The sequence below is a fragment of the Colobus angolensis genome, unplaced genomic scaffold, assembly GCF_000951035.1.
Source record: "Colobus angolensis palliatus isolate OR3802 unplaced genomic scaffold, Cang.pa_1.0 Scaffold439, whole genome shotgun sequence".
NCBI classification, from domain to species: Eukaryota; Metazoa; Chordata; class Mammalia; order Primates; family Cercopithecidae; genus Colobus; species Colobus angolensis.
The window spans coordinates 704,129-754,916 of NW_012117810.1; the positions used below are offsets into that span (position 1 = coordinate 704,129).

The 50,788-nt window shown below is 39.1% G+C and overlaps 1 protein-coding gene across 1 annotated transcript; it reads left to right on the plus strand.

Annotated features, from left to right (window-relative positions):
• Window positions 1-5,118: 5,118 nt before the first annotated feature.
• Window positions 5,119-47,450, plus strand: IFI16 (interferon, gamma-inducible protein 16). The gene is made up of 11 exons (XM_011957168.1): window positions 5,119-5,384; window positions 9,879-10,163; window positions 11,085-11,200; window positions 11,752-11,919; window positions 13,322-13,744; window positions 15,447-15,635; window positions 27,918-28,085; window positions 41,111-41,278; window positions 43,661-44,080; window positions 45,818-46,009; window positions 47,110-47,450. The coding sequence occupies exons 2-11, from the start codon at window positions 9,887-9,889 to the stop codon at window positions 47,188-47,190; spliced, it is 2,202 nt and encodes a 733-aa protein (XP_011812558.1). The 5' UTR covers window positions 5,119-5,384; window positions 9,879-9,886; the 3' UTR covers window positions 47,191-47,450.
• Window positions 47,451-50,788: the final 3,338 nt, after the last annotated feature.

Genomic DNA, 50,788 nt, shown 5'->3' on the forward strand with positions numbered 1-50,788 from the left:
AAAAAAAAAAAAAAAAGAAAAGAAAAGAAAAAAAAAATTCCCAAAACCAGATGTTTAGGAGTTCATTATTGACAACAGTAGAGAATCTCATCTTCAATTTTAGCGATAAATTATATCAAGGGAAATTTTGACAGCCAAAAGTGAAGTCCTGAAATGAAACAGAGCAAAGAAATTATGAATCTAGTAAAGATCCTCAAACAATGCTTTCTGGAGAATAGTTTTAGATAAAATAAGCAAATAAAGAATGAAGATAGCAGAGATAAAGCCAGAGAAGTAGAAACTATCAATGTTTTTACTCCCTTCAAAAATAATGTTGAAACTGAAAGAAATCAGGCACATTCCTCAGTCCTGGGCCCAGCAAATACATTCAGCTTGACACCATGTATCTCTCAATTTCCTGAGCCCAGTGCAAACACGGCCCAGTGCAAATACATTCCTCCATATATCTCAGCTTGGGAAATCCTGGGAAATCCCCGATAAGGGCGCCGCCGTTTGTAGTTTTACTGAAAGCACGGGAACAATAGATAACTGCTAAATGTATAACTTAATATGTTAACCAATTGTAATGCTGTAACCTAAAGAATTCCCTTTTTCCCTGTTCCTCTGTAACCTTACAAGTCCTATTTTCATCGGGCTATAAAAAGCGAGCGCACGCATTGTTCGAGGCCCTCTTGTATGCTGTGGAATGGAGGGACCAAGTTCGAACTTGCATTAAAGATCCTTGCCGCTTGGCTTTGACTCTGGACTCTGGTGGTCTTCTTCGGGGAATAAACGGTCTGGGCAGAACAAAACTTAGTACCCAATGCAACAGTGTTGGGAGATGGGGCCAAATGGGAGGTATTTAGATCATGAGAGTTTCACTCACATAAACGGATTAATGCTACTCTTAACAGGGGCTTGTGGGGGTGAATTCACCCCATTTGTCATTTGAGGACACAGCAAGAAGGCCTCACCAGTTACTGAGGCCTTGAGTTTGGACTTCCACCTCAAGAACTGTGAGAAATACATTTCTGTTCTGTATAAATTGCCCAGTCTATAGTATTCCATTACAGCAGCACTATACAGACTAAGACAGTGGGAAAGTATGCGTGTCCATTACAGGGAGGGTCAGAGAACAGTTTTCATGAGACAGAAACTTTTCATTCATATTTTCTCCATGTGACATGCAATACACATGAGATGACTGATGCCAACTCTGGCTGTGTACAGTATATCATGACTGGTTTACATCACTCCCAAGGTTTCCATATGTATTCACTCTCCTCTCCCACCTCAACGCTGAGTCTCTTTTTTATTCCATTCCAAAGTAAAGAGGTCGACCCTAGAACTACGGAAGCCCTTTCAGCCAACAGAGTTGTCTGGAGTTTATGGCATTAGTTTTGGGCAACAGGAAAAGTAAAATACAAAACTGCAATACAGAAACTACAAAATTTCAAGTAAGGACTGGCTGAGAGAAGCATTCAGATTGGAGAGGAAGGAATGGCATTGTTGTGAAAAAGCGTTCTGGGAACTGACCTCAAATTGAGTTATAGGAGGCTGCAGTCCCACTGGAAAATGCATACTGGCGCCAAGATAACTGCTGCTTCCAGGAACATCCTCCCCCTCCTTAGCAATGTGGAACAGATTGAAGGAAACTCAAACAATCCCTTTAAGCAGGAAGTAAATAGATTAAGAGAGCAACCAGATGGCTTAAGGCACTATCAATATAGCTATCCCCACCCCTCAGCCCCCTACTGGCTTTTCCTTCCTCTTTTTTTCTCATTGTATGAAAGACTACTCACACGTGCACTGCGGAGGAGGAGATCTGCCTTCTCTTACTCCCACTTAAGACTGCCTCCTATGTAAGTTTCTCCTGACTAGATCTTTGACTACCAACTAGCGTGGAGTGGTCTGCCTCTTCTTTGGTCTCAGCTTGCCTTGTGCTTATATAGGGTGGTTCTTAGTCCAGCAGGGCATTTTCCCAACAGCCACCTAACTATTTAACTACATTCACCCTTGGTGCAAGTACCAAAAAAAAGAAAAAGAAAAAAGAACCAAAGCGATAGGTATTTGCACCATAAACTTCTCCCATCTTGTATGTCCATAATTCTGTATTATTTTGCATTTCTAACACTTATCTCAGTTTGTCTATAAAATTGAATTGGCCTTTAGCCCTATCATATAATAATATACTTTAATTTTAATCACAAAATACATATGTTAAGTAGAACACAATCTGGGACATACAAGATAATACAGAAAAAAAAATGGATGTAGTGGGGAAAAGGAAACAGCACAAAACCAAGTATGATGAAAGAGATAAACTTTGACTTCTAATTTCAACTGAGAATCAATGGACAAAACATCAAAGCCAATATCTGAAATTCATGGTTTCATTCATGTAAGAGTTGGAGAGACAAATGCTAGTATTCCAAAAAAAGAAAATAATTGAGTTTAGGCTTTGGGAAAATCAGATTCCTGTGTTTTAACCGCAAGTGTCCAGCCCCAGCAGAAAGCATGAGAACCCAAACAATGCCCTTGTGCTAATATTGTTAAGTGAAGAATCTGTAAAGAGATAATGAAGAAAATGACATTCACATAAGCTTAAAAGGATATGGGTGTTTTGCTAAAGAATAAAATGTGTGTAGAAATTAGTAAATCAAGGAAGAAATTTTGCTTAGCAGTCAAGTGCATGGGCTTTGGAATAAGATGGATCTGGTTTGAATCTGGCTCCAACACTAGTCGCTTAGTTTTTGGAAAATAGCTTCAATTATTGCTACACACTGGATTGCGTTACCCAAATTCTATGATGAAACCATAACCTCCCAATGTGATGATACTTGAAAGCAAGGCCTTTGGGGGGTAGTTTATGAGGGTGAGGTCCTCATAATGTGATTAGTACCCTTATAAGAAGAAGCATCAGAGGGTGCTCTCTCTCTCACCACGAGGTGAGGACCCCGCATAAATATGGCCATCTGCGAGCCAGGAAGCGGGCTCATACCAGAAACCAAATTGGCCATCCTTGATCTTGGAACCTTCAGCATCCAGAAGACCCAAGTCAACTAAGATAGTAGTCTTCTCTAAAAAGGGGAAACTTTGCTGCATAGGGTTGATTTGAAAAACAAGTGAACAATGCATGTACCACAGTCTATTGCATCATGAAAAAACAATATGCAATAGGTCTTATTGTTCTTAGCAAGGTAAAGACATTTGCAATACTGACAGGAGAAATGTCACCTACAAACACTCCAAAGTGTGAAGTGACATAAATGTTTCTGCACAACTAAAACTTTGGTATATATGGAACAGTATGGAAAATGAGGCCAGAAAGGTAAAATAGTAAGCTGCTTTTTGTCATAAAGAGGGAAATTGAACCCTCAATTGTTAAAAAATAGGTACACAATTGAGAGATTTTATTCAAAATAATGCCTGATTAATATAAATTTAGTCACTTTAATAATGTAGCTACATAATTTATACATATATATTCACACATTTTTCACTTTATCAGAAATTTTTGTATATTTTTCGCTTTATCAGAAATTTTTGTATATTTTGCTAATGACTTTTCTGTATGATAGCAAAAATTACCATTGTTGGCCACTGCCACAGAGTGGGGGAAAATGCACATTTTTAAGCATTTCTTTCTTCATCTATGAAAATTTCATCTTTGCCATATGAATTATGAAGCATTGTCCTGAATTGCCCTTATTGGTGACAGCAATTTGTGTGTTGTATGCTGGAGTCCCAATTGGGGACATTACTGCATATAAAATGATTATAAGTAAAAGGCAGAAAATGTTTTGAATGGTCATAACTTCCAAGGGTTCTCTACCCTTTGACCTCTGGAATGGGGTTCCCAATGACCGCCCTAATATTCTTCTCTATCTACTGCCTTAAGGCCAACTCAATGTATCCACATGAAGAACAACCTAAAGCCAGTAAAAGATCACCATGAACACCCAGAGGTGTTTATAGCTGTCATTCCAGATCCTCTTTGCTTTTTCTTGACTTATTCCTTCTTTGATAAAGTTATTCATGTGGTTTCAAATCCAGAATTCAGCTATCCACTTCATGGCCCTAGTTTGGAGTAAAACAATCAGCTTTCTTTTGCTCTGTAGATGGCCTTGAATAGTACATATTAACTGTCAATGGGGCCCCTTTTCCACTCATGACCACATCCTGTTTGCAGATCTGCTGCTGGGTTAACACCACATCATCTGCTAGTTGACGCCATTTAGTTAACATCCTGGGGTTACAGCACTCTAAAGGGCATCCATTGTCCTTAACAGAGAAAAATGCACTGCTGAGCAAAGGATCAAACAGGCTCCTCATGCTGCCAGAAGTTCAGTGCATTTTCCGGGATTTTCAAGGCTTCGATGCTGTCATATTGTGAGCCCACTATCCACTTGTGTTTATCCATGAATAATGCAGAAAACATGAGCAATCATGAATCTAATCATTGAAGTAAAGTAACCTAGTCATAGTCAAGAGGACAGCTAGTGTTAAACTCCTTCATATAAATTTGAGGAAGGGTTTACATATTCTTAATGACTTTCTGATCTGGAAATCCCCAGGTTTGTCAGTTATTAACAATTGGATGAATAATTCAGGTAGTATTTAAACAAATAGCGATTTCATAGCAGATGTTTCCCCATCCAGGAGATGCAGTAAAGTATTGGTAGCAATAGATGCTCCTACCAAGATCTCCTCCTGCCACTGCCACTCTGTGCACAGGAAAAGAGGGAGAAGAAGCCACCTTCCTTCTCTTATATTTGAGCATCATTTAAGGGAATATAGGTCTCTAATGACCTACATGTAAGTCTGCTGGGTAAGGAAGTTCTAGTGTTGGAATTCCTTTTAGCTATTTAATTTTGTGAAAAAAAAATTTATTTATTTGTATTTATATACATTTATGAGGTACAAGTGTAATTTCCTTACATGGACATATGGCATATTGGGGAAGTCAGAGATTTTAGTGTACACCTCACCTGAAAAACGATCGCTGTACCCATTAAAGTAATTTCTCAACCCCCACTTCCCCTCACCACACCCTCTAGCCCTTGCCAGCAGGAAACTGTTCATTTTCTCTGACTAACAGAAACGAAAGCTAAAAACACTGCTGGGAGGAGTCTCCACATTGCTTCTATTCCGTTCTCTCTGGGGCAATAGCAGAATAGGAGCAAGCCAGCACTAGTCAGCTAACTGACTCAATCAAGGCCTTGTTTCCTTGTTATCTTTGCACATACTTCATTTTCTTGGCCTTTCTGAAGATTACAACATCCTGCGGTTCCGTTTCTGGGAACTTTACTGATTTATCTCCCCCCTCGCACAAAATAAGCGTTGTTTTCTGCATTGCTGAAGATCTCGAGATCTGGACTAGTGTTGAAAAAATTTCCAGTGAGGTGAGTACTGTTGCTGGTTTTGTAAATGTGATCTTGTTCCTTCCTTGAAGTCCCCAAAATCACAAGGGGACAATCAGTGTTCGTTATTCAGCGTCATGGGATGATGGGGGTAGGGCTGGGTATTCAGAAAAGTTGCCGAGTTGCTTGATATGAATCCTTCATTTACTTAGGAAGATAACAGGATTCTTTTGTTCCAACACAACTGAGGACTGAACAAGAGAAAATGCATTTTGACCACTGCAGATTTTAAAACTAATTCTCTGAGTGCGTATTGGCGTAAGTTGGTACTTAGAAGAGGGCTTTGGTTATTTTGGCTGGAAGAAGCATTGGAAACTTGGTAGCTGTGGTGAGTTCTCAAGATAGTGATGTGAAAAAAGTACCATGAAAGAATATTAAGTAAACACATCTGAACATAGAGGTGTGTTATATGACATCTCAATTTTACAAAACATGAGAACAAATGTACACATAGAGTAGAAAATTTTTTTAAGTTTCACAAACACAGTTATTCATGGTACATGGTGTCTTAATATTTTCATAAATATGTTGATCTTTTACTTTAGCTCCATTCTACAGCGGGTGCTAGGGGCAGAATTTCAGTCATTTTGGAATTACTCTCTGCCCTCCTGAAAGTTAATGATTTTTTTTCCTTGTGGCAGGATATAGGGGAGTGGAGGGGAAGTCAATTAGGAAAAGGTTACTATTGCTTACTTTTCAAATTTTTAAAAGATGTTTTCCATAGCCTGGTACAGTATTTCATGTGTGCTTAAATGGAATGTGAGATTTTTAAATGTTGATTTCAGAATTTTATTAGATAAATGTTAAGTTTATTAATTGCGTTGTTCAAATTTATTATATCATTACAGATTTTTTTACCTTGTTCGTTTAGTAATTGAAACATAAACTGAAATCTATTATAAAGTTTGCTTTTTCAGCCAGGCACAGAGGTTCACGCCTGTAATCCCAGTACTTTGGGAGACCAAGGCGAGCTGATCACTTGAGGTGTCAGAGGTTCCAGACCAGCCTGGCCAGCCTGACGAAACCCCATATCTATTAAAAGTACAAAAATTAGCGAGGTATGGTTGTGCGTGCCTGTAATCCCAGCTACTCAGGAGACTGAGGCAGTAGAATCGCTTGAACTGAGAGGCAGAGGTTGCAGTGAGCCGAGATTGTGCCACTACACTCCAGCCTGGGCGAGTGAGCAAGACTCTGTCTCAAAAAAAAAACTGTTTTTTTTCCTTGCAGTGCTCTCACAATCACATATATATGTGTACATATACATTCACACACAAATATATGTATATATAATCATGTATACAAACAGGTACATACACATAAATATATGTGCGTGTAGTGATGTCTGTGCATGTGTGTATACGAAGAGAAATATATACTAATTATAGTACCATGAAGCACTATAAAATAATAAATAATATCATTAGATAAATTAGATAAATTCATAACTAAAACTGTTATAATTTCCCAGGAATTGAACCTTTTATCATTATGTGGTATCCGAAGTTACTTTTGTGCTTAAGGTATATTTAAAGTTACACAAACATAGATAAACTGGCTTTCTTTGGTTATTCTTTGCAAGATAATTTTTAACAATTTTTTTCACTTTTTGTTAAGAACATGTATGTAGATTTCTTAAATCAAATTTGATGAAAGTTGTCAATTAACAGGTCAGACCTTTTAGGTATATGCTGGTAATTAACAATCTGCTATATTTTCTTCAATTTATGACAAATTTATATCATCTCACTATCTAAGACAATTGCTTTAGTGTATTATCATGTTCTTTTTCTTCCCTCCCTTTACCATGCTGTTGTAATTTCTGTTTCTCTTCTCTTTGATCAGGGCTTTCTTTTTAAGGCATTAGGAGCACCTAAAAAAGTTTATTTTTCACTCTTTTATCTTTTGGCTGGCAGCATTTTTAATTTTATTCATTGTTTTCTTATTAAATATTATTTTCAATAGATGTTTTCTTGTGGCATGAGTCTTTGTCTTGCAAAAAGACTGCGGCCCTGAGTATCACAAAATAATTTTTGAGACTCTTCTATTTAAATATCATTGTGCCTAAATTAAAATTCTAAATGTAAAATTCTATTTTCCCTTAAGACAAGATGAAAGCACCTCTTCTGTGCAGTGGAGCTAGATATATTTTGAAATTAAGAATCTGGAGGCTTCAGAAAGGCTATTTAGTGTATATATTCTAGATACTGTCTTACTGGAAACTCCACTGGGATATAAATAATTACTCCAAAATCAAAAAACACTAATATTGCAAAACAAAACATGTGAACGTTCACATTTAAGTGAAATAAAGATTATACATAGCCTACTGTCGTCCCAAATCTGGTTTTATTTTGCAAATAAATCGTGCTGTCACATTTGTTTAGAAACATGTGCTCGGTGCCACAAAGAAAAACCAGCACTTAAACAGGAAATTTCTCAGCAAAGCATATTTGCTTCTACAGAAGGATGCTGCCTGAGTCAGTCACAACACACAGTCTAAGCTGACCAGATTGGCTACTGCTTTAAATTGTACAGGGCTAATTAGGCAGGAAGGAAGAGACTGTCCCTTAACAATTAGGCGGGAAGGCATGTCTAGGGTGCGGCAAAGAGGGAAGGTTGTTTACAGAACAAGAAAGAACAGGAAAGTTTGAAGAGGAACTTATTGTTTCTAGCACACTCACAAAATAAGTCAAAACTTTCCACTGAAAATTTTTTTTTGGTTTTGCAATTGATATGGAACTTTGGACCAGTATTATATAAAAACGATTCCATTGTCCTGCTTCAGACAGTTTTGATGTGGCGATTCACTTTCAATTTGATTCTTGAATCTTTGTAGGTGATCTATGCCTCATCTGAAGGCTTACAGAGTAGTTTTGTTTATTATATTCTTCAGTGTGACTATAATGTGTTTTTGTATAGATTTTACCTTCATTCTCTGGACCTTTTCAATCCAAGGATCCTCCTGTTCTCATAAGAACGGAGCAATTTTTTTTTTTGATGGAATCTCGCTCTGTCACCCAGGCTGGAGTGCAGTGGTACAATCTCCACTCACTGCAACCTCCATCTCTTGGGTTCAAGCGATTCTCCTGCCTCAGCCTCCTGAGTAGCTGGGACTGCAGGCGTGTGCCACCACACCTGGCTAATTTTTTGTATTTTCAGTGGAAATGAGGTCTCACGATGTTAGCCAGGGTGCTCTTGATCTCTGGACCTCGTAATCCGACCGCCTCGGCCTTCCAGCTTGGTGGGATTACAGGTGTGAGCCACCGCGCCTGGCCCAATTAATAGCCCCTGAAATTTAAATATCTTGGTTATACAAAAGATACACAAAGACATCATTCCCAAACTTAAAAAAATTCATTAATTAAAAATTTTTGGAATCCATATCTTGCACTGTCATCATGGAAGTGTACAGGTGTTAAGGGGTCAAGAGGAGTGACACTCTGTCCATAAGGGGACTCTGAAAAATCTACCAGGAGACAAAGCCTCAGTTGAGTCTTAAGGTTGTATGGGAAGTAGTCAAAGAAAGAAATGTGGGAATGGCTTTCCAGGCAATAAGAAGGAACTAGAAAAGTCATGAGGCATGAAGATGCAAGGTGTCCGGCATCTTTGTGAAGCATACAAGGAATACAAAAGTACTAGGAGCAAAAAAGATGCAGCTTATTTAGCACTTTCTGAGACAGTATAGGAAGTAAGGAATTTTTGGAAAGAAAAAGGAGAAAAATTGAAGGATTTCAGTGGAATATAAATGTGGCTTGTCGAGAGAAAACTGGTTGTGCAAAAAGAAATAATTAGACAAATCAAGTCTGAAATAAGAAAAATAAAACAACCAATAAAATAATTTCACTGAATAAATACTGTGATGCTGCACTAGAAAGCATGCGGATTTTCAGCAAAGTGATGGTTTTATGGGTACAGAGAACAGAAGCCATGGTTTAGCACCAAAGAAGGGAGGATGCTAATGACAGCCAACTAGGGAAGAGTGAAGGAGAATAGTGTCGGTGCCCCAGCATGAAACTGTAGCGCTGTAGCAGAAGGTTATTTATGTAAGGTGGGAGGCTGCAGCCCATTTATACCTAGGCCACTCCAGTCATACTGGGTGTGGGAAGATTTAAGAAACAACAGGCGGGATCTGGGGAATAGGCTCCAGCCTTAGTAAAGGATAAGAAGAGGAACCAAGGGCTTTGACACTGCAGAGTTCACACACTAAACACTGAGACAATTGTTTGTTCTCAAACCTCCCTCTAACAACTGGACCCAACTCAACTATTCTCATTCAAAAGGAAGAATTTCTTAGACATTCCTAACACAGCAGTTCTTCACTCAATTTCTACAGTAACACATTTGGTCATTAAGTCCCTCTTTATCACACATATTCATGAACAACTCTTTCATATGGGCCACTGACTCACATAGGCATACATCATCTTTTAAATTGTCTTATACACGTGTAACACTGTATACCATTTTCTCTTGTAGGCTCACTTATGTCTGTAAAGATGGAAAAAAAATACAAGAATATTGTTCTACTGAAAGGATTAGAGGTCATCAATGATTATCATTTTAGAATGGTTAAGTCTTTACTGAGCAATGATTTAAAACTTAATGTAAAAATGAGAGAAGAGTATGACAAAATTCAGATTGCCGACTTGATGGAAGAAAAGTTCCGAAGTGATGCTGGTTTGGGCAAACTAATACAAATTTTCAAAGATATACCAACACTTGAAGACCTGGCTGAAACTCTTAGAAAAGAAAAGTTAAAAGGTAATTGGGAAAAGGGAACACCCACTCCCTGCAACCATCCCCAAACCCTCCCCAACCTTGATTAGACCCCCACCTCGGCCATACTTGAGATGTGTTTTCTCCAATTTGTGACTCAACTGCTGAGACAATGTGGGTACTTCAGAGGCCAACAAGTTGACAACTTAGGGCATTCCATTACTGTTGTGGATTGATGGATTTCAGAGTGTCTATTTGGGATCAGTGAAAGAACAAAAGTGAGAGGGAGTTGAAGGGGGACTGAGACTTCGAGTACATTAGAAAGCTCATATAATAATAAAATCATAAAAATTGTTGTTTAAATTCAAAATATGTATATTTAGTCAATTAATGTATCTGTTCTATTGAGACTATTTAACCCTTTATAATTAAAAAAAATGCAGTACTTAAATGTGAGCCTGCCTCTCAGAAGTGTGATCTCCCCTCTTGTTATATCAAGTTAAAAAAAAAAAGGATTTAAAAAAGTCTAAGTTCAAAATCAGTATATCCTACCTCATGGAAACCTTTGACTGGTTTCTATAATTTAAATAGCTTACCTGGGGAATGTGACCTATCTGTCTGTGTCATGAAAACATTTGTTTTTAAAAGGAAATGATAGGAGAACTACACTGTGAAAGGGTTGACTGAAGCACATAGAGTTCAGAGAACAGGAAGCATGTGCTCAGTGCACAGGGGAGGAGCGAGGAAAGTGCTGAGGAGCATGAGTCAGTGCCTGTGCCTATCTTGTGACCGCTGGGCTTCTTGAGGCCAGGCTGGGCTGATGCAGTAGAGGTAGACTGAAGCACAGCTGAACCCTCAAGCAGGAACTGAGAGCAAATTGTATTGAAACTGCTTCAGCTGTCGGAGATTGTTTATATGTCTTCTTTTTTTCTGCATTGGTTGTGAATAAAATTGAATCTATTCCAGCAAAACAACTAGCCCCATCAAGAAAGAGGAAGAAGGAAGTCGATCCTGCTTCACCTGCACCCTCCACAAGCGGCACTGTCAACACTGAAGGAGCAGAGGCAACTCCTGGAGCTCAGGTAAGCTTCAGGGAGAGGAGCAGGCTTCCAGTCCCACAGAGGAAGCTCTGCTACGGCTCTTCCACTCAACTTCTCCAGCAGGCAGTTATTTCTTCCATGCTTCCCATCAAGTTTCAGATTTACCAAATTGTATGATAACTTAACATCTTTTTGATGATCAAAGCAATGAGCCAAACACATGAATAAACATAATGTAAATATATATAACATAAATGTGATACCTTCATTCTTGTAGAGTGGAGTGTCAACATGACAGTCAGGTAAGTAAATACTTCGTCCATGTGTATAAAAACCTAGTTTTTCTAATCCCAAGTCAGCACATCCCATAACAGAAATAATTAGAGAAATAATGTGTATAACATTCTCCTCTTTCTTCATTTAATGAAACCATCTATGCCCACCTCTTACAACTGACCAGAGATGGGCAGCAAGCTCTCAAGTTTCTAAGAAACACCTTCTTAGGAATAATAAAAGTACTATCCAATAACGAAAATGTGCTCTACTTCAACTGGCACTGAAAACGAATAACAGAAAAATCAAACCACTTGCAGAAAAGAAAAAAAACAACCAAAGATAAGGCTGGAACGAAAGGCAGTAAGATGTCCGAGGAGCAGACTCAGCCTCCCTGTCCTGCAGGAGCCAGCTTGTCCGCAGCCGTGGGCCATTCCCCACCTCCCAAGACCTCATCATCAGCTCCACCCAACACTTCCTCAGCTGAGGTACACTCTTCCTGGTCCTGTTTTGCTTTGTTTTTTTCAACCCAAAGTAAAGGACTGATTTCATCTGTTACTTAAAAATTGCATTGATAATTTGCTAGTTAATCAAATGTACGTATTGAGAAATCACTACATTTTGATCTTTTGCTTCCACAGGGATACTTGATGAGCTTGACGTTATCTTTGACTGCAGGAAGTTTTCTATTCTGTGTTGTTTGGGGAAGGGAGAGAGAGCTGTGGAGTACAGAACTGTCAGCTGTGGGCTCGCTGTCTACTGTATTCCATGTCAGACCTCTCCAGCACCTGCTAGTTTGTGAATGAGGTTATCCATACCTTCAGCACTTTTTCTTATAGATTAAACAACCCACCTGCACTAAAAATGTTCTGTTGCCATTCAAGGAGACTGAGATGTTAAAGAGAAAATACGTTAAAGAAAACCCACTCTAAGCCCCAGGTTTCTGTGAGCATGCTACCTGCTAGAGCCCTGACACTGAGAAAGGCTATGGTAGTGGGAATGACACTGCAGAGTGTCTCCAGTCTGAGCCTACTGAGAGGATGGCATTCTGAGGGGTTTATCGCACATGTGTTCTCACCCGCTGTAAGCTAACTGAATCTTGGGTAGAAACACTACGAGATGTGCTCTTAAAATTGCCCTGTCTACACTGGTGATAACACTCTTCATGTCTGTAGTTTGTGGTGGGCACCATTTTTCATTTTAAGTGTCATTTAACTTTGTCTATTTTTAGGCTCTGGCACTTTAAGCTGGTAAGAGAAATAGTATAAGAAATTATTTCGTTCTAAAATTTATTATTTATCTATTTACTGTTGTTGTTGTTGAGACAGAGTCTCGCTCTGTCACCCAGGCTGAAGTGCTGTGGCACGATCTCGGCTCACCGCAGCCTCCACCTCCCGGGTTGCTGGGATTACAAGCGCCTGCCACCACACCTGGCTAATTTTTGTACTTTTAGTAGAGCCAGTGTTTCACCATTTTGGCCAGGCTGGTCTCGAACTCCTGAACTCAGGTGATCCACCCGCCTCGGCCTTCCAAAGTGCTGGGATTATAGGTGTGAGCCACCGTGCCTGGCCCTAAAATTCATTTTAAGTTACTTCATGACACTGGCTTTCAGTATCCACTGGTCTTATGTTGCTCTTATGCTTTATTTCTTAAGGATGATTCTGTTTAGAGAAAGGTCGTCTTTTCACTATATGGTCTCCTCTATTACTTCCTCTTGCTATTATACCAGTTTAAGGTATCTTCTGCCCTGGCTAGCAATCCCTGTCTATCCTGACTCCAGCTCTAAACATCCATGCAAGTTTTGGGGCCCTATGTTATACTGAGTTCACTGAATAGCAGTTCTGTATTTCTCAGACATTTTTCTTTGTTCTCCTGTGCTATCATACACAGAACCTGAAAACAGTGCCCAAATGTCCGGTAACTCCCAGAAGAAATATTCTCCAAAAGGGCCCAATGATAGTGAAGGTACTGAGTACAACGAAGCCATTTGAATACGAGACCCCAGAAATGAAGAAAAAAATAATGTTTCATGCTACAGTGGCTACACCGACACAGTTCTTCCATGTGAAGGTTTTAAACACCAACTTGAAGGAGAAATTCAATGGAAAGAAAATCATTGTCATATCAGATTATTTGGAATATGATAGTCTCCTAGAGGTCAACGAAGAATCTTCTGTATCTGAAGCTGGTCCTAACCAAATGTTTGAGGTTCCAAATAAAATCATCAACAGAGCAAAGGAAACTCTGAAGACTGATGTTCTTCACAAACAAGCTTCAGGAAATATTGTATATGGGATATTTATGCTACATAAGGTAAGTCCTCAAAATTTTTTTGTTTCATTTTTCCACCAACATCTGAAATTAAAAGCCTTGATGTGTGAGATGAAGCTTTGCCTATAAACTGGATATTAGAATCCAGGACTCTGAAGACTAATGGAAGGTGGATAAAGCCTTCTCTGAAGATAAGACTGGGATTAGTGGACCTGTTAATGTTTCTTTCCCAAGTTGTCCATCCCAGAACATTAAACTTTAGTCTTTAGAGTAATGTTCACTGAGAAACCTTAAGACTTTATCAGTTGTTATTATCTATGCTAAGTGATCAAGGACAGTGTGAGGTCTACATCCATACACATGTAATACTAAGTTTATCCCTTTGGTTGCTATCTCTAGTGTCCTAAAAATCACATTGTTTTTATTTTGAATGAAGTATTGTCCTCTGAGGCTTGAGTTCTGGTTGTGACAGTCAGAATAAGAAATAAATTGACTGGAAAACTCATGACTGGAAAACAAATGCAGAAAGTAGGTAGGACAATGTTCTGACCAAATGAAACTAATTCATCATAAAGAAATGGAACAATTGGGAAATACGAATTTGGATGATACTTGGAAAATCAGGTAATCTAAATTTGTCATTTATATATAAGTAACCAAAAAAATAGAGCACAGAGTGCTTTTCCTGAAATGTTCCAGTCCAAATTCATGAAACTAGTTAGTATGAGACATTCAACCCCCAAAAAAGCATCTATCCTCTGCTATTGATTCAAGCAATTTCTTATCTGATCAATATTCACTATCCATTATATTTGTTTCCTAGAACAAGCCATTTAACCTGCATTACTTTCTGTACACATTCTTTTTGTTTGTTTGTTTTTTGAGACGGAGTCTCGCTCTGTCGCCCAGGTCGTAGTACAGTGGTGCGATCTCGGCTCACTGCAACCTTTGCCTCCTGGATTCAAGCGATTCTCCTGCCTCAGCCTCCCGAGTAGCTGGGACTATAGACGTGTGCCACTATGCCTGGCTAATTTTTTGTATTTTTAGTAGAGATGAGGTTTCACCATGTTAGCCAGGATGGTCTCGGTCTCCTGACCCTGTGATCTGCCTGCCTCGGCCTCCCAAAGTGCTGGGATTACAGGCATGAGCCACTGTGCCCGGCCTATGTACACACTCTTAAAAAGATGATTCTTATAAACCCAATTTGAGAATGATGAGTAATAGCAAAAAGCTGGAATGTTTGAGCTCAAGGACTTGGTTTCAGGAGGGGGTACAAATATTGAAAGAGACTCAGTAAATGCAGAAGGTAGAAAAAGTAATTAGAGAGTTACTAAAAGCTTGCTTTTTCTTACAGATTCCTCATCATTCACTGAATAAATAGTTGTAGCAGATATCCATTCTTTTTGCATAGGGCCAGAGACCTAAAAAGGCTATCAGAGATTTCAGCTTCCTCGGTATCAAGGTGCTACGGGAAGCATAGCTGCCCTGGAGGTGAAAGCAGCAGAAATTTGGAAGAAAACTCATTGTTCTAGAACTCTCATAGAAATACCTCAGATAGGAAAGACTTGAAAAAAAAGGATATTGAGGGAGGGCTCTCTGCAAAGATCTGGCCTAAGATATATGCATATCTGTACTAGGAGTTGCTGTCCTGCATCTTGTTTAACTCTCTTACAAGGGACTTTAGCCCATATGTGGTTGTTATTAATTACATTCTCAGGAACAGAATATTAATTTTCTGTTACAGAAAACAGTAAATCAGAAGACCACAATCTATGAAGTTCAGGATGACAGAGGAAAAATGGATGTAGTGGGGACAGGACAATGTCACAATATCCCCTGTGAAGAAGGAGATAAGCTCCAACTTTACTGCTTTCGACTTAGAAAAAAGAACCAGATGTCAAAACTGATTTCAGAAATGCATAGTTTTATCCAGGTAAGAATTAAATAGGCAAATATTAGTTTTCCAAAGTGGAAATGATTTGCTTTAAGTTTTGGTAAAAACAAATTTGTAGATTTTTTTACAGAGTTCAGCAGGAGGCATGAGAAAACAGATGTTCTCCTTGTACTCACATTTACTTTATTTAATTATTTTTTTTCTGGATGGAATGATATGATAGGAAGGATACAATTTTAAAAAGAAAGAAAAGCTGAACTTTATTGAAGAAATTAAACTCTGAATTTTATATAAACTTTTAAGTGATTGTAGGGTTGGGATTTAAAATTACATGTTCTCCATTTGTGAATTTGAAAATGTCGTGTGTGTGTGTGTGTGTGTGATACTTTCTAGTTTGTAACATTAAAATACACATATGTGTGTATTTAGTGATCCATAAAAATACCTAGTTTGAAAATTAAAATTATTTGCAGTGATCAAAATTATGTCCCACTGACAAAGTTGTATACAAAGGAGGCTCTCTAATTTGTTAATTTGAATTCAAATATTTACCTGTTAAGTTTCCTTACAGTACATGATTTTACACTGTTGCCATTTTCAATGTTTTTAATTATTTATTTCAGTAGGTTTTTGAGAAACAGGTGGTGCTTCGTTATAGGAATAAGTTCTTTAGTGGTGATTTGTGACATTTTGATGCACCTCGTCCAAGCAGTGTACACTGTACCCAATGTGTAGTATTTTATCCCTCACCCCCTCCCACTCTTTCCCTTGAGTCCCCAAAATCCACTGTATCATTCTTATGCCTTTGTGTTCTCATAGCTTACCTCCCACTTATAAGTGAGAACATACAATGTGTGGTTTTCCATTCCTGACTTACTTCACTTAGAATAATGGTCTCCAATTCCATCCAGGTTGCTGTGAATGCCATTAGTTTGTTCCTTTTTGTGGATGAGTAATAGTATTCCCCGGTGTATACATACCCCATTTCTTTATCCATTTGTTTATTGATGGGCATTTGGGCTGGTTCCATATTTTTGCAATTGTGAATTGTGCTGCTGTAAACATGCATGTGCAATGATCTTTTTTTGTATAATGACTTCTTTTCCTCCCGGTAGATACCCAGTAGTGGGATTACTGGATCAAATGGTAGATCTGCTTTTCAGTTTTTTTTTTTTTTTTTTTTTGAGATGGAGTCTCGTTCTGTCGCCCAGGCTGGAGTGCAGTGGTGCCATCTCAGCTCACTGCAAGCTCCGCCTCCCGGGTCTACGCCATTCTCCTGCCTCAGCCTCCCGAGTAGCTGGGACCACAGGGGCCCGCCACCTCGCCCGGCTAGTTTTTTGAATTTTTTAGTAGAGATGGGGGGTTTCACCGTGTTAGCCAGGATGGTCCTGATCTCCTGACCTCGTGATCTGCCCGTCTCGGCCTCCCAAAGTGCTGGGATTACAGGCTTGAGCCACCGCGCCCGGCCAGCTTTTCAGTTCTTTAAGGAATCTCTACACTGTTTACTACAGTGGTTCTACTAGTTTACATTCCCACCAGCAGTGTAGAAGTGTTCCCTTTTCACCACATCCATGCCAGCGTGTATTTAAAAAATTTTTTTGATTATGGCCATTCTTTGCAGGAGTAATGTGGCATCATTTTGTGATTTTGATTTGCATTTCCCTGATCATTAGTGATGTTGAGCATTTTTCCTTATCTTGTTGGCTATTTACATATATTCTTTTGAGAATTGTCTATTCACGTCCTTAGTCCACTTTTTGATGGGATTGTTTGTATTTGAAATGCTTGTTCCCCGGTGCCATAAAGAAATAGTATTTGAATACAAATTTAATTTTTTCAGCAAGGCCATTTTTATAGTTTTTGTAGAAAGGGTACACTAGCCAGCAGTTTTGCCACAAGAGTATACCAAACAAAGGAGACAAGGTCATTTATAACCTGATGCATCCGCCCTACTGCTGCGTTCAGTTTCCATTGGCTGGGACGGGACCTCACATTCTGTATTTGTCCCAACTGGCTAGCAACTTAGAACTTTTTAAAAGAGGCAAAGGCAGAGGAGAACAAAGGAAGGTGGAAGTAACTTGTGGAATGTTGAGAAAGGTAAAAGCGCCTTTAAATAAGGAAGAGGAACAGGCTATGACCTAATGCTTGTTTGGATCAGTATAAGCATGTTAGGTCAAATATTTAGGCTGAATTGTGGGAGCTAAGAACATAAAGTACATTGATTTTTTATTACAGCTAGCAGACATTTAAGAATGTTAGTACAGGTCTTTGAATACATTTTGCCTTTAAGACAAGTTACTATTTATTTTTAATTAGATGGGGAGGAAAGTTTTTGAGGAGGAACCTCTACTTTTTTATAATTTCCCCTCTTCTTATTTCATAATTCTTCTTTAAACTTGTTTAATATGTTTTGACTTAATTGTTTGGTTTGTCCTTTTAAGAGAAGTCATTTTTCAGAATAGGGTGGAGGAGAGATAGGAGCTACCTCTGTAAGTGTAGCAGAGATAAGTTTTTGTGTAAAATTTCGAAGGCAGGGAATAATATAACAGCCTACAAGAATAAGTACACCAATAACAAGAGCGAACAAGGTGAGAATTGAAGTTAAAAATTTTTTTATCCACTGAACCAATGTTTTATTATTTTAGAAAAAGGGTTATTTATTTTAGAATTGTTGGCAAGTTTATCGGATGGGGCTGTTAATCCTTGTAACACTTTTGTTATAGTTTTATAGGGGCAGTATTTTTAGGAACAAAGATATAACACTGAGTTTTAATTATGACCCAAACATCTTCTTATTTTGCTAATATTATATTTAAAGCTATTTTATTTTTCTAGGCCATCTGGGTGGTAGGTCCTAATTGCTTAGCTTTCTCTTTGATGGCGTCCTCAGTGTAATTTATGAATCGTTGCTGATCGTAATAGATATAGTTTATTTAGTCTACTTTTTAAAAAAAATTATAGTTACTTACCAGAACAACGTGGATTTAAATTCTGCAGCTATTTGATTTTGTGCTTTACACTTATTTGGCACTTCTCATAGGACCTTAATAGTATTATGTAAACCTAAGGATTAAAGGACTCATGAGGAGTTTCCTTTGGCCTGCCGTGTCTTGTTTTTACTTTTTTTATTTTAGATTGGTGAAATACCAGGGTGAAGGGGATAGCCAATTGATTAGAGCATAAATACTGCTCCAATTATTTGGCAGAGTGTCTATTAAAGGTCCTCTACAGTACCACCACACATTTGCTTGTGGACTGATGGACAAGCTCTTGGAAAGGCTTGAGCTCCTTGCATCATTTTATGCTTCTAAGGAACACCAAATTTTCTTCTTGCCATAAGAGGCAACTAATAAACCTGGCATTCAGAGGTGGAAGCCAGATTGCCCTCGGGGACAGACCCCCAGGGTGTTGAATTTCAGGAAATAGCAGATAGAGAGCTCGGCATGATGGATTGTCCTAAGCCATGGGATTTTGCAAGACAGCCACCATACAGTCCATTTCTGATGGATGAGGAGACCATCCGAGTAGAAAGGGGATAATCTGAACCTCTGGCCTTCTATGCATACAGGCGTAATAATCATTTTTGTTTAAAGTGCAAACAGAATATTTAATTCATTCCAGCCAGGCATTTGCATCTTGATACATTGTCTTGATGACTAAAGTCTGTCTTAGATCTCTTATTTTTACACTAGACACCCTAGTTTTATTATTAGATATAGGAGCAACCGTTGTGGGATCCAGAACACAGCCTACCAAAGAAGGGGAAGATGGGGGAATAACGCGTATTTAAAAAGTACCTAGGGGGTCTTTTTCATTTATGTTAATCCCCATACCATAGAAGCGACTAACGGCAGGTCTAGACTTAGTTAAGGTGGAGGTGGTGATAAAGAGAAGGACAGGGTTACATTGATAAGACTGCCAGTTAGAAGGGGTAGCCCATTTAGTGAAGTAGATGAAGGGTTTTCGATCTGCACAAACCTTTTTTGTGGAAATATAACTTTGCTCTTGAGTAGTTTAAAGGATGTAGTCCCGTTTATTACAAGGTTGCCAGGCTGTAGGAGCAGAAAATCGGTGTCTTGGCTGCAGGTGATCACAACGTTGAGTGCTATGGGTAACTGTCAATTAGAGGACCGGGACATAAATATTTGTGTGAAAAGGCTAGCTGTCGTTAATCTTTTTTATTTCCACAAAGTATGACAAAAGAAGCATTAAAGGCAATGGTCTAAGGTGAGTTAGACTTAGTTACATTTATAACAAAGGAGCTAACAACAAATTTTAAAAAGAAAAAACAATATAAAAGATATATTTAAATGAAACTTTCTTTAACTTTAACTTAGTAGGGCTTAATCTTAGTACGGTAACCCATAATTCTAACGAAGAAGATGTTTTCTTGACTCAAATATGGTGGGTCCATTCTTCCTCAGCTGTGCAGACGGCAGTCTCAGTGGTTAACAACATAAGATAGGGTCCTTCCCAGGCTGGCTCAAGTTTTTTTTTTTTTTTTTTAATCTTTTAATGAGGTTTTCAGGCTGGTGCTGTTGTACTGGAAATTCTAGGGGTGGTACCTGTGCTAAAAGACTTTCAGTTCTGAGGGAAAGGAAAGTGGAAAATAGGTATATAATTTTTGTTGCATATCCTGGGGCTTGAAGCCCCATGGTGACGCCTTCCACTCCATTCTTGCTCAGGGCCGCCCAAAGGTTGCTGCGGCCCTGCGCCTTCTTGAGGTCTTGGCCTTCTTGTGGCCTTCACCACCCCTGCGTGCTATGGCCTTGGGGATGAGGGGCGTTTGACTTACCCGGCCATCCTTGGGACTTAAAAAAAATAAACACCATTTTATATTTGACTATTTTTTGTATACTTTTATACTAAATAAGTTAAATTTTACCTTTATAGTAATGTGCTATTAATGTTAAATTTAATTTTAATAAAATCGTGTAGACATCACTTATTCAATTTTAATGTCTGACTATAAAGTAAAACTTTTATAGACTCATTTTAATTTTTTATATTTGTTTTTTTCTTACTGATTTGTTTGAGTTCCTCATAGATTCTGGATACTAATCCTTTGTCAGATGCATAGTTTGTGAATATTTTCTCCCATTCTGTGGGTTGTCTGTTTACTGATTGTTTCTCTTGCTGTGCAGAAGCTTTTTAGCTGAATTAAGTCCCATCTATTCATCTTTGTTTTTGCTGCATTTGCTTTTGGGTTCTTAGTCGTGAAGTCTTTGCCTAAGCCAATGTCTAAAAGGGTTTTTCCGAAGTTTTCTTCTAGAATCTTTATGGTTTCTGGTCTTAGATTTAAGTTCTTGATCCATCTTGAGTTGATTTTTGTATAAGGTGAGAGATGAGGATCCAATTTCATTCTTCTACCTGTAGCTTGCCAATTATCCCAGCACCATTTGTTGAATAGGATGTCCTTTCCCCACTTTATGTTTTTGTTTGCTTTGTCAAAGATCAGTTGGCTATAAATATTTGAGTTTATTTCTGGGTTCTCTATTCTGTTCCATTGGTCTATATGCCTATTTTTATACCCAGAACCATGCTGTTTTGGTGACTATGGCCTTATAGTATAGTTTGAAGTCAGGTAATAGGATTCTTCCTGATTTCTTCCTTTTGTTCTTTTTCCTTAGTTTTGCTTTGGCTATGTGGGCTGTTTTTTGGTTCCATATGAATTTTAGGATATTTTTTTTCTAGTTCTGTGAAGAATGATGGTGGGAATTGCATTGTATTTGTAGATTGCACTTCATCAGGTGTATGTATATGCCAAAATTTATCAGATTTTATACTTCCAATGTATGCACTGTGTTGTATGCCAGTTATGCCTCAATAAATCTATTTTTAAAACAACAGGAAAATGTATCTTGTTTTCTTCTTTTGTTTTTTTGTTTTGTTTTGTTTTTGACGAAGAATTGCTCTTGTCTCCCAGGCTGGAGTGCAATGGCGCGATCTCGGCTCACTGCAACCTCCATCTCCTGGGTTCAAGTGATTCTCCTGCCTCAGCCTCTTGAGTAGCTGGGATTACAGGCACTTGCCGCCACGCCCAGCTAATTTTTGTATCTTTAGTAAAGACAGGGTTTCACCATGTTGGCCAGGCTGGTCTCAAACTCCTGACCTCAGGTGATCTGCCTGGCTCAGTCTCCCAAAGTGCTGGAATTATAGGTGTGAGCCACCGTGCCCAGCCAGTATGGTCATTTTCACAATATTGATTCTACCCATCCCCGAGTATAGGATGTGTTTCCATTTGTTTGTGTTGTCTATGATTTCTTTCAGCAGTGTTTGCAGTTTTCCTTGAGAGGTCTTTCACTTCCTTGGTTAGGTATATTCCTAAGTGTTTTGTTATTTTATTTTATTTTATTATTTGCAGCTATTGTGAAAGTGGTTGAGTTCTTGATTTCATTCTTAGCTCGGTTGCTGGTGGTGTATAGCAGAGCTACTGATTTTCATAGTTTAATTTTGTATCCTGAAACTTTGCTTGAAACTTTGCTGAATTCGTTTACCAGTTCTAGGAGTTTTTTGAATGAGTCTTTAGGGTTTCCCAGGTATATAATCATATCATCAGCAAACTGACAGTTTGACTTCCTCTGTACCGATTTGGATTTCCTTTATTTGTTTCTTTTGTCTGATGCTCTGGATAGGACTTCCGGTACTATGTTGAATAGAAGTGGTGAGAGTAGTCATCCTTGTCTTGTTCCAGTGCTTACGGGGAATGCTTTCATTTTTCCCTGTTCAGTATAATGTTGGCTGTGGGTTTGTCATAGATGGCTTTTATTACCTTAAGGTGTATCACTTCTATGCCAATATTGCTGAGGGTTTTAATCATAAAGTGATGCTGGATTTTGTCAAATGCTTTTTTTGTGTGTGTCTACTTAGATGATCAGGTGATTTTTGTTTTTAATTCTATTTGTGTGGTGTATCACATTTATTCACTTGTGTGTGTTAAACCATCCCTGCATCCCTGGTATGAAACTGACTCGATCATGGTGGATTATCTTGACATGCTGTTGGATTCTGTTAGCTAGTATTTTGTTAAAGATTTTTGCATCTATGTTCATCAAGGATATTGATATGTAGTTTTTTTGTTGTTGTCATTATGTCCTTTCCTGGTTTTGGTATTAGGGTGATACTGGCTTCATAGAATTACTTAGGGAGGATTCTCTCTCTATCTTGTGAAATAATGTCAATAGGATTGGTACCAATTCTTCTTTGAATGTCCAATAGAATTTAGCTGTGAATCCATCTGGTCCTGGGCTTTTCTTTATTGGAAATTATTTTTTATTACCATTTCAATCTCACTGCTTATTATTGCTTCATTCAGAGTTTCTGTATCTTCCTGGTTTAACCTAGGAGGGTTGTATATTTTCAGGAATTTATCCATCTCCTCTAGGTTTTCTACTTTATGCACATAAAGATGTTCATAGTACCCTTGAATGATCTTTTGTATTTGTGTGATATCAGTTGTAATATTTCTCATTTTGTTTTTAATTGAACTTATTTTGATCTTCTCTCTTCTCCTCTTGGTTAATTTCACTAACGGCCTATCAATTGTATTTACTTTTTCAAAGAACCAGCTTTATGTTTCATTTATCTTTTGTGTTCTTTGCCTGTCACAATTTCATTTAGTTCTGCTTTGATCTTTGTTATTTCTTTTCTTCTGCTGCATTCTGATTTGGTTTGTTCTTGTTTCTCTGGTTCCTTGAGGTGTGACTCTAGATTATCTGTTTGTACTCTTTCAGGGTTTTTGATGTAGGCATTTAATGCTATGAACTTTCTTCTTAGAATCACCTTTGTTGTATCTCAGAGGTTTTATAGGTTGTGTCTCTATTATAGTTCATTTCAAAGAATTTTTTAGTTTCCCTTTTGATTCATTATTGACTCAATGATCATACAGGAGCAGGTTATTTAATTTCCATGTATTTGCATGGTTTTAAGGTTCCTTTTAGGGTTGAGTTCCAATTTTATTCCACTGTAGTCTGAGAGAGTACTTGATATAATTTCAATTTTTTTTAATTTTTGAGACTTGTTTTGTGGCCTATTATATGACCTATCTTGGAGAATATTCCATGTGCTGATGAGAAGAATGTATATTCTGCAGTTGTTGGGTAGAATGTTCTGTAAATATCTGTTAAATCCATTTGTTGTAGGATATAGTTTAAGTCCAAAAATTTTTGTTTGTTGACGTTCTGTCTTGATGACCTGTCTAGTACTTTCAGTGGAGTATTGAAGTCAACCAGTATTATTGTGTTGTCATCCATCTTATTTCTTAGGTTTAGTAGTAATTGTTTTATAAATTTGGGAGCTCCAGTGTTAGGGTTGTGATATTTTCCTGTGGGACTAGTTCTTTTAGCATTATATAATGTCCCTCTTTGTCTTTCTTACCTGCTATTGCTTTAAAGTTTGTTTTGTCTGATGTAAGAATAGCTACTCCTGCTCCCTTTTGGTGTCCTTTTGCATAGAGTATCTTTTCCTACCCCTTTATCTTATGTTTATGTGAGGCCTTATGTGTTAGGTGAGTCTCTTGAAGACAGTAGATACTTAGTTGGTGAATTCTTACTCATTTTGCCATTCTGTACGTTTTAAGTGGAGCATTTTGACCATTTACATTCAGTGTTAGTATTGAGATGTGAGGTACTATTCTATTCATCATGCCATTTGTTGCCTGAATATCTTACTTTTTCAGTAGTGTGTGGTTGGTTTATAAGTCCTACAACATTTATGCTTTAGATGTTTTATGTTCTATTTTGGTGTATTTTGAGTATTCATTTCAAAATTTAGAGCTCTTTTCAGCAGTTCTTGTAGTGCTGTCTTGGTAGTGGCTAATTCAGCATTTGTTTGTCTGAAAAAGACTTTATCTTCCCTTCATTTGTGAAGCTTAGTTTCACTACATACACATTCTTGGCTGATAATTCTTTTGTTTAAGAAGGCTAAAGATAGTACTCCAAACCTTTCTAGTTTGTAGGGTTTCTGTTGAGAAATCTGCTTTTAATCTGATGGGTTCCTTTATAAATTACCTGATACTTTGCTTCACAGCTCTTAAGATTCTTTTCATCATCTTGACTTTAGAATGCCTGGTGATTATGTGCCTAGGTGATGATCTTTTTGCAATATATTCCCTAGGTGTTCTTTGAGCTTCTTGTATTTGGATGTCTAGATCTCCAGGAAAGTCAGGGAAGTTTTCCTCAATTAATCCCTCAAATATGTTTTTCAAACTTTTAGATTTCTCTTCTTCCTCGGGAATACCAGTTATTCTTAGGTTTGGTTGTTTAACAGAATCCCAAACTTCTTGGAGGCTTTTTCATATTTTTTTTTTTTTTGTGAGACAGACTTTCACTCTTGTTGCTCAGGCTGGAGTGCAATGGGGCGATCTCGAATCACTCTAACCTCCACCTCCCAGGTTCAAGCAATTCTCCTGCCTCAGCCTCCATAGTAGCTGGGATTACAGGTGCCTGCCACCACGCCCAGTTAATTTTTTGTATTTTTAGTAGAGACGGGGTTTCACTACGTTGGCCAGGCTGGTCTCGAACTCCTGACCTCAGGTGATCCACCTGCTTCAGTCTCCCAAAGTGCTGGGATTAGAGGCATGAGCCATTGTGTCCAGCAGCTTTGTTCATTTTTAATTCATTTTTCTTCATCTTTGTCAGATTAGGTTAATTCACAAACCTTGTCTTCAAACTCTGAAGTTCTTTATTCTACTAGTTTGATTATATTGCTAAGACTTTCCAGTGTCTTTTGGATTTCTCCAAGTGGGTTCTTCATTTCTAGAAGCTGTGATTTTTTTTTTTTTTATACTATCTATTTGTTTGGAGATTTTTCCATCCATGTCCTGTAACTTTTTTTTAAATTTATTTAAGTTGGTACACCTTTCTCTGGTGCCTGCTTGGGTAGTTTAATAATCAACCTTCTGAATTCTTTTCTGGCAATTCAGAGATTTCTTCTTGGGTTGGATCCATTGCTGGTAAACTAGTGTAATCTTTTGGAGGTGCTAAAGAACCTTGTTTTGTCATATTACCAGAATAGTTTTTCTGCTTCCTTCTCATTTGGGTATACTATGTCAAAGGAAACATCTGGGACTCAAGGGCTGCTATTAGGATTTTTTTTGCCCCACAGGGTGCTCCCTTTGTGGTGCTCTCCCCCTTCCCCAAAGGATGGGGCTTTCTGAGAGCTGAACTACAGTGATTGTTATTTCTCTTCTGGATCTAGCCACCCAGCAGATCTACGTGCTCCAGGCTCCAGGCTGGTACCGGGTAGTGTCTGCAAAGAGCCCTGTGATGTGGTTCATCTTCAGGTCTCTCAGCCATGGATATCAGTACCTGCTCCAGTGGAGGTGGCAAGGCAGCGAAGTGGACTCTGTGAGGGTCCTTGGCTTTAATTTTGTGTATTGGGATAGTTTTGTGTTGGTTGTCCTCCAGCCAGGAGTGGAGCTGTTAAGAGAGCATCAGCTGCAATAGTATAGGGAGGATACAAGCTTGCCCTAGGGTCACTTGGATAAGATTTGGGTTTCTCAGGTGGTGGGTGGGGCCTCAGAGCTCCAAAGAGATTCTGTCCTTTGTCTTCTGGCTACCAGGGCAGGTAGAGAAAGACCATCAGGTGGGGGCAGGTTCAGATTCCCCTTGGACAGGGATAGCTGTGCCTGCTGTAGGGGATGGGGTGTGATTCTCAGGCCAATGGATTTATGTTCCCAAGGGGATTATGGCTGCCTCTGCTGTGTCATGCAGGTTGCCATGCAAGTGCTGGAAAACTGGCAGTTACAGGCCTCATCCAGTTCCCACACAGCCTGAAAGGCTAATCTCACTCCTACCATGCCCCCACCAACAGCACTGAATTTATTTCAAGACAGCAGGTGAGCAGAGCTGAGAATCTGCTACCAGCCTTCCTGCCAAGAAAGCAAGCAGGGCTTTTTACCTGCCCTGGTAGACAGAAGACAAAGGACATAATCTCTTGGGAGCTCTGTGGCCCCACCCACCACCTAAGAAACTCAAATCTTATCCAGGTGACCCTAGGGCAAGCTTGTATCCTCCTTGTATTATTGGAGGTGATGCTCTCTTAAAAGCTCCACCTCCTGGCTAGAGGACAACCAACACAGGGAAGTTTCAAGCCTCCCTGCCTGCTGTGGCTTCTGTGCTGGTGTCTGCACTCCCAGTTCATCCCCTCCCCTGGGTTCTGTCCGGGAAACTGTGTTCCATCGAAACTTCAGCTGGAAGTTTTCTTCTCCCTGTGGTCTTTCCCGAATTCCACTGGCAGCCTTCCTGAAGGACCTTTGTGAGACAAAGTCAGAAATGACTTCCCTGGGGACTGAGAGAGCCCACAGGGCTCTTCCTGCTACTTCCTGTACCCCTGAATTTTGCTCAGCTCTCTAAATTCACCTCAGCTCCAGGTAAGGTCAGATCCTTCTCTCATGATCTAGACCTTCAGGTTCCCCACTGAGGATGTATGTTCAGGGGTGGATGATCCCCTTTCACACTTTCACACTTTGGGGCACTCATAGTTTTTTGGCTGTCTCCTGGAGCCTGCAGCAGCAATCCATTTCCTTCAAAGATGCCATTTTGAGTATCTTCACATTTAAATAGAAAAACCTATTAAGATATATTAAGAGAGTGATGTTCCTAATAGGCTTCAAAAGGATATAAAACTCATGGTAAACAATAAAATATTTGAAGAAATTAGGAGGGTGGGGAACCAATATAATGCAGTGGTCAAAAGCAAGGGCCTTGGAGTAGGATAGACTTGGTCCACATCTGGCACATTAGCTTCCTGATATTGGGAAAATAACTTAAATATTTCTCATAAGATTGGTTTAAAAATTAAATGAGATAATGGATATATACATTTCTTATTCCATTGCCTTGTACGTTATGGGAAATCAACATGCAGTAGGTCCTATTGCTCGTAGCAAGATAAAGATGAGCATTGGAAAGATTTCTAGGGAGAGAAGACATCACATGCAAATGTTAAAGTGTGAAACAGCATAGTGAGTTCTGTATAACATTGGTATATGTAGAAAGGTATAGGAAAATGATGCAAGACAGGTAAAAAGCAGCCCTCTAACAAGCTGGCTTTTGTCATGAAGACAGAAATGGAGTCTCCAATGTAAAAATATCAGTAAGTAAATATTGAAAGATTTTAGGAAGAAGAATGCTTGATCGTTTCACATTTCAGCAAAAAAAAAATTCTGACAATTGCCTGGAGGGATACATTAGAGAGAGACCATGTTTGGAAGTAATGAGACCTATTAGAATCTAATAAAGGATGGTATTCTCACAAATTAAAAGATGTTGTGCTTCCTCTAATATTGAAAACCATTAAACAGAAAATGAATACTTTCAGGTAAAGAAAAAAACAAACCCGAGAAACAATGACCCCAAGAGCATGAAGCCACCCCAGGAGCAAAGTCAGCTTCCAAATCCATCAGAGGCCAGCAAAACCTTCCCTGAGAGCCATCTTCAGACTCCTCAGATGCCACCAACAACTCCATCCAGCAGTTTCTTCATCAAGGTACAATTTCCTGAGTCCTATATCTCATTTCTCCCCATCATAATTTACAGAGATCGTTAGACTGTTGGAAGAGCTACTGCTATAATCTCTGTCTACAATCTTGGTATGAAATTATGCCACTCAATCATTTGTTGAATTCGTACAGTGAGATAGCACCACATCATAATCTTTACTATCTAAAAGGCATTCATTTATATAATGATTTCTAACTTTAAGAGGATTATTATCTTGTATTGCTCCCGTTGTAGAGAGGGTAAGACAGAATGGCCAGGTATGCAGAGATGAAGACAAGAATGTGTTCAGATCCTACATTCCAGTTCCTTTTACCCATTTCCTCTTTGCTTATTAGTAATATTTCTGATTTTACTTTCATAGTTCCAAGTTCCTACCCCCATTACATATTTTGACACATGCTATTTTCTTGATGGGTATCTATTTCTCCTATATCATCACTGGTGGGAATCTCCTCAAATTTTACGTGCCAACTTAAATTGTTTCCTCTGGCAAGTTCTCACTGATACAAGATACTGGAACTGATGAGTTCTCCCATTCTTTGCTTTCACAGGGTCTCCTGTCAATGAGATTAAATTACTAATTTCATAGACGTGAACAGAGACTTACTTCATAATGTGTTCTCCATACTTCCTTGATCTGAGATTTTCCTTAACAGGGTCACCATAGCTCAGGTTATATCTGTGGACCAGAGAAAACCTACAAATTCAGCCTAGAACATGGAGTAACAATGACAATAATTCTATTTCTACTTTTTGAGCACTTAACTAGATGTTGGTTCTCATGTGTTGTTCCTGATGTACATTATCTCATTCTCTCTTCATAACCATTAGGAGGAGGCTAATTCTGCCCCAATTCACAGAGAAGAAAATAGAGGTACACAAAGGTTAAAAATCTTCCTCAAGCTTTCAAAGAAAGTTAAGAGTCATTATTCGTATCCAGTCTTATTTAAACCCAAAACTTGAAAAATTAATGATTGTATGTGGCTTTAGATGAGGAATTTATATATGCCATATCAGTAATTTATTTATTGGTTGCATAATGGTTGCATAGCACACACTTTGCAAACCTTCTGATAACAAATGTGGTGACCAGTGGTGATCAGAGTGTGTTCTAATAAGTAAACCACTCTCCAGAAGTAGAATCCTTTCATTCACCTTTCTAACAGAGTGCATTTTCTATATTACATAACTGAATGACAGGAGTGATAGAACTATGGAAATTAAACTAGTATTAATAAATTTTTAAAAAGATTTAAAAATAATGAAAATAAAGGAAGTAATACTTCCTTGCCCTTGGTAAGGAGTATTTTTAAAAAATCACTTACTTGGTAATGCTAAGGTAAGTTCTTGCATATTTCTAAATACATTTGAGAACTTTGAAGGATTCTAGCTGGCTGATGTTTCTAGCAAAGTGATGATCAAAACATCTAAAGCAACATAGAGAAAGAGTAATTTTATCAAATAAAATGTATGTGATTAAATTTCTCACTATTAATTAAGTATATTCATTGAGACCCTACTAGTCTCTGTGTCTTTTGATGTTTACAAGGTATGCGTTCATGAAGTGCTTCCTGACTCAAGAGGATTACTGTCTTTTGTTGATCTAGGTTTGGAGGGAGATTGTGGGAAAGTAGCCAGATGGAGGAAGATGAATACAAAAATATGTTCATTATCTTTATTCCAGTTACCTTTCATCCTTTCACTTCGTTCATGACCACATTCCAGGTTTTATTTTAAACTATCCATGGTCTTTTCCAAATCAGAAGCTTTGACATATAGATTGCTTCTTTTGCTGGGATCACTTTCTCCAGTCTCTTCTCTAACTCAGCTCTCCACAGGCCCCAGCCTAAATCCCTTCCTAGAGCAAGTCCTCACTGGCACCCACATTTCAGATTAGATGAGATTCTCCCATTGTTGGTTCTCTCTGGTTCTCCATTTATGAGCTTTCCTAGCTCCCTTCACTTTTCCTAATAGCATTTAAACAATTGGAATGTGGGAGTGATTTTCTCCTTTTCTATGCCATAAGCTCGGATGGTAGGTAGCATCTACCCCAGAGGAATACAAGACAAGAGGGGAAAAAGTCAGTTCCTGCTATGTACATCAATTCTTATTCCAGATTACCTTTTGCTCAGCAGTGATATGACCCTTGTAGTCACCTGCACTGAGGGTTCAGAAGCCTGTACCTGTGGTGAAGGGGCAGGAAACTTGGAGGAAAAGCAAAAGGAATTAAATCATTATTTTTTACAGTTGTTTCTCACCCAAGCCCCAAGCTGCATTCTGACCCAGCGGCAGATACCTGCAGCCACCATGTACACATCTTGGAAGAGAAGCTTCCTATATTTAAGGATTCTCTATTTTGATTTTTTTGGTTTGTCTGTTTTCATTGTTACAATTTTTAGTTAGCTTCAAAAAGCTGTATTTCCCTCCATAGTTTATGCAGGTGTTGTTTGAAGAACAGAACCTGCACCTTTTTGCCATCTGGGCACAGGTGGCTATGGAAAGAGCCCTTGCTCAGTCATTGCAACCTAAGACCCATTTTATTTGTGCCTTTTAAAAGACTTAAGTGGCATCTCCAAACAACTATGCTTTTATCACTCATATTTCTTTGAAAGGATTATGTGAGAATTTCTAAGTTCCATCTGCTAAAATATGAATCACAATCCTTGCTACAGCTGTACAAATGATTGTGCTGTATGTGAACTTCCCTGGAGCACAGGAATCCCAGGAGGATCATATGCCTTCATGGCAGCCATTTATTCTTGGGTGTCCGGCTATCGCCTGTAAATACAGTGTCTGTCTAACTACTTTCTTGGTGACTCCCCAGATGAGCATGGTCTTGTTCCACTGATCATTGGGTTTCCTCAGATTTTCTCTATGGTATATGTTCTATGTTCATTGAGATTTAAAACTAGCAGCCTATTCTTATCATTGATTTTTTTCTGTTCTGTACACCTAGAGCAAGAAACACAAATTGACATGAATCAGGAGCAGGGATGGGAGGGGAGATAATTACTCTGAGAAAAAAATTACATAGTGATTTAGAATATGATTCAACCAAAGATTATATTTTTCTCATCTAATTCTACACTTGTTACGGGACTGTTTAACTGAAATGAATCTGAGAAGATAATACTCCAAGGTATTCTTGCCAATAAGTGGCAGAAATGAATAGAGAAGTTCCTTTAATAAAAAGCTTCCCATACCAATTTGATCTAAGGTTTCTGTCAACAAGGTAAACAGAATATGAGACAGCAGTTAATCAGAGCACACATACAAATCCCTGCAGAGACACTGTAATAACAGTAACAGAAAGCGTATTTCTACTTTTTAAGCACTTACTCGGTGCTGGTTTTAAAACCTGTGTTCTTTATGTATATTATTACATTCTTTCCTCATAACAGTCATGATTGATGCTATTCTCAGCCCTCATTTTACATAAGAGACAACCAAGATAGAGTTTTAAAATATTCCCCAAAATTCACAGGCAGTGAGTGTGCTAAATGTAAATTATGTGCACTTTATGTACTTTTTCTTATCCATTCTTCCTTACATCACCTAGATGATGTTATTGTTAGTCACATTTCACATTTCTTAACACCAAGGATCTTAGAGGTCAAAACTTTACTCAAGATAATAATGATTTTTAGTGTTAGAGCCAAGATTCAAATCCAGCCTTAATGAACTCTAAAGTTTCAGCATTTAATGATCACATATTGCTTCCAAAGTCAGAATATAGATGTTGAACTGTCTCACATATTTACATATATTTAAAATTAGACATTGTTTTTGTTTGGATTTGTTTTTATAATCTAGGTTCTGCAAGGCTCCTAAGGAAAAATTACATGCTGTAAGTCTCTGTATCATCCTGTGTTTTACATTGCCGTGTTAAGACCCCTGTGTTCATCTGCACCCAATAATCAGATGCTGTATCTTCAATGGAAGTCAAAAGAAAAATTTGATGACAATTTTCCAAGCTAGTGTCTCATCTAGGTGCCACTTGCACTGTGACCACACTGTTTGCTAATCACTCGTCCCTGTGTACCAGTTGAAGACAGGTCTCCCATGTACCGAGTTCTCAATTTTTCATGTTGTTTTGTTGTTGTTATTGTCCTGACTGGTGAATTCCAAAATTTATATTTCCCTATATACTTTCTTCGTATAGTGCTACCTATCATGCCTGTTTGCCATCTTGCTTCAGGTGGATAGATAGAGGCTGTGCCTAGTAAAGTCATTATCCGCTCTGATCTTCTCTGCTATTTTAAGGACAAAATTGGACATCTCAAGACAGTCAGTTTTCTGATGCATAATGACTTGAAAGAAAGTTAGTGACAGTTTCAAAGTTCCCAATTGCCTAAACATGTGATATAGCAATTTCTGCAGCCATAGGAATCATTATGCTGTGCTAAAGACCCTAGGACAGGGATCCTAGAAAGAGGCATATGTCTCCATGGCCACCGATGCTTAATAACACAATGCATTACTTCTGCTTTGGTGGCCAGCCCACAGGTTGTCTCACCACTCACTCTAAGATTGACCGGCAGAGCAGGAAAGCATTGTCCTTACTCATCATGGTTTCTCCCAAAGATTTTGTGTATGATACGGATTCATTGTGCTTTTGGATTCAAAACCTGAAGAAGACAGAAGCATAACCTTTAGTCATGACTCCTCTGAAGCACAGATCACATAATGGCCTGAATCATGATCGGGTATGGTAGCAGGGATTAATTACTATGAGACAAACAATCAGCTACTATATTAAAATATTACTCAAGCAAATCTATGATTTTAGGCATGCAAATTCTGCTGAAATAATGAGAATATTTGTTTCAACTTATTTTGAAAAGAAAATTACTCAAGACAGTTTTATCAATGATATTAAGCTGCCACATTGTACAAGAGAATAAAGAGGCTTTTTTGGTAATCCTCCTATACCTCCTCAATCAGGAGCTCCCTATAACTGGGTCAACATAAAGCATTAAATATCTTTAAATAGGGCAGACATTAAGAAAAAACCTGTACAGAACATAAAATAACAATGAAAATATTTTTCTGCTTATTGAGCGTTCATTGGATGCTGGTCTCCGTTACAAAATTATGTCATATATTCATCACTGTATCTCCATAAAGATACAATTTTTATCTCATTTCACATATGAGAATCATGACATATCTAGAGGTTAAAAATACCATTCAGGCTAATAAAAACAGTGTTAGAGTAAGGATTCATATCCAGCTTTAGTCAACTAAAAAACTTTAATAATTCTGCAAATATATTTCTTCCAGTATGGGACTGTATATATTAAAATTTCAGTCATATATCCACAAACATTCATATATGTAGTGCTGAATTTTGCATTTGTTTTCATAATCCAAATGCTACAAGCCAGAATAAGGTGCATAAGGGGCCTATAGGGTTGGGTGTTCGAAGCTGTAATCAACAAGCAGGTTTTATAGCCCCTTTTTCAATCTATTTAAGGACCAGAGAAATATATTTTATAGATGAGTCTCTATATATTGGAGATGGGTCTCACTCTGTTGCCTAGGCTGGAGTGCAGTGACTCAATCAAAGCTCACTGCAACCTCAAACACCTGGGCTCAAGGGATCCTCCTGCCTCAGCCTCTCAAGTAGCTGGGGCTAAAGGTGCATGCTACCAGGGCTGGCTAACTTTTAAAAATGTTTTGTAGAGATGAGGCCTCACTGTATTGCCCAGGCTGATCTTCACCTCTTGGCCTCAAGTGATCCTCCTGCCTCAGCCTCCTGAGTTGCTGGGGTTAAGCTTAAATGTTCTTAAAAGCCTTTCATTAGTGACATTAGAGGAAGTCACACATGTTTTTCCCGACACCCTCTATCCTTACTTTAACAAGATGTAAAAAGACAGGTGCTGGGAATGCCCTAGTGGAATCTGGAATTATCCTGATTACTGTCGGGAATCCTGAAGGATTCTGAATATCTGATGCACACCACAGGACCAACAGAATCCCGCCCCTGGAACTGTGCTTTCAGGGAATGCTTCCAGCAAAGGGAGGATTAGTGTGCCCAAACAACCAACACATGAGTTTCCTGGAACCTGAAGTGCAAATTACAGAAGTCAATTTGTGTATTTGCTTGATGAGAATAGCTTCTATCACTTTGGTTAATGTTGTTCTGAAATTTGCTGCCCTTATAAACTGGGAGGGTTATTTAGCAAAAATAACCTCAATGGACAGGCTTAACCAAATTGGCCTAGATAGGTTTTCAGCAGAAATAGAGCCAGGACCCAATCACACACCAATAAAATTTCAACCAACAGGATGAAGGCTATAATACTGGTTTGTGAGTGTACAGTTGAAGGAGTTAGGATATCTAAATTTACACTCTTCTTCCATAGAAAATACCAGACAGATGACAGTGAGAACAGAATAAAAGGAAAAATAAGAAAACCAAACATATACAGATGTAGACATGGATATATTAGGTTTTTGTTTGTTTGTTTGAGGTAGAGTCTCACTATCACCCAGGATGGAGTGCAGTGGCATAATCTCGGCTCACTGCAAACTGTGCCTCCCAGGTTCAGGTGATTCTCCTGCCTCAGCCTCCCAAGTAGCTGGGACTACAGGTGTGCACCACCATGCCTGGCTAATTATTGTGTTTTTAGTAGAGGCGGGGTTTCACCATGTTGGCCAGGCTAGCCTTGAACTCCTCACCTCAGGCGATCCTCCCACCTCGGCCTCCCAAAGTGTTGGGATTACAGGCGTGAGCCACTGTGCCTGGCCGGGTTCTATCTCATTCTGAAAACCACAAGACAGAAAAAAACTCAATCTTTTCCTGAGAACATGGAGGCCAGAATCACCCCAATTGATGACTTCAATAGAATAAAGTCTTCTCAAGACTTGAGACTGCATCTGCAAACTTCTGGCTTCAGGAAACCTCCAGGAGTGAGCCATCCTCAGACTTCACAGAGAATTACGTAAACCCCATCCAGCCATTTCTTAGTCAAATCACTAGCTTACTATTATCATTTGTGCCTCCTCAAAGGCGTATTTGCATTGTATGATGCAATGGAAACCATTGCTGAAGAGGTACAAATTAGTACAAGCATTTTGAAAACCAATTTGGTGCTATCTTAAACCTGAAAACATGCATACTTGCCAATGCTGCAAATCATATGAATGAATAAAACGTATACAGATAGTCACAGCAGCATCACGTGAACTGGAAACATCTTGGAAGAACCCATAACCTACATCAAGAGAATGGGTAAATTAGGGAACATGATGTTGAATTGAAATTAAACAAGCTGCAGATGCATGCATCACAGATGCATATGAGGCATATAATAATTGGAAAAAGCAAGTCACAGTAAATTTTAAATAGTATAATAACATTTTTGTAAACTCTGAAACTAATAAAACTAAATATCATATTGCTTGAGAATAAATGCCTTGTGTGGTAAAAGCTATTTTTAGAGCTTTTCATCATGATTCAAGACTGTCCTTACTTCTGGGAGCTAAAGCTGGTGGAGGATGGGTTCAGAGAGAAGCATGTTGGTAATCTTTTCTTTCTTAAATTGTTTGAGTGTTTTCATAGCTACTCATGCTACCAAGTATGTAGTTTTAAATGCTGAACAAAAAATTTTATGTTCTAAATTTAGAAATATACTCCTTTCAATAAGATTCCATTACTACATGTGGCATACTTAAATAGAGAAACATTTTTAATAAAATGATTTTCATCTTACCTTGATCTGGGGTATCCATCAACAGAGTCAACATAAAGCATGGAAAATGTGTGCATCAGGCAGAAATTCAAAGACTGCACAGGCCATTATTAACAATGACAATAATTATATTTTTGCTTATTGGGCATTTACTAGGGTCTAGGCTCTAAACTTATTAGTTATGTATATTACATAACTTATTCTTCATTACAACACCATAAATATGATATTGTTAGTCTCAATTCATATATGAGAACAGTAGCATTCATAGTTTTGGAATAATGTTTCTTCCAGTGTGAGAGAGATTTAAAATTGTCTCTAGTATATTTATATGTATGTGTACACTAACATTTCAGAATAGACCGTGTCAGGCTTGGGTTTGTTTAATAGCCTGAACTCTGCAGTCTTTCAGTGATGGAGGAGATGCACGAGAGTGTTTAGAGGCTGTTCCCATCAGAGAGCCACAGCACTGCAGCAGGCTCCTGCAGCCCTCTCACCTACCACTTTTTCAGCAAATGGTGCAATAGAATTATATTACTGAAAGCCAGAAGTGAGAAAAACAATGACAAATGGACATCACATGTCAATGGTTAGAAATGAGTTTTCACGCCGGGCGCGGTGGCTCAAGCCTGTAATCCCAGCACTTTGGGAGGCCGAGACGGGCGGATCACGAGGTCAGGAGATAGAGACCATCCTGGCTAACACGGTGAAACCCCGTCTCTACTAAAAAATACAAAAAAACTAGCCGGGCGAGGTGGTGGGCGCCTGTAGTCCCAGCTACTCGGGAGGCTGAGGCAGGAGAATAGCGTGAACCCAGGAAGCGGAGCTTGCAGTGAGCTGAGATCCGGCCACTGCACTCCAGCCTGGGCGACAGAGCAAGACTCCGTCTCAAAAAAAAAAAAAAAAAAAAGAAATGGGTTTTCACTCACTATTATAATTAATGGTAGTCAAAGTATATGATTTTGCAACACTCTGTCCTCACTTGAACAAAGTATAAGAAGCCAGCTACTGGGAATTCTCCAGATGGAACCTGGAACCCCTCTGATTTGGACTGAGAATCTTGACGATTTCAGTTTGCTTCATGTAGACAGCAAGGGCAACATAATCCTGCCTCTGGAACTGTAGCTTCGGGAGAATCCTTGCAGCCAAAGATCACTTTGCTGAACAAAATGATGGAGAGATTGGTGTATTAGAGCCTGAAGAGCAGATAGCTGCTACCTGCATGTGTACTCATTTGATGAGACAGGTTTACCTATAAGTAATCCTCATTTTGGCTGATCTTCTTCTGATTCATGCTCCCCTCATCACCAGGGAGGATTATCTACCAAAAAATGACACTAAGAGGTGTGCTAACTAAGCGGTCTCACATCAGCATACAACACAGATAGATCCAAGAATCTAAGACCAGTGAAAGAAACTTCAGTCATCTGAGTCTTGACCATTTCAGACTGAAGACCATAATCCTGGTCCTGTGTGTGCTGAAATATGGGCTGAGGAAACTAAATGTCAGTATAGTATACAGAGATATTAGCAGAGGGAAGAGCCTATAAAAAGGGAGATTTTGAAAAAATCATATGTGGAGCCCATACCTACTTGTTAATAGTTCAAATCCATTTTTTTTTTTTTTGTCTTCTACTTCAAAGACATAAGTGAATATCCCTGGAAAATTCTGATTTCTCATACCTACTGGCTTAAAAGGGACATGTGATGTTTTCTTAGGTCCAACCCTTCTAAAATAAGCAATGTGTCCATTCCTGTAGCCACAGGAGTTATTCTGCTGCACCTAAACCTCCCTTAGCTTAGGAATCTCCGCCAGGATCATATGTCTTCTACCTCCAGTACAGCCATTTTCCTCTGGTGTCCAGCCAGCCCCATAGGAGGCAAAACCTGTCTGACCACTTGCTACATGATCCAGTAGCTCTGCAGGAAATCTTTATTCTTACTGATAATAGGTTCTCTCACAAATTTTGTGTGTGATACAGATTATTCCTGGTTTTGATTAGAAACCAGAAGCATAACTTTTTATATTTGGTATCTTCTGCCATGTCTCCCTTAAAATAACACAAAATGGTTTGAAATATGAATAGGAATAATTGCTATTTTTTCTAAGTAATAATTCCCCCAGTATTACTATACCAATGCGTTCCTCCTCTACATTCCAGTTTTTTTTCAATCCTTTCTCTTTTGCTGTCTTACCATATATCAGAGTTTAGTTTCAGTATCCATGCTTTTAACCACAGCAGGGGTTTTGATACTTCCTTTGATGTCAGATTTTTCCATCTCAGTTCTCTCCCCAAATATCTTCAACCACAAGGTACCAGTCTAATCTATTCCTTGAGTAAGTTCTCACTAATACCTTCCTCCCAGAATAGATCTTATTTTCTCACTGTTTGCCTTCATACGTACCTTTCTATTTCTTTATAGCATTTATCATAGCTACAATAAACCTATGGCTTCCTTCCCTACTCAGCAATAAAAGTAGGTTATAGGTACCCTTTCCTAGGGGAAGACAACACGGGTGGGAGAGGGAGTTTACACTTGTGTGTATCAACTCTTATCCCAGCTTGTCTTTTGTTCTGCCCTGATATCACCCCCTGTATTACCTACAATCCAGCGCTATGGGGCCTATACCCAAGGCGAATGGGCAGGGAAACACTGACCCACAGCAACTTGAGAGATAGGAAACTCTAAGATTTACATTACTATTCTCCAATGTCCTTTCTCGCCTAAGCCCCAAGCTGCCCCTGGCCCAGGTTGCAGACCTCAGCACCACTCCACACACATCAGTTGAGGACAGGCTTTCTCCATGCAGGTTTTCTCAATTTTTATATAGTTTTTTTTTTAGTTACTAATTTCAAGAATTCATATTTCCCCTTATATAGTCTTTCCTGGTTCTTTGTGGGCAGAGCTAGCTGCTTGTAACTGTTGCCATCTTGGGACTTGCCATCAAGGCCACAGGTAGAGCCCATGTGTAGTCATGAAAACCTCAGGCCCACTGTCTCTCTCTTACTGCAATGACATACGTAGACATCATAAGACAACTACTGTGTCCGTGCATACTGGCTTGGAACTTTCTAAGACCTTGCCTGCCTAAATATGCAGCACAATCATTTCTACTTGCATAGGAATCATTCTGCTGCTCTGAAAGCACAGGATCCAAGGCAGACTCATCCACCTAAACACCATGTAGTCATTTCTTCTCTGGGATCCAGCCATCTTCACAGGAGGCCTGCAAAAATGGTGTCTGACCAGTCAGTCTGTGATTCACTATGTAACCCGGAAATCCTTGCTCTTACACATCGCAGCTTCTCACAAGTAGTTTTTCTATAATAGAGTTCCTTTTGACTTTTTAATTCAAAGTCAGAAATAGATTATTACCTTTGATTTATGCTGTTAGGTATCCTGAAGTGAACAGCACAGAAGGGCATAATTCACGAACAGGGTAGGGTAAAGGAGGATTTACTCTGAGGGAAAACAAATGCTTGCACTTTTAAAATATTATTCAAACAAAGATTATAATTTCATCATCCAAGCCGGGCTATCATGATGAAAGTTTTAAGATTTCATTTATTTTTAAAAGATAATATCTCAAGACAATCTTGTCAATAAAATTACATTGCTACACATGGCAGATCTGAATAGAGGGGCTTCTCTCATATTATGCTTCCTATATTACCTCCATACAAGGTTTCATCAACAAGGGCATCATAAAACATGAAATATCTGCTCATCAGAGCAAACATGCAAACCCCTAATAGATGGTGGAAAAATAATAGCAACAAAGATTTATTTATTGAGCATTTACTGAGCTCTGGACTCTAAAGCCCATTCTTTGTACACTTAACCTAATTTATTGTTTATAACATCATACACAAATGCTATGGCTAGTCCCATTTCACATGTGAGAAAACTGAGGTGCAGGCCGGGCGCGGTGGCTCAAGCCTGTAATCCCAGCACTTTGGGAGGCCGAGACGGGCGGATCACGAGGTCAGGAGATAGAGACCATCCTGGCTAACACGGTGAAACCCCGTCTCTACTAAAAATACAAAAAATTAGCCGGGCGAGGTGGCGAGCACCTGTAGTCCCAGCTACTCAGGAGGCTGAGGCAGGAGAATGGCGTGAACCCGAGAGGCGGAGGTTGAAGTGAGCTGAGATCCAGCCACTGCACTCCAGCCTGGGCGACAGAGCAAGACTCCGTCTCAAAAAAAAGAAAGAAAACTGAGGTGCAAAGAAATCTTCCTCAGGGTCATACAGATAGTATTAGTCAGGATTCAAATGCAGCCTTATTGAACTTAAAATGTTAACATTTAAAGTGTGAACATTTAATGAGCATAGATTGAATCCACGGTAGGTGTGCAAATGTTAAAATGTCTGCAATTTATTTTTGATCAATTTTGAATATACAGTGTTTTGTTTGGGGTTTATTTCCATAGTCCAGGTGCTCAGTGGTGGTCAGAGACTGTTCTAATCAAGAAGCTGTTCTCCATGTGAGCTCACTACAAGCAGTTCTTTTGTGTACCTCTCTATCAACAATTGCCACTTAAAAAATTAGGTTACTGAATGGCAAAACTGCTAAAAAAAAATGTGCCAAATTGGCCAAATAGGATGAATACTTTTTGGACTTCCATTAGTTTAATTAAAGGTAGTCAAAGTATGTGATTTTAGAGATATTCTCCAATCTTACTTGAAAAATGTATAAAAATGTAGCTAATGGGAATGCTTTAGGTGGAATATTAAATTGTTCTGAATGCAGCTAAAAACCCTGAAAGATTCTGATTGCCTGACCACACTGTAGAGATCATAGAACCTTGCCTGAGGAATTATGAATTTCAGAGAATCTTCCTGTTATGGCTATGATCAGAGCTCCCTAAAGATGGAGATCTGGTTTTCTTGTATGCTGAAGAGCACTTGAGAGAGACTGGTTTGTGTATCTAATTGATGAGAAAGGCTTAGTTAATAAATGTCCATAAATGTAGCCAACTTTATTGTAAGTCATGCTGCCCCCAAAATAGCCCTAAGAGTTGAACCTGACCAAATAACTTAGTCCAGTTTTACAGGACGTGAAGACTGAGTATTCCATCCCCAAACAATGCAATTTCAGTTATCTAAGTTTTTAATCCTGATTGGGATGAGAGAAGGCTGAGTGATAGAAGTGTCTGAATATGTGCTATTACTCCTCCTCGAACTCAGGGAAAAAAAGAGAAACTGGCAAAATGAACATCCTATTTAAAAAAGAAAAAAGGAAAAGATGTGTTTCATTTGATCTTGAAAAACATTAACTAGAAAAAAAGAACAAACATCTATTTTCCTTTAGAAAAGTGAAGACACAATCACCAAAATGAATGACTTCATGAGGATGCAGATACTGAAGGAAAAGAGTCATTTTCCAGGACCATTCATGACCAGCATTGGCACAGCTGAGAGCCATCCCCACACTCCTCAGATGCCTCCATCAACACCAAGCAGCAGTTTCTTAACCACGGTACGAGTTCCCTCTTCCCAATATGTTCCCCTTGCTACAATAAAATGACAAGGATTAACACAACCTTGAAAGCACTTCTCACCAATCCCCTACTACATACAATGCTTTATTTAACCAAGTCAGTCATTTATTTATCAAGTGTGTATTTTGAGGTCCTATCCAAAATTAAAATTCTATTATTATCATCTGTATTCCATAGCAGGTATAATTAGATGTTTGTTTAATTTTATTTTTCTTTTGGCTTACATTTCTGTTTTTCCCTCAATACACCATGAAAATCATACCTTAAGGTAGAATAAGGTGGGAAGAAACAGAGCCAATCATAACACTATCACTAATTTTTTCCCTTTCATTTATTATAACTCAAACAATATCTTTAAAAATTTAGGAAAAAAAGATACATAAGCAAAAATAATTAACTTTTAACTATCAGAAATCTCTATCTAATGCCACATTTCAGTACATGGTCTTTCTGATTTTATACCTTTCATTATGTATATACAAAGAGTCTTATTTTCTGTCAGAGTAAATCACACTCATGTATTTTTCCATAACCCATTTTTTTATTAATATATCTTGAACTGCCATTCAGTCATACAATATACATTTAAATTATTTTATTGCACCAGAAAAATTGCAGTTATTCCATACATTATAAAATGATCCTACATTATTTGGCTTTATGTTGTTTCCAGTATTCTGTGTATTTACAATGAACAGTAAAAGATCACATGCCTCTCAGATCTTTCATTGCCCTCATAGTAGCTTTATAATTATTTCCTTACATCCTGTGCACCTTGTGTCAGGGTACTGATGTCATGGCTATTGTGAGGTGATTTGATACTAATTAACTTCATTGGGAATGGGTTTCCTAATGCTATGGAAAATTTGCCACATTGATGAGTTCATTAGAGTTAAATCCATCAGAGAGTTAAAGCCATCACTCACAGGTGGCCGATATAATCTTCCAGGTCAGGTCACATTGCTGGTCTGTGGAGGCAGCCATCCTGCCTCCATGTTCTGGTCTCTAAGACTCCCTTGATCCCTTCTTGCCTCCATACTTCATCTTCCAGATCAGCAGCCTACCCTCCAATTCAAAGTCCTCTTCTACAACTCAGAAATAGTGCAGGCCACTGTGGAGACAGGAGGTTAAAGAAAAGTCCCCTCCTGCCTAATTTTCCAAGTCCATGACTCTTTTTAGTTCCTGCCGTTACTCAGATTGGACAGCCTCTAACCTGGACCCCTTCAGATTAGGGAAGTTCATGGAGTCTTCCAGTGGCTGCCTCAATGATGTTTTTGCAACACAGTGCTGCTTCATTGGAAAGGGCTTTGTGATTTGGGTCTTTAAAATGCCCCTATCTACTAGAATGAGTTCCAACTGAAATCTCATGAAATCTAAGGTTTGTGATTGAGACTATTCCTTACTCTGAGTGCTATTAATAGTGATTTTTTTCTCTATGTTTATTTTATTTGGTCGCTGTCATATTAGGCAGGAGGGGACTTTTCTTTAACCTCCTCTCTCCACAGTGGTCTGCACTATTTCTGAGTTGTAGGAGAGCACTTTGAATTGGAGGGGCTGCTGATCTGGAAGAGGAAGTATTGCGGCAAGAAGGGATCAAGGGGCCGGGCGCGGTGGCTCAAGGTTGGGAGGCCGAGACGGGTGGATCACCAGGTCAGGAGATCGAGACCATCCTGGCCTACACGGTGAAACCCCGTCTCTACTAAAAAATACAAAAAACTAGCCGGGCGAGATGGCGGGCGCCTGTAGTCCCAGCTACTCGGGAGGCTGAGGCAGGAGAATGGCGTAAACCCGGGAGGCAGAACTTGCAGTGAGCCGAGATCCGGCCACTGCACTCCAGCCTGGACGACAGAGCGAGACTCCGTCTCAAAAAAAAAAAAAAAAAAAAGAAGGGATCAAGGGAGACCTAGCGACCAGAACATGGAGGCAGGACAGCTGCCTCCACGGACCAGCAGTGCTCAATGTGACCTGACCTGGGTAGAAAGGAGTAAAATTGAGATTCTTTTAAAATCTCATCTCTTTTGGGAGTCACTTCATGGCAGCTTTGCCTTTACCCTCTGCTTCCCCATACCTCTTGAAAGGGGATATGCCTTTTCTTTATGGGTTAATTCTCATCAAAAAAGAAATATTCTTCCTTCCACTCTCATAAAACAATGACAATGATAAAATCACTCCTTAAATCTTTTTCATTTCTTCTGTTACCTAAATTATACTATCTGAGTGATCTCTGTCTAGTTTTCCCTACTTCACCCAGTTAAGGTGACACTTGGTGACCAACACTGAGACTGGGATGACTCTCACTACAGAGTGACCCTGTATTTCCTGTTTTAATTGTGCCTGTGTTTTGGTCTCTACATTCCAAGTTGAAACCAAGACTGAAGATTGGACCCGAAGAAGTTTCCATAGAAGACGGTGTCCAGAGTGACCTCAAAGAAGTGATGGTGCTGAGTGCAACAGAATCATTTGTATATGAGCCCACAGAGCAGAAGAAAATGTTTCATGCCACAGTGGCAACTGAGAATGAAGTCTTCCGAGTGAAGGTTTTTAATATTGGTCTAAAGGAGAAGTTCACCCCAAAGAAGATCATTGCCATCTCAAATTATGTTTGCCGCAGTGGGTTCCTGGAGGTATATCCTTTAACAGTTGTGGTTGATGTGAATGCTGACCGAAAAATGGAGATCCCACAAGGATTGATTAGAAGTGCCAACATAACTCCTAAAATCAGTGATCTTCGCTCACAAACTAAAGGAAGTTTTGTGAATGGGGTGTTTGTGGTACATAAGGTAAGCCCATACCATTGTTTTATAAAGTTTCTCCTGCAACCCCAAATTTTTAAAGTCTTGTCAACTGGAGTTTGGTCAACTTACTCAACACAGGAAATCAACCCCTTCACCCCTCTCCCAGCACTAAAGATAACTGAATAGAGTTCATTTCAGGATATGGGGTACGTTATATCTCAACATTCCTCTTCTTAAGGTGTCACCATGCAAGTTATTTAGAAAGACAGTCACTAGGCCGGGTGTGGTGGCTCACGCCTGTAATCCCAGCACTTTGGGAGGCCAAGGCGGGCGGATCACGAGGTCAGGAGATCGAGACCATCCTGGCTAACAAGGTGAAACCTCGTCTCTACTAAAAATACAAAAAATTAGCCGGGCGTGGTGGCAGGCGCCTATAGTCCCAGCTACCCGGGAGGCTGAGGCAGGAGAATGGCGTGAACTCGGGAGGCAAAGCTTGCAGTAAGCCAAGATCATGCCACTGCACTCCAACCTGGGAGACAGAGCAAGACACTGTCTCAGAAAAAAAAAAAAGAAAGAAAGACAGTCACTAGGGAACTTGGCATTTTATTAGCTGTGATGATCTATTCACAGCCACCCTTGTTCAGGGCAGTGCAGTTTATATCAACACACATATCCTTAGAATTTTGTTTCTTTGAGTTCTGCTCCATCTGCATCAATGACAACTTAATTTAATTGTGAACAAAAGAGTTGCTCTCCCAAGCCTGAATCCTGATTGTGACAATCAGAGTAAGAAATCAAATAGACTGCTCTGCTTTAGAATGCAGTTATGTCTAACAGTTACCTAAAATTCTGATCATTTGGACTTCAAAGTGTTCTTGCCTCTTCTCATTCATTAATTCATCAGGAGATTGTTGAGCAACTGACTTCTGCATTAAATAATAAGAAAAATACGAAAGCAAAAAGACTAGAAAAGTCACATAGCTTAACTGTTCAATTTATAAATAGGGGCAATAAAATGCAAAAAAAAAAACTTGGTGAATTCTTAGGCTTACAGTGTGCCTTTTGGTTTCAACACATCATGTAAATATTATGCTTAGTGGATTTAACTTCTTGTTTGAAGTACTGTTTCGTACTCCATTATATATGTCTTCTAGGGTGGCTTACTTTTAATTGTGCTGTTTTCTGTACATTCTGTTTAAATGACTGTACATATGTATGTGGTTGCAGAATTAATGAATGAAGTAATGAGCTACAAACCAGAACAATGTGACTAGATGGATGATCTAGATTTGAGATCTGGGCAGATTGGCAAAGAGTGACTATATGGAGAAGAAAGAAGGAGTTACATATTGAAATTACAGTCTACTTAATGAGAACTCGCAACATTCTTTCTCAAACTTGTAAAGAGCCATGAAGAGCCTCTATTATCTGCTCTTGGGCGGGTGTGAAAGATATCTACCAAAGTAATCAGATTTTTCTGTATCCAGGCTCCTTAAAAAATGCCAGCTATGCTGATGTGGAAAGAGGAAAAATTAGTAATCAATTTTTTTTCCTAGAAAAACTCCAGCAGATAAATAAGTTCAACAAAAGAGGCTCAAGAGAGGATTGGAAAGGCAGGATTCACAGACCAAGTGTCTGAAGCTATTTGGTACCTGTCATTCAGGACCTCCAGCTCTATTTACTCTATCAAAGACCAAAGTTTCCATAAACACCCTGTATTTCTCATAGATTGGAAAATTATTGATCCAGTTTCAGAAGATAAGTGTCAATTTTCTTTTGCAGAAAAATGTAAGGGGTGAATTCACTTATTATGAAATACAAGATAATACAGGGAAGATGGAAGTAGTGGTGCATGGACGACTGACCACAATCAACTGCGAGGAAGGAGATAAACTGAAACTCACCTGCTTTGAATTGGCACCGAAAAGTGGGAATAACGGGGAGTTGAGATCTGTAATTCATAGTCACATCAAGGTTGGAACTTTATGGGAACATCATTTTTCCAAAGTGGCAAATCGTTTTGTTTATACTTTAAGAAAACTAGACTGCTACTATTACATGGAGAGTTTAGCAAGTGGGAAAGGAACAAAGTCTTGCACTTTACTGGGTGTAAACTTTCCATCATTGTTTTTGAAGAAGGATACTTGTAATCATAATAAAAAAAATTAGAGAGACTTTCAAAGGCTATGATACCTAAGTTAAATAAGAAAGAATTGGTTACTTTTACCACAGCATGGAGATAATTATAATAAGAATTTGGGTTTGGTTAAGGCACATTTGTTTCAAATGCTGGCTCTGTGATTTTCTAGTTGACTAAAGATTTATCACTAGGAACCTCAAGTTCATCATTTGTGAAATGGGAGAAATATTGTCTACCACAGAGGGTCATCAACTTAGCTCACAGCAGCCCTAAATTACCAAGAATACATCTGAGCAAATCAGATCACAAAGGCACCTGCCTTTAGTGAGATAGATACACTGGTTTACATCTGACAGAGGTAGTTGGGTCTACATAACAGAGTTCATGCTTTTTGCCACACTGACACACACATACATGTGGGATTCTTGGAACACTAACAAAGGCTAATATTGGAAGGCAAACAGTTCAAAACAAAGGCTGACATATTCAGGCACACACATGCTCTCAGATTGCTCCAGTTCTCGAGAACATCAGTCAAACATTCCAAACCTTCTTTGATAGCAATTGCACCAGGAATACCTTTTGTACTCTCTTCCTTCCTTTCTGCCCAATGCAAACCTTCCCCTTAACTCTAGTCATTAGGTGCACCAGCTCCTTTCTCTCTTCTGTTGCTCCCTGACATCTCCTGCTCTTTCACTTGCACTCATACTAAGTAGGAGTGATTATCTCATTTCACAGTCCCAATTAAAGAGAGAGGCCTGACTCAAAGGTCAAGAATTTATTAAAGGAGACAGATGACAGTGAGAAAATAATCATTTAGAAAGGAATAGGGGAAGAGATATGGTGCATGGGGAGGGATACAGTGTGACTGAAGAGAGAAATGTGGGATCACCAGCATCTCAACTGGTCTGTCTTTATCTCTTTCTCCTTCAAGGTCATCAAAGCCAGGAAAAACAAGAAAGACATATTCAATCCTGATTCAAGTATGGAAACTTCACCAGACTTTTTCTTCTAAAATCTGAATGTCATTGATGGTAATGTTTATGGAGATAAGGTCTAAGTGCCTAAAAAATGTACATATACCTGGTTGAAATACGACACTATATATACACACCACTATCATATATACCAGTTGTTAATCCTATGGAATGGGGTATTGGGAGTGCTTTTTAAATTCTTTATAGTTTTTTTTTTTTTTATAAAATGGCATATGTTGCATCTTCAACTTCTATAATTTGAAAAAAAAATAAACATTACCTTTTTTGTGAAAGGAAATTCTTCCCCAGCAGTCTTTTTAATCCATCCATGAGTTGCTTAAAAGCAAATAGTTTGTGGTCTGCAAATCAGGGTGGGGCACACAGGCCTCAAGCAATATTTGGATTTATACTTTGGGTGTGATCTTCACAGGGTAAAGCCCTGGTCAAGAATGAACAGGCTGTGTTCTGCTGAAAGAAACCAGGCTGAAGGGGTAGGTAGGGTGAAATCCAGCTTGTGGTTCAGTTGCCAAGCGCTGTGTTATTGTTTCAGCCCAGAGCAGTAGATACCTTTTCAGAATTGGTCTCCTGGAGGGGGCATATTTGTATAAATTTTCTGCCAAATAAGGTACCTTCTGGTGATGTGCATGAAGGCACTTGTCTGTGTTAGAGGAATATCTGGGCCTGCCTGATGTGAAATATCTGGCTTTATGCATTTCCTCAAACACCGACTGCTCTTCAGGCACTTTCAAACCATATTTCCTTTTCTCACAATCCACTATAGTGATCTGATCCATTAGAAAGCTACCCTAGGAAGAGCTGCATAATGCAAACACTGAAGATAATTAATTTTATTTAGAACAGAATAGAATAGCAGAAAGTACGTATCTAAAACTAAAATTTAGCTAAATTTATTGATTATATATTTGGTACCTGGTACTTTGCAATTATTTTATGACACGTAATCTTCATATTAGTTCTAGAAGGTTGATTGTTTTCTCCTCTTTACTCACCCTATAATATGTGACAAGGACGGAATAGAAAGGTAAAGTCACTTTCTTAATAACCCTTAGATGGTAAATTAGAGAGCTTGATTTAGAACCCAGGCTGTTGTTCTCGTTTGGGGTGTGTGTGTGTTAGGAGACGAGTGTAGGGATGTGGTGGAAGCTGTGAGGGATGGAATGGGGAAGTCTACTGTTGCAGGACTTTTCCTTAGTTCAGGTAAACATGGGAGTCCTTATCATGTGGCCATGAAAAGTTAGGCTCACAGACAATTTGAAGCGTGAGGAGGGCAGAGTTTATTGGGTGAAAGGGAAAGAGGGAAATGGTCCCTCTGCAAAGCCAGACTCCCTGCTGGTGTGCTTCCCACCTCGCAGTTTGAATTTCAGGTTTCACCCAGGAAGAGGAGGGGCCAGGCTCTTCCCCACTGCAAATGGCACAAACTTATGTGGCTCCACCCCAGTGGACACTCCTCTCAGTGTACAGGCTGGAGTTTCTCTGGGGACGCCTTCGCACCTGGCTGTCTGATTGCCCCCTCTAAAGAAGTGCATCTAACTGCCATTAGAATAAGGATAAGGATGAAGACCGATCTCAACTGCTTCCTGCTGACAGGGGGCGCTATTTTGGCAAAACAGCAGTCAAAATCCCTTGGAGGCCTATTTAAGGGTTCCCAGCAGAAGGGGCCATTGTCCGCCTCTCCAGTTGCATGACTGTTTGGAGTTTGATGGCCTGGGAAGAAGAGACAAACTGTATTATCAGAAAACATGTATCTAAACAAGGGGAGGGGTAATGACAGCTCAAAAATCCTGAAGCCTTTTATCACTTTGCACAAGGAGACGGAGGCCACAAGCCCAACTGGTAAAAAAAAAATTTTAAAAAAAACCAAAAAACTTTACCCTTTAGCCGGCATGTTGGGCTTCTGGATTCCCTTCCCCTGAGCTCCATCCTAAGCTGACCAGTTTAAGGTTTGGGAAATTAACTCTTCCCAGTTTGGAGGATGCATCTGACAGGAGTGTCCCATAGTACGGAGACACAATTGCCTATCAGTGAAGAGAGAACTGAGGGGGAGAAAGGAAAAATGAAAAGTGTTTTTTCAAAGGAGTCCTAAAGGTTCAGGATGCTTCAAAAGGGGTACAGACTGAAAATGAATGGTTACTCATCTAGAAAGAGGGGAGCAGGCATCCCTGGTTCCCGTCTCTTCCTAGCAGATACCCGGGGTACATGAGAAGAGAAGGAAGAGCATCCTCTTTCCCTCTTCTATCCTCACATCCCCAAGTCCCAGCAACCTTGGCAGGCACCACCATGGGTGGTAAAGCGGTTTGTACCCATGAAGCAGGGGGCCTAGGGGATAGGAATTATCTGTTCTACCCATGTACACCCTACCTCCCCTGCTGTCAACAGCCTTGATTCCCTAGATCTCATTTATGAATTGAGTTTGGGACAAAAATGTGTCTTGAGGGATGTTACATGGACTCCTTATCATAAGCTGAATGCTAAACTGAAACTGTGGAATTGAGTCCTCCTGCAACAAGGAAGAGAAAAGGATGTCTTGTGACACACCTAGATAACTGGTGGCTATAGTTATGCTTGCTAGGATTTGGGTGCATGGTGCTTGGCTTTGGTTAGCTCCCTTGATCTTGCTTTCCCAAAAAGGAAACTTTCACATGCCTATTTATTCCCATCACCTGGCAGGATTTTGCAGGATTATTGCTCAGAACTAGGATGCTGATCGAGATTTTAACATTACCCATACCTTTTGTACTTTCTGAGCTGGAGCTGGAGCTTGCTGGTTGGTTCACAGGAACAAGCAAGGTTCATCTAAAATGTAGGTAAAAACTTAAAAACAACTAATGAGCTTAGAATTTAATGGCAAATGTATGATAAGTTTTGAAACACAATTTCTCTCTCTCCAGTTCTCATTTTTGGAAAACAAAAACAAAAACAAAAAAACAACAACAATAAAAAACACAAATCATGATAGGACTGAGTTGTTTGCAAAATAGACTGTAGTCTTACACTTGGTCTGATTATTTGCATAAAGTGCAAGAGGAATAATTATTTCTACACAGGCCTTTTGGATTGGATTTGATGGAACTCTGTTTCACAAGGAGTCTCAGATAAGACCTTTTAAAGCCAAGCCCAGTTACGGGTTTGTATCCTCAAATGCCTGTGAGGTGAGTGATTCTCTTCTCTTAAGGTCCCAAGATAAACTTGGAGTTCTTGGACCTGTTAGAAAGTGACATTCTTAGGCTGGGCACAGTGGCTCATGCCTGTAGACCCAGCATTTTGGGAGGCCAAGGCCGGTAGATCGCTTGAGGTCAGAAGGTCAGGACCAGCCTGGCCAAACATGGTGAAACTCCATCTCTACTAAACATACAAAAATTAGCCAGGTATGGTGGCACGTGCCTGTAGTCCCAGCTACTTGGGAGGCTAAGGCAGGAGAATTGCTTGAACCCGGGAGGCGAAGGTTGCAGTGAGCCGAAATCATGCCACTGCACTCCAGCCTAGGTGACAGAGCAAGACACTGTCTCAGAAAAAAAAAAAGAAAGAAAGAAAGACAGTCACTAGGGAACTTGGCATTTTATTAGCTGTGATGATCTATTCACAGCCACCCTTGTTCAGGGCAGTGCAGTTTATATC

What these genes read in the sequence shown, in the direction of transcription:
- IFI16 (XM_011957168.1), top strand. Translation starts at nt 9,887, where the DNA reads ATGTCTGTAAAGATGGAAAAAAAATACAAGAATATTGTTCTACTGAAA. An exon ending in CCAACACTTCCTCAGCTGAG is followed by an intron (nt 11,920 to 13,321) that starts GTACACTCTTCC and finishes TATCATACACAG; the next exon opens with AACCTGAAAACAGTGCCCAA. An exon ending in TAATTCATAGTCACATCAAG is followed by an intron (nt 46,010 to 47,109) that starts GTTGGAACTTTA and finishes TTCTCCTTCAAG; the next exon opens with GTCATCAAAGCCAGGAAAAA.